General features: G+C 34.8%; 9 protein-coding genes and 1 non-coding gene across 15 annotated transcripts in view; 8 read left to right on the forward strand and 2 right to left on the reverse strand.

The window, feature by feature from the left end:
- Nucleotides 1-1543: 1543 nt before the first annotated feature.
- Nucleotides 1544-1885, forward strand: LOC113711534 (probable calcium-binding protein CML44). Its single transcript, XM_027234692.1, has one exon. The coding sequence runs from the start codon at nucleotides 1544-1546 to the stop codon at nucleotides 1883-1885; it is 342 nt and encodes a 113-aa protein (XP_027090493.1).
- Nucleotides 1886-9764: 7879 nt separating this feature from the next.
- Nucleotides 9765-10822, forward strand: LOC140015474 (probable calcium-binding protein CML44). The gene has a single exon (XM_072068073.1). The coding sequence runs from the start codon at nucleotides 10237-10239 to the stop codon at nucleotides 10705-10707; it is 471 nt and encodes a 156-aa protein (XP_071924174.1). The 5' UTR covers nucleotides 9765-10236; the 3' UTR covers nucleotides 10708-10822.
- A 1463-nt stretch (nucleotides 10823-12285) lies between these two features.
- Nucleotides 12286-13069, forward strand: LOC113711535 (probable calcium-binding protein CML44). The gene has a single exon (XM_027234693.2). It carries the CDS (start codon nucleotides 12386-12388, stop codon nucleotides 12968-12970), a length of 585 nt encoding a protein of 194 aa, XP_027090494.2. The 5' UTR covers nucleotides 12286-12385; the 3' UTR covers nucleotides 12971-13069.
- A 384-nt stretch (nucleotides 13070-13453) lies between these two features.
- Nucleotides 13454-17321, reverse strand: LOC113712917 (BTB/POZ domain-containing protein At4g08455-like). The gene is made up of 2 exons (XM_027236554.2): nucleotides 16907-17321; nucleotides 13454-14123 (listed from the first exon to the last, which is right to left on the reverse strand). The coding sequence occupies exons 1-2, from the start codon at nucleotides 17180-17182 to the stop codon at nucleotides 13656-13658; spliced, it is 744 nt and encodes a 247-aa protein (XP_027092355.1). The 5' UTR covers nucleotides 17183-17321; the 3' UTR covers nucleotides 13454-13655.
- Nucleotides 17322-21958: 4637 nt separating this feature from the next.
- Nucleotides 21959-29512, forward strand: LOC113712735 (PHD finger protein EHD3). 5 transcript variants are annotated; one of them, XM_027236277.2, is made up of 8 exons: nucleotides 21959-22114; nucleotides 22823-23230; nucleotides 25742-25975; nucleotides 26079-26172; nucleotides 26308-26411; nucleotides 27046-27135; nucleotides 27296-27340; nucleotides 28181-29512. In XM_027236277.2, exons 2-8 carry the CDS (start codon nucleotides 22943-22945, stop codon nucleotides 29081-29083), a joined length of 1758 nt encoding a protein of 585 aa, XP_027092078.1. In that variant the 5' UTR covers nucleotides 21959-22114; nucleotides 22823-22942; the 3' UTR covers nucleotides 29084-29512. The 5 variants fall into 5 exon arrangements, with proteins under 5 accessions (XP_027092078.1, XP_027092077.1, XP_027092081.1 ...); XM_027236276.2 differs by having other exon boundaries at nucleotides 26079-26411; XM_072067307.1 differs by having other exon boundaries at nucleotides 21971-22114; nucleotides 22938-23230; nucleotides 26079-26411.
- Nucleotides 29513-39517: 10005 nt separating this feature from the next.
- Nucleotides 39518-42026, forward strand: LOC113713074 (PHD finger-like domain-containing protein 5A). The gene is made up of 2 exons (XM_027236793.2): nucleotides 39518-39817; nucleotides 41439-42026. Exon 2 carries the CDS (start codon nucleotides 41481-41483, stop codon nucleotides 41811-41813), a length of 333 nt encoding a protein of 110 aa, XP_027092594.1. The 5' UTR covers nucleotides 39518-39817; nucleotides 41439-41480; the 3' UTR covers nucleotides 41814-42026.
- Nucleotides 42027-42780: 754 nt separating this feature from the next.
- On the forward strand, nucleotides 42781-44816 carry LOC113712797 (large ribosomal subunit protein eL15). The gene is made up of 4 exons (XM_027236377.2): nucleotides 42781-42850; nucleotides 42970-43136; nucleotides 43959-44156; nucleotides 44428-44816. The coding sequence occupies exons 1-4, from the start codon at nucleotides 42847-42849 to the stop codon at nucleotides 44671-44673; spliced, it is 615 nt and encodes a 204-aa protein (XP_027092178.1). The 5' UTR covers nucleotides 42781-42846; the 3' UTR covers nucleotides 44674-44816.
- On the forward strand, nucleotides 43707-43822 carry LOC113713145 (small nucleolar RNA snoR109). Its single transcript, XR_003453473.1, has one exon. It is a non-coding gene; the product is annotated as a small nucleolar RNA snoR109 (small nucleolar RNA).
- Nucleotides 44817-59751: 14935 nt separating the features above from the next.
- Nucleotides 59752-66603, forward strand: LOC113712512 (uncharacterized). The gene is made up of 5 exons (XM_027235990.2): nucleotides 59752-60154; nucleotides 62363-62501; nucleotides 62584-62615; nucleotides 63028-63114; nucleotides 66083-66603. The coding sequence occupies exons 1-5, from the start codon at nucleotides 59822-59824 to the stop codon at nucleotides 66209-66211; spliced, it is 720 nt and encodes a 239-aa protein (XP_027091791.2). The 5' UTR covers nucleotides 59752-59821; the 3' UTR covers nucleotides 66212-66603.
- LOC113712511 (U11/U12 small nuclear ribonucleoprotein 65 kDa protein) overlaps nucleotides 66428-70413 on the reverse strand; it is a 7870-nt gene continuing 3884 nt past the window's right edge. Inside the window, exons 6-12 of one of the 2 annotated variants that reach the window (XM_027235987.2) lie at nucleotides 70125-70289; nucleotides 69867-70037; nucleotides 69374-69461; nucleotides 69129-69187; nucleotides 67842-67907; nucleotides 66966-67124; nucleotides 66428-66816 (exon numbers count right to left, since the gene is read on the reverse strand). In XM_027235987.2, coding sequence (XP_027091788.1) covers nucleotides 67047-67124; nucleotides 67842-67907; nucleotides 69129-69187; nucleotides 69374-69461; nucleotides 69867-70037; nucleotides 70125-70289 — 627 coding nt within the window. In that variant the 3' untranslated portion in view covers nucleotides 66428-66816; nucleotides 66966-67046. Of the gene's footprint in view, nucleotides 66892-66965; nucleotides 67125-67841; nucleotides 67908-69128; nucleotides 69188-69373; nucleotides 69462-69866; nucleotides 70038-70124; nucleotides 70290-70413 lie in introns of both variants that reach the window. The other variant, XM_027235986.2, reaches the window with a different exon arrangement.

Genomic DNA, 70413 nt, shown 5'->3' on the forward strand with positions numbered 1-70413 from the left:
TTCATCTTGCTAAACACAACGTTGACTTGAATTTTTTTTAAAAAAATCATAGATAAAATCATTAATAAAATTTTAAAAAAGAAAACTTTTGCTATCAAGAGCAAAATAGTTTTTAGAGTCAATTCAGCACCACCACCACCATCGTAATCACTAAAACCCAAAAACCACTCCTACTGGGAGCACGATATATCTAGAGCACGGGGAGGGGGTGGGAAGAAATTTCACAGGGTGCAGGCTGGTCAAAAGATGGAGAGTTTGGACTTCGGAGTTGTGTTTAGGGGTGTAAATCGAAATTGAAATCGGTAATTCGAAACTTTGAAATCAAAATTTTTTTGGAATTTTGGCATCAAAATTTCCGACCGAATTCGATTTCAAATTCACCAACTCAGAATTCAAATTCGTTCCGAATTCAATTGGGAATTCGGTAAATTCCGATTTCACCAAATTCAGGAATATAAAAATTATTATTATTATATAAATGTTATATTACATATACATATAAAATAATACATATATATATATATATGAAAAATGAATTTGAAATCGAAATAGGAATTTCAAATCACCAAATTCAGGATAAAAATTATTATTATTATATAAATGTTATATTACATATATATATAAAATAATACACACACATATATATATATATATGAAAAATGAATTTGAAATCGAAATAGGAATTTCGAATTCTGATTTCAAAAATCCCATTACCAAATTCGAACCAAATTGGCATAATTTGAAATCACAAAACCCAATTTTAGTTCCGAATTCCAACTTACCAATTTCGAAAATTCTAAATTCCATTTGAATTTGGTCGGTAAATTGAAAATTTTCGATCTTGCACATTCTTAGTTGTGTTAACTAGGAAGGGTATTTTTGTCATTAAAATAAATTTTGCTTTGATACTAAAATAATTGCTGTGACAATATCATTGGTCTAATGGGAGAGACAAACGGTGATCGGTGAAAGTTAGGTGTCGTGAAAAGACAAACTTTGACAAATAAAGAAACTGATACGTACAAAATGAATAACAAGTTCAGGAATACAGAAATTGTGGCAAGCACGTCTTTTCATCCCCATATCTTCAAGAACAAAATCAAATTTGCACTTCGCAGAGAAGTCTGAAATTGGGTTGTTATAATTGTGGTTCAAAAGAGCTCAATGTTGATGCAAGAATTGTCCATTCTGGAGATTTTTTTCCAAGGAAACTTCCGCAAAGTTTCCTCCAGAATGCCTAAACCACAAAGTGAAACTTGGGTCATTTTCACAAACCATCACGGATCCGTACAAGCTGGGACAATCTAGATCTCTTTAGAAAAATCCAATAATTGATGTTTTAACCAGTACGAACTCTTTAACGATGTACTTACAAGTTACAACAGCATTAGTTGTGTGAATATAGATATTTTTTTTCTTTTATTATAATATCGTTCACCTTCATTTCAAGTTGTAGTAAAATGTCTTCAATACGATTGATTTGCACCGAATTTTCAACAAACTTGACAAAAATGGCGACGGCGAAGTTGCCCTTGAGGAGATAATGTGGCTGCTCGAAACTATTGGCGCCCACGTTAATCAAGTCGAGTTATTCATAGGTAAAGAGACTTTCGACCCTATTGATTTTGTGCTATTTTACGACCTTATCATAAAGGTCTACAATGTTGAGCAAAGCAAGAAGCCGAAGGAGAACGAAGAAGATAGCCTTTTGGAGAAGGATCTTACCAAAGCTTTCGAGGTTTTCGATTTGAATGATGATGGATTCATTTCCAGTGACGAGTTGGAGAGTGCATTGTGGAGATTAGGATTGTGGGATGGAGGGAAGGACTATAGAAGCATGATTAATGTTTATGATACTAATTTTGATGGGATGCTTGATTTTTAGGAGTTTAAGAGTATGATGTTGGCTTCAACTTCTAGAAAATTGGTATTATAATTGTACTATTGAAAATTTGTCCACGGTTTTGATATGGTCGACTTTTACGTTGGACTTATTGCGAGACCATAGAAATTGAAGGAGAGTTGGTTTCCTTACCTGTACTAGTGATCGGATTGGAACTATACAAAACTTAAATGTAATTAAAAAAAAAAAAAGAAACTTGATTTCTCATTTCTTTGTAAGCTCTTGCCTTTTTTTTTTTTGTGTGTGTGCGTTTTCTTATCACCCCTAGTATTAGTACATTTCTTCTTTTTGTTAATTATTCAGATCTTAAAAGATCAATAGGACTATGATAAAGACGGCCGGCTCTGATTAAATTAATATGAAGCTTGTAATTAATACCCATTAATTTTTTTTTAAAAAGAAAAAAGTCTAATTAAGATAAATGAAGTGGATTCCACATCTACTATAGCTTGTAAAAACTAAATTTCGCTGTATCTTTCATTGATAAAGTGGATATACATATACTTAAATTGATAAAGTCAATTGTTTAGGTAAAAACGAAAATCCAAAAGCTATCTTTGGATTAAAAAAAAAAAAGATGCAACATTTCTCAATTGAAATATGTTGTGAAGAAGTGATCCGTCTTTACTAATTAATGCAACTTCTATTGACATATAATTTTGCACTATTCAAAATATGATTCAAAATCATGAAAATGAAGTATGATGAGATCATATGAACTATAAAGGCTATTATTAGAAAACTTATTTGAAGAATTAATGTAAATGGGTACATGTTATTTGAAGGACTAATCCAAAAGTTTTGACATATTATTGTTTTGACCTCACACATAATGAGAATCTCAGAAGAATTCGAACAAGGGGGCCGGACCGGTTTGTCAGAAAACCTTTCAGATTGATTTTGTATAAAATACAAAATATGTAATTTTGTATGCACACATAGTGTAATTCACTTTCAATAATGTATAACTATAGAATAAAATTTTATAAATTTCATATATGATATGAAAAATAATATATAAGATGCGATTTAAACCTTATATATATATATATATATTTATCAAAATTTGATCATAAACCTTCAGGAACAGTTATAGGAGGAATTCACGACAGCATATCCTAATATGTCATACTTATCCGCCGCCATTTCTACAGGTCTTAGCCTATTCAATGCCCGAACAAGTCCTTATCATGCTTAGGAGTTCTAGTTTATTTTCTTCCGTGGTGGCGGAATTCTGCCAATTTCTTCGAATTTGTGTCTTTAGAGTTCTAGACAGCCACTTTCAACAAGCCAACCAATAAAAAAATGAATCAAAGATAACAAAGTCAACCAGTAGTGTTTTTTCTTCTTTCTCAAGAACGCAAAACCGCCCACCGTAGCAGATACATGGATGACACGTACTTCTAGATAAAAGAGAACAGAAATTCTACCCATGGCAAATTTGACTTTTGCTACTCTGTAGTCTATCCCTTCTTCTATCAGCGTTTCATTATTTTGAAACTTAGGGAATGGGTGGTGTTAGTGCCACGGCCTGCCCAGATGATTGCAGAAAGTACCCTTTAGGTTTAAAAAAATTATATAAACGTTCCTTAGAAAATAGTTTGGAGCTCACTTTACTGATGTAAGCAAAACATTCCCATTGATAATCCTATATTGCCCTTAGGTGAATTTTCTCCATAGAAATAAAATTCATTTGTAATTTTAAACTTAATATAATTGCCACATAGTTTAAGAAAACTATCTATCAAATTCGTTTCTCTTCACTCCGATAAAAAAACATTCGCATGGATAAATTGGAAAAAAAAATCTTGGATACCAATTGAGTAAGTAACTTATTTTTGTAAGAATCTTGAAATTTTTTCCTCAAATTATTACAATATTAAGTAAGATTTGAGATGATATTACAATATTAAGTAAGATTGTATTTGAGATTATTTGGGTGGTTAAAACTAGAGCAAATCTATTACTCTTGCTTTTCTTTGTTTTTTCTTTTTTTAATGATTTGTTAACTTTAATTTTAAACATGCATTACTTCACTTCATGGGAATGTTAAATTGAGTAATTCATAATGTTGTTTTTGTCATTTTACACCATGAGGGAAAGCAGGTGTAATTTTATAAATGTGGAGGATACTGTTTGTAATTGTCATAAATTTCAGGGGAAGTTTGGGAAATTATCCCTTTTTTTAAGTCCAATGTCAAAATTATCCTTCTCAAGTCCAAATGCAATTTGGACTCAGGAGGAGTAATTTTGTCATTTCAACATAAACTTGCTGCGAAAATAAAATATAAATTGTGGCATTATCATTTGCCCTTGGACCATATAACAATTCAGTTGAGTTCAACGGTTAGGTCAATGAGTTCAAGCGAGTACGTCTAAACCTCATAATTGGAATATTGAATGATGTCATAAATATAACAGTTTATCTAACGGGTGCCTTATATTTCAAATGTTATACTTTTAAAAATATAAGATTAATTATAAAAAGTAAATAACTACAAGAGAGGGTAGACAAAATTAAATAGAAAAGGTCTATAAATGTAAGAGAGGATAATAATAGTTAATGTGTGTATATCTATGGTAGGTTGTATGAATACTAGGTGTGTTAACTAGTGCTCCAAGGGCAGCCGTTAGAAAAACTCTAATTATAATAAGAGTGTAATAAAATAACATAAAATGTACCCATAATTCAGTATTTTCAGACTATAGATGAATATTTATGAGTTTGTAACTAAATTTATAAGAATTATTTGACAAAGTATAGAAATTTAATATAAAATATAAAAGTTTTTAGTATCACGCTCAATTTTTTCAGCGGGAATTTTCAAACAGGGTCCCTCGGCTGACAACCAATTGGAGCATCATCCTTGACTGGAGCAACTCTCCTTCCTGTTTCAATAGCTGTGAGACCCCTGGTTATTCTTTTTCTTTGTAAATAGAACACGAAACTATATAGAGTTGTCATGATGCATATATAGTAGCTGCTACTCTGCGCAAATTGATAGTTTTGAATTTGATCAATGAAAAAGCTATAGTTTGCTCAAAAACAAAGAAAAAGAAAAACAATACCAATTGTTCCTCGCATTTTACCGATGTTAAATTTTAGTTCATCCACACAAAGCAAAGCATTTTAGTTCCTGACAAATTCGAAACGTACTCTTTTGGTTCCTAAAAACACGTTTGCAGCCAAATCTTCACTGGAAAAATGTCACATGCACCAAATTTCAGAAATTTTAGGGACGAAATTGGGAGTCAATCAAATATTCAAATGGTGTAGTATGTAAAAATTAGATAAAAATAAAATTACGTGAGTTATCAATTTTGCCCTTTACGTTTTGAATACGTGATGTATTTGTTGTACCGAATGAGTTGAACGATGGATTGAACAAAAAGACACTCCTGTTCCTTTGTCGCCATAGAGTGCAGATTGTAGCCGCAAAAGCACACTTACGAACTAAATTTGATGCGGTGGTGAAAGCGTGAGAAGCGAATGAGTTGCACGAACACCCTCTATATAAATGAGATGAGAGAAAACTCGCAGCCAACAATGGGTAAAAATAACTAAGTTTGATATAATAATGGGTAAAAAACAAAAAAAATCCCTTGTGGTAAACCTAATATATAAAAAAGCCCCCCATAGTTTCAAAATATACAACACGACACCCCGTACTTTGAACTAAATTGTAAAGGTGACGGAATCCGTTAAACTTAACGGAAATGGAGAAAATAACCAAAATACCCTGATATAATTAAGCAAAAGATAACTCAAAAAAATAATTTGTTTTATTCTTTACATAGAGAGAATTGAAGGTTAAGGGGCAAAATAGGTCTATTTGTTAAAAATTTGGTATAAATTTTTTTTTTTAGATTCCAATAAGTTATTTCCGTTAAGTTTAACGGATTCGTTAACCTTTACAATTTAGTTCAAAATATGGGGTGTCGTGTTGTATATTTTGAAATCACAGGGGGCTTTTCTGTATATTAAATTTATCACAGGGGTTTTTTTTGTATTTTACCCTATAATAATTGATAAAGACTGCTTATAAAAGTCCTAGGAAAGCCTTTCTATGGGCTACAAAAGTCCTAATCTAAAAAGGAAATAAACACCACTAAAAATTCTAAATGAACAAAACTATGTATTTTCTAGTGCCCGACGTTGGACCAGTCATAAGGCCGAAATAAAAATAGTAGTAACACTGCTATTTTTAGATGTACCAGAATGCTTACCACTTAATAACTTATCTCTGCTAGTTATTGAGCGTGTGGACTCATTTGAACCTTAGGCTATTCTAGTTTTGGATTTTTACCGCATCATAATTAGTTTTATTTTTATAACTTTCTAATTTAATATCATTATTATTACTCGTTTTAAAATGTAATTTTATATTTCTTGAACGAGACTTGAGAATATGACAGATGCCACATGTCTGGCACGGTGCGAGTTAGGGGCATGACAACGTCTATTTGTTGGCAACTATCAATTAGCTGCTTAAATTTCTAAGTTTCCCTAGTATTTCATTTTGGCACGTTTAGTTCTTCTCATTAAATTTCGATCAATCCAAAACAGCTTCATAAAATTTTTAACATTGGAAGACCCACCCTTTAAAGGAGTCTGATAGCGCTTGACTCCGAATTAGTCACGGACCTAATACGATCATCAGACTAGGGAATTTTACATTAAAAAATTTTTTTTTTGACTGGTCTAAATATCAAAATCATGGGAACAATAGCAACTAAAATTCAATATTTACGGAAAATGAGTCTATAGAGTTCTACATAATCGCATTCTCCACCAATACTATGGTATATTGGGGATGATTTATTTTCTTGCTGCAAATTCAAATCAAACTATTTGTGTTCTTTGCTTTGAATTTATATTGGTTAGTAGGATTGGGATAGGCAATGACACGTTTACTAGGCAGCATATCTCCCTTTTTTTCGTTTTTTTTTTTTTTTTTCCTGAACATCTCGTTGCATCAAATATTGGAAACTATTTGTGTAGAATATCTTCTTGCTTTTTTCTTCCTTTAGTTTAAAGATATTCTGTGAATAGGATTACGATGCAAATCATTGATAGAACACTTATGCCCTCTAAAAAATTACACATCGCAAACAAAAAAGGAAATTGCTTTTACAAAGCCCCTAAGTGATGTACCATAAATTTCTCCAGCATCAAAGTGTTATTTTCTTAGCAAAGAAGGAAATTCCTTTGAGAAATTAAATATTCTAATCCTTCAGTTCTGGGAAGAGATTTTCAGCCATTGCCGTAGATTTCCATGAAATCAATTTTCTGCAATTATCTGTCCTTATATTTCGCTCACTGGAAAGTGTTGTGCATTTTAAGATCAAATCTCGCACGTAATGATGTTAAAGCACTATGAAATCTAATACCTTTTCGGTTTTTAGAATAACAGCAATAAATGATGATTGCTATATTTCTGTCCACAATTTCAGATAATTAATTAAAAGCCAAGTATTTAGTGGTATAACAATCAAGGTTGAAGTCTCAGGACCCTTTCTTTTTTTTTTTTTCAATTTCAAGAAAAGCCCTTGAAGTTAGGGATTTTCGATTCCAGGCGTCACAAAGTGTGTTCTTAGTCTAAGCATATGTTGCTATGAGGCCTTAATCTAGCTTGTGCTCAAAGTTAAAACTCCAGAAGCTAGAAATTTTGGGATCAAATCTCACTATATGTGATAATTATCTAATTATCTATGAATTTATTTTTTTGTATTTGTATTATTGTGTTGGAGTCCTAATTCTCAGCATTTTTGGGGGAACTATAATTTTTCAGCATTTGTGGGTTTGTTTGTTGACTGGTAATCTTATCCAGAAAAAACCAAAGAAGCCTAAGTGTATGTTAATGCTTATTTCCTTCCCATTTATGGATTAGTTGTAATCTTGGTGTTCTGTAATTTGTTTATATTAAACTTACAATCATCGATTACTTGTAAATTGACTAAAAAATAAATAAAAACCCATCCAATCCTCCCTCCTTTCGTTATGTTACAATAATCATAGCTATTTCATGTAAAATCATGCCTTCTTTTCTTGATCGTTTAAAAAAAAAAGAAAAGGAATGAAAAGCAGCTTCCAAAAAAAAGGGATAATTTCATAAACTTCCCTCGAGGTTTTTGATAATTTCACCTAGTACCATTGAGCTTTTCAATATTACACATACCTAACTTGACCCTACAAAATGATCATAATAACCTTAACATTTAATCTTTTTTTTTTTTGCAATTAAACAATCCTTCCTAATTTTGTTTATATGAATGCATCCCACAATTAGACATTTAATGGAAACAAAAATAAAATTCACTCATGGAATAACTGATTATGTCCTATACACAATAATAACATATTAAAAATTAATTTTATCTTTGCTTGGAAGATATGGAGATGAATAGAAGAAGATGTAAATTGGGTTTAAAAAGGACAGGGCTGGTATTGGTACTCCAATATTTGAGGAATAAGATGTTATGTTGATGCGGTTATTGAAATTTTTTGAGTTTAACAGTCCAAATGTTGTTAATTTTGATTGAGGTTTTAGAATTTAGGGATTGATGGTAGTAATGGTCATAGTGATAATGGTACTAATTAATTTGAAATATGGTAATATTAAAGGTTTAAAATAGTAGAAATGAGGGTTGAAATGAGTTTGAGATTTTGTTAATGTTCTATAGATTTTGAATAATTTTATAAGAAGGTAAAATGAACTTCACAATTTGATGAGGGCATTTTGGGTTATTCATTCAAAATTTTGACCATTAAATAATTTTTGTTACCAAAACGGTAAACTCGAGGGAGGTACATGTTATTTTTTAAATCTCAAGAAAACTAGGTGAAGTTGTTAAGAACCTCAAGGGAGGTTTCTGAAATTATCCCCCAAAAAAAAAGACTTATAGCTCACAAAAAAACTTAGAGATAATTGTAGAAACCTCCCCTGAGATTTCTGACACTTGCACTGACCTCCCCTGTGGTTCGAAAAATTGCACTGACCTCCCCTGAACTTACTAATCCTTTGCAGATTCAGTCCAAACGATTAAAATATTGTTTTAGAAAGTGAAATTAGAATTTTGTACCAGATTTGCCCTTTGTGCTACATGTCCAATGAATGACAAAATACTACAAATCAATTAACAATTAATAAACTTTAAGGGGTATAGTTTATGAGCAAATACGCATTACCTATTTAAAGTACCGCCTCTTTATGGGTATTTTACTTTCAAACATTTAATTTATGATAAATATATCAATGTTTGTAAGTAAAATTCAAAAAGGGTTACAGTAATATTCTTACAAAAAGAAAATCGGTAAGTTATCTATTTAATATAAATTAAATATTTTTAAAAAAAGGAATGGCCCATAAAGTATTAATTCTTTATGGCTTTCATCCATTAGATGAGTAAAGTATTGGCTCTTTATGGGCATTTTATTCTGAATCATTTAATTTATATTAAATACATAAATGTTTGTAACTAAAATTGAAAAAGTATTACATTCATATTTTTACGGAAGGAAAACTAGTAGGTTTTGTATTTAGCAAAAATTAAATATTTGAGAGTAAATACAAATCATCAAAGTTTATTAATTGTTAATTGATTTGTAGTACTTTGTGATTCATTGGACATGTAGCACAAAGGGCAAATCTGGTTCAAAATTCTAATTTCACTCCCTAAAACAATATTTTAATCGTTTGGACTGAATTTGCAAAGGATTAGTAAGTTCAGGGGAGGTCAGTGCAAGTGTCAGAAACCTCAGGGGAGGTTTCTGCAATTATCCCAAAAACTTATATAAATAAGGGGATAGCCGTATAGTGATGAATGTTAGGTGTTCAAAAACAAAAGTAATACCTATCTACAACGTGAATGGGCAGGACTGCAGGAGGTCCAGAAATAATAGAGGTTGTGCAGAGCACATCTTCTTTATCTCCATTGCTTCACGTAAAGACAAACTAAAATTTGAACTTGGGATAGAGATCTGATCTTGGCGATCTAGCTGATTGTGGTTCAAACGAAAAAAAATCTGGATGCAAAAATTGTCCATTCTGAAAATCTTTTTCATAGGAAACTTCCTCCAAGCTTCCTCCTCACCGCCTAAGCCACAAGATGAAACTTAGCTCTCGTCACATATCCTTACAGATCCGTACAAGAGCAGGACAACAAGATTTCCTTCGAAAAATTCCAAGAATTCATCATTCAGCTTCACCCTTTAAATATTACGCTTTCTTTAAACATTGTACTCACAACAGCATTAGTTATGCAAAAGCAGCCGTTCTTTCTTCTATATAGAGTAGTCCATCTACTTCATTTCTAAGTCATAGATAGTAAAAATGTCTTCAGTTAAACTGTTTGATTTGCATCGCATTTTCGACAAACTCGACAAAAATGGCGATGGCCTCGTTAGCCTAGAGGAGCTAATGTGGCTGCTCGATAGCATCGGCGTCCATGCTAATCAAGACGAGCTTGAGTTACTGATAGGTAAAAAGAGTCTCGACCCTATTGATTTTGTGTTCTTTCACGACCTCGTCATGAAGGGCTACAATCTTGATCAAAGCAAGAAGCTGAAGGAGAAGGAAGAAGATAGCCTTTTGGTGAAGGATCTTGCCAAAGCTTTCGAGGTTTTCGATTCAAATGGTGATGGATTCATTTCCAGTGAAGAGTTGGAGAGTGCATTGTGCAGATTGGGATTGTGGGATGGTGGGAAGGATTGTAGAAGCATGATTAATGCTTATGACACTAATTCTGATGGGAAGCTTGATTTTGAGGAGTTTAAGAATATGATGTTGGTTTCCAACTTCTAGAAACTTGCTGTTCAAGATGTACTATTCCAAATTTGTCCATGATTTTCATATGGTCGGCTTTTGCCTTGAATTTAATGCCAGACAACAAAAGTCCAGAGAAACTTGTTGGTTTTTCCTTTCTGTGTCTGCTCTTGCATTTTTTTTCTTTTCTTATTTTTTTTTGTTTTTTTCTTCCCCTTGCATGTATTTTTAGTACGAACTTCTTTTTGTTGATTATTGGAATCTAAAGAAGATGAATAGGTGGAATATGATAAAGAGAGGCGTGTAAAATGATATTCTGGTGCTTTTTTTTTTTGGTACAAAGATGCATAATTGTACAAAGCTAAGCATCTTTGCTTTTAATTTCTGTATAATATAGGAGGAGCTCAACATGCTCTGACTATTCTGAAATTTTACCCCAAGAATTCATATTCAGTGGATTCTTTTGGGGTAAGTCATATTAAATGAAATTATAAATGACAAAAACTAAAACGTGCTAAGGTGATCTTGGATTTATATGTTTTGGAGCTTGGTGATGAGGAAGAAAAGGAATGAAAGAGAGAGAATAAAAAGAGATGGAAAGAAAAGAAAAAGAAATAGGATTAAAAGAAAGCATCCCTAAAATTTGGTGCTAAACTACAAAAATTGCAGATAACCGCTTATTATACAAGCTAGAACTATGGGTCATTATCGCCTTGAAAGTGAAGAAGGTTTATTGTAATTTACTCTAGAAATTCTTTTCTTAAATCCTAAATAAAGGACACTTTAAGAAATTTCTTGTTCATACTTTTTTTTTTCTTTTGAAGTCCAATATTGTTAGGTGAGAGATGCACATAACCTAAAAAAAAAAATATCAATCGTATCTTTGGAAATTAGAACCTTATATTATCCCCAAATTCAAGTTCAAGATAAGCTTAGTTTGTACTGAATTGAGATAAATTCAGTGCTTTCAATAATCAACGAAGATCAACCTTACCTTTTGGGAACTCAGAACCTTATCTTATTTCCCAAAATTCGGATTCAAGATAAGCTCAGTTTGTATTGAATTGAGACAAATTCGATGACCACGTGACATACATGCAATAAATACCACTTCACATACTATTCATTAAGTATCCACGAGTACGAGTAACTAGCATAATAAGTAATAACTGCCATTATACCAAAAGCGGCAAAATGGATCCTTAAATATACATCAAATCATCACATCCCAAAGAAGTGCTAAGAGTAATTTTCCTGTAAAAACTCTCCAGAAAATACAATCCAAACGGTCTCTTCTGTTCTGGGATAGTTGGAATTTTTCAACTAGATGTGGACTAAAAACAGAACTCCACTCCACAAACTTCTGACCAAGAAATGTCAAATAATTCCAGTCCAGACGTATTACTTACTCCGTACAAAACAATTAATGGTCTTCGAGAAAACTCTAGACTTTTGTTATGGACGTGTGTTGTAAATCAAATCGGACAAATTAAAGAACTTTAACATTATATATTGTCTTTTCGTGCAGATATTTCCCTTGACGAAACTTCTTGCCAACTTCCTCGTCAAATTTCAGCCACATAAGTAACACAAGATGGGTCATCGTCGAGACCAAATTTCGTACAAGCATGTACAAGAGTTTTCTGGAATATTCGGTTAAAATTAAAGAGTCTCCCTCCAAAGTTTCTGTATAAATTCTTCAAGCTACCTGACCAAAATGCAGGTATCATCCAAATATCGAAGCATTTCACAGAACAGAGCGATTCTTGATTTGCTTAAGAAAATTTCTTCATTTCCCTTTACAATCTACAATAAAATGTGTCCCATTAACGCCTCTAATTTGCATCGGATTTTCGACAAGCTGGACAGAGATGGCGATGGCTTCGTCAGCGTTGACGAGCTAATGTGGCTTCTGGAAACCATCGGTGTCCAAACTAGCTTGGATGAGCTCGAATTATTGGTTGGCAAAAAGGGTTTTCTGGACTCGATTGATTTCTTGTTGTTTCATGATATTGTCATCAGTGGGAAGAATATGGATGAAAAGAAGTTCAGAAAAAAGGAGCAAGAAGAAGAAGATAAGCACATAGAGAAAGATCTTGTTCAAGCATTCGAGGTTTTCGATTTGAATGGAGATGGATTCATTTCCAGTGAGGAATTGCAGGGTGCATTATGCAAACTGGGATTGTTGGATGAACAGTGTGGGAAGGATTGCAAGAGTATGATTAACGTGTACGATACTAATTCTGATGGGAAGCTTGATTTCGAGGAGTTTAAGAATATGATGTTGCATTCTGATTCTTAGATAGCGTAGCAGACCAAAAAAGCAAACATTACTTTTTTTTTTTTTTCTTTTAAGTGTAAGCATCAAGTTTTGAAGTCGTAGTCTCGTATTTAACGCTCTCTTCGTCTGTGCCGTTCAATTCATCCCTTTCTCTCGAAAAGCCGTTCAATTCTTGTTTAGGTTGTAATCTGTAAATTGTACATACCTTAGATTACTTCATGCTTACAAATGATTCCTTTCCTGGCTAGAATTCATGATTCTGTTAAGTTGCTGCATCCTACAAGTAAGTCCCATATGATCAAACCATTGTCGTGTGCACAGTACCAACAAACGTTAGCAAGTCAATTTCGGCACGTTAATTTGCCCAACCAATACCATCCATGACAACCCGAAGGATGACTTTCAACGTAAAATATGGAAATGGGTGTTTATCTAGTCCAAGAGGATAGTTAAAAAGAAAAAAAAAATTCTCATTTTCAAGCCATACCCATATTAGGCCGTCCCTAGAAAAGAAAAACTCTGTTTCAGTGGAATAAAAAATGCATGGGGTTTGGAATTTACAAGGTTGAATGAAGAGAAATCAAAACATCCTGAAGCTATCCTCTTAATAAGCAATTTACATTAGAAAATTTATCTACTTACATTATTGTTCATAGATGTTCCTACTCTATTCCATTTTGTCTCGTCTGCCAGACTGCAAAACCATCTATGCCTTTGGCGTAGAACCTTTGTTTGCCGCAGTGTTGACCTGTTTAGATAGATAAGCTTCATACAATTCCACAACCATGCGGGGTTCCTTCTCGACGAGTTCAGCGTACTCTTCCCGCTTGCGTAGTTTCTCCATGTTGTCCATGATCAGTGATAAGGCAGCATCAACCAAGCTTTTGGCATTGTGCTGGTGAGCAAAAGCGTAGATTGGGATTGAGTTCTCCCAGCTCAAGTTAGATATCAGAAACTTCTCACAGTAAGTCTTCAGATGTTTGACTTGGTACTTTTCAGCCAATACCAAGAGGTCACAAGCCATGTTCACATCAAGACAAGCTTCTGCAGTGTACAAGTAGTTGACGAAGGCGCGAAGGGCATCATATGACACATCACAAATTTTAATTGTTCCGCTGAGGCTTTCCTCCATCTTAATTTCCAGCATGGCTTTGAAAACTGGGGAACGGCTGGCCTGTTGCAAAACAAAATTCTCAATATCCTTGAGATAAATATGTTTTACCAGCTTTTATTGAACAGGACATTGTTGTGAATTCGTTCAGAGAAAGATCTCCAGGGTTAAGTGAACTTCTCAGGCTCTCAAATCGATGAGATTCAGCACCAAGACATGCTAAGCAAATAACTAGCAATCTGGGCATATGTCCTCAAAACACCAGAATACATTCTTCTATACATACCATAGTAGCAAAAATCATGGTTTAGATTGACCTAAATTCTCTTTTAAACCTCAGCCATCAATTGAACATCTTCAACCAAGTTGAAAGTTTTGTACTGATCACGTCATACATGCTGACCACTCTTTAAGATCACACACGAAAAATATAAATAAAAGGAAATAAAGATTAATAAGTAATTAGATTCTGCATAAATCTTCTATTAACGGATCCTAAAACTTATGCATGAATCTTCAATTACTGTCACCTGAATAACCAGGTTCCTACAAAAAGATGGCTTAAATGTTAGCACAACACATGAACAATTTAAGTAATGAATTCCTCCAAATTTTATCAAAGCCAAAAAAGTAGCTCATGCAAGCAAACAAGCACCTACTTTAACAGGGCATGACCATACAATACTTTGAATTTTATACACTAAAAAGGAAAAAGGAAACATGTAGAATATTATGTTGGTTTAAAATTACATGAGAAACAGGCACACAAGTGGGAGACGGGATCATTACCTTTATTTATTACTAAAGAACATTTTAACCTGAGCATTCTACTTAAAGCCACAGCTCCTACTTCCAACTGCAGGTAGGCAACAGCCAAATACTAATGACTCCTCCTCCTCCTAACCTAGCTTTCCAGGTAATGTGAAATACACATTCCATCAGCTATAGTGACCTCTCAGGTCCACAAGAATCTAAAACGTTGCCAGTTTATTTGTTCAACAAGTTGTATAAATTATCTCAATTTTACCCAAGTTTCTTTCCCAGACTGGAGCTCCTTAAGTTGAAGGTACATCATCACTTACTCTAATCCAAAGCGTTCAAAATAGAAACCACAACCATTGCACAATTGTCAGCATATGAGTTGTACCACTCTCCATAATGAGGCAAATCATTCATGTTCTACTAAATATGCCACAAAGATGTGGAATAATGGAGATATCAGATTTTCTCCCTAAGCCTGCCCTGTACAATAAACTCAATGAAAAGAATGCCCCTAGATTTGCAGGGATTATAACAATGTAGAAATTGTGAAAATCCTAACATAATACTTGTAACTCTTTGGGCCTAAACCAGTCAAATCTATAATCTTCAAAATTATCTCATGAAACCGCATTTCACCATGCACATATTCTGTAATCGAGTGCCAATATGAAATATAAGAATTCATACGTGTGGCAGTAGCAATCGGGCTACATGAATAACAAGGGCAACAGAGAATTCAACAATTGTTTTACTAATAGTAGTTTCTGAATGTATCTGCAACTCCAACTGTAGAAGTGGTCTTATTTCTGTGACATTGAGTTGTCAAAGACATTGGAAACTTTGAATTTGTCATTGGCAAAACTCAGGCTTATCATCAAGCTACCCTCCAGGAAACTTGAAAACATCCATTAAGCACCACAATCACCTCAATGCTAAATTGCATGGACAGACTTTAAATAATGTGAAATGATGCACAAACATTGTTAACAAAAGAGTTGACACAATCAAAATGTTATTTCTAATTTCATAGTTGAATTAGTCAAGCCATTAAAAACCCAAGTTCGACTCAGATAAACACAATTACAAATTGGAAAATATTTAGGTAAACCTAACCTCTACGAATGGTTTAGATGCTAATACCCTTCTAGAATGCGCTAGTAATTATGCATACAATAAACCCACTTAAAACCTATTGGATACTTAGGATATAGGAATCCTGCTCCTGCACAATTTCCTCAATGAAAAGAATGTCCCTAGATTTGTGGGGATTCGAACCCCAAGAACTGTGACGATCCCAATGTATTACTTGTACACTGTAATTTAATGCCCCATTGGGACTAAACCAGTCAAATCTGAAGTCTTGAAATTTATCTAATGGAACCGCATTACTCTATGCGCATTTCCTGGTCTTATTTCTGTGAAATCAAGTTGTCATAGTGATTCAAAACTTTAGATTAGCCAAGATTACCTAATCAGAGTAGTTGGCATCATTACATTTGGCAAAGTTCAGACATATCATCAGACTACCATCCAAGCAACTCTTTAAATACATACACATTACGCACCACTATTATATAAATGCCAAATTGAGCGAACAGACTTAAAGTAATGTCAAATGTTACACAAACATCATTTACAAATGAGTTAAAGAACCTTCTTTTTCTTCTTTTTTTTTTTTTTTTATTTCATGGTTGAACTAGTCAAGCCATAACAAACACAAGTTTGACTAAAGACAAACACATTTTCAACCAGAAATGTTTAGGCACGGCTAGCCTATTCACCACTGCTTTGACTGGATGTACCCTTTCTAGATTGTGCGAGCAATTACGCATACAGTACAACCGCTAAAAGATCGAAATTGTACCAAGTGCATCAGTAATTGTACCATTTGCTTTATTATTTGTACTTTCAACCAATGTACAAGTATTTGAAGCGTGGACTAAGCATACAGTTCCAACTTTTGCAGCATTGCCCTTCAATCATTTCCGCTACAAAAAAGTTCTAACGTACTTCAAGCAACAACAGCTGTACCCCGAGCATGAATCATTGTACTACTAATCTAAAGCCGATCAAAAAAAACTAACCAGAACGGCCCGATGGGCGGGGACGGGTACGGGCTGACAGGAGGCGGTGGAATGGTCATCAGAGGCGACCAAAACGACGTCGGTGAAGAGAGGAGGGGAAAGGAGCGGGGGGCCCCAGAAGAAGCGGAGGAAGTTGACTTTGGACTTGAGGTCGTCGATCTCACGCTTGAGCTCTTCCTCGGTCTCGCTGGCCTCCTCGTAGCATTCTCGGCACGTGCCGGCGTCACGTGACCCGTACTCCTCCTTGCACGACAAGCATTTCATCGTCTCCGCCATCTCTTCTTCTTCGTCTTCGCCACTGCTGTCGCCTATTGAAGGGAGATGACGATGACGACGACGATGATGTAATCAATCCGGACGTTGCTCGTGCAGGGCATCTAGTAGTGGGCCGAAGGCGTCAGCGTGGAGTGTCAACAAGTTTAAGGACTTTTTGGTCTTTTCATTGGCTGAACCGGAGAGCATATATTTCTAGCTAGTCTGTTCCCCTATTTTTTGGTTAATGAAATATTGTAGGAGAAGAAATTACCCCACCATGCTTTTACCGCTAGCTCCCCCTGTTTTCTCTTTAGTTTATTCAATTTTTCCAACTCTTACACCAGTCCTAAATTGTTGTACTATTAACAATGGAGGAAATTCTAAACAGTGACGATTCTATAAATGTGATATGAGGGTAAATGATTGAATGAATCTTATATATACTGACGGTGTATATACTATCACGATTGGATGTTCACGATTGGATGTATAACATCCAAGCAAAATATGAATTTTAAATTTAAATTAAAATGAGTTGTCATGCATTCAATGATAATTATATATATACTATCAGTGTATAAAAGATTAATTTTAAATTTTTTAGTGGTTCCTGAGTAAAATGCTAGCCTTCGTGGTTTGGAGTTATTCATTGATTTTGGACTTGTTAATCATATTCTTTAGGTTGAACTTTACAAGTTTAACCAACGTTATAGTAGTGTTTCTTCTTCCATTTTGGTTTTGGTTTTTGAGATTTTTGTAGTAAAAAAAAATGTAGAGGTCTCCACAAAAATAATGCATAATAGTAATGACTTACCATGCCTTGGGCTAATTTTGGCATTTAGATTGTTACAGAATTTAGGTTACGGTTCTATATCATTCTTAGCAATAATGAGTAAGGGCAGGGTGTGTGTGTGTTTCTTACAGCTGTTGAAAGACAAGAAAAAACAGGCGAGGAGTGTAGTGTGTGGTGGGTTCTTCGTTAAGGCCCTTAAGCCTCCCTCGATCCCTTTCCCCCAAAAAATCTTGTCCCACATCGGTTTGAGAGGTGTGTGTGTGTTTGAATTTAAGGTCCGTGAGTTTACCCAGAAGTCAGCAATTGCCTTTTGGGTAAACTGGTGGAATTACCTTAGATTCGGGTGTGTGTGTTTCTTACAGCTGTTGAAAGAGTAAGGGCAGAGTGTCTGGAACATTTTTCAGAATGCTAATATCATTTACTTATAACACACAACGTCTCTTTGATTGTTGTAATATAAGGAAAAAAAACACTTGTGTACTGATTAACCGTTATTTTTTCATAGACATTTTTATGTCTATGTACACAAAATAAGCGTTTACATTTGTTTCTATGTATGCAAATATTTGTTGATCCACTCCTAGGTATAGTATTCTGCAGATTTAATTCTGCAGTACAGTGCTTGCTTATGACCTATATATCAGGACAAGAATTAAATCTGTACAGTGCTTGCTTATGACCTATATATCAGGACAAGAATTAAATCTGTACAGTGCTTGCTTATGACCTATATTCTGCAGATGTCAGGACAAGAATTGTGAGAGAGAGTCTCCAAAAGAAGAAAAGAAATGACCTGTTGTTGCAGGCAGGGATAGACACCATATTATCTTCCGAATGCTTATTTTCAGCAGCATCTTGTTCTTGATTTACAAAAAGAAGATTGTGAATTTATGCACACCTGCTGTTGTTTTTCATGCTTGACGATACTCTTTTTTTTTTCTTGACATATAAAACTAATGGTTTCAAAGGTAGTTTTGTGAATTAATTTAGTACCCACTCGTAGATTTTTAAGCACTTCAAGAAAAAAGTTAAGGTGATAGGGTGGAGGGAGGATGATGGAGGCGAAAATGCGAGATGTAGGGGGAGGGGGGGGGTGAAAGAGACCGATGAGGAAAAGGGAAATGGAGAGTGGCGGGAAGAGGTAATTGATTGGAAGGGAAAGTGATGAGTGAGTATTTTTTATAGGGTTATTATCACTTTACCCCCTTAACGTTTGGTGCTACTATCAATTTCCCCCTTAACGTTATCTTTTAGTCACTTTACCCCCAAAACTAACGGTCAAACTGAACGGAGTTTGTTAGTTAAAGTGAAAAAACATGTTTAACCTTTAAAATTATCATCACTTTATCCCCATAAAATATAGCGTCATTATCAATTTTCCCTCTAGAGTTATTTTTTAGGCAATTTATCCTACCATTAAACCAATTTAGTAAGTTAAAAAACTTTAAAAGAAAATACCCTCCTCTTTGCATAATAAAAATAATAAAAAATTTAGAGTGACTCTTCTCCTTTTTAGTATCAAGAAAAAAAGTCAAAGTATTAATTTCTTTAATTTTTGACAATCTTATTAATATTGAAAAAAATAAAAAGATGGAGAGGGGAGGGGGAGAGGGAGAGGGAGAGAGAGAGAACTCAATTCTTTTTTTTAAAAAATTACAAATAAGAAAGAATTAAATACTTTTATTATTTTAAAATTATTTCACTTTTTTGTTTATCACCAAATTCCAATGCTAATCTCGACAATTTTAAAGTAATACGATAATTTTAGACTTTTCTTTATTTTTTTTTGTAAAATCTAATTAGTTGTCTCCTTCTTTCCTATCTCTTTTTCTTTTCCTAGTATTAATAAATGTGAAGAAAAAGGAAATTTGAGAAAATCCTTTTATTTTTATATTTTCGATCTCTTAAAGTGAAAAAAAAAAGAATAATAACCATTCCAACTTTTTTATTTTTAATTATATATAAAAATGGGTAAATATATTTAAAATTTTTTGACCATACTAGTTAGATTAACGATGAGATAAAATGCCTAGAAAATAATATTAAGAACTAAAGTAATTGTATCACTATAATCTAAACGAATAAAGTGATAATAACAATGTAGTAATGCTATAAAATAAAGGGTATTTTTGTCCAAAATTTCTTAACATGTTGAGTTGAATTATCAATGGGGGTAAATTGACTAAAATATAACGTTAGAGGGTAAACTGATAATAGTGATATAGTTTAAGGGGGGTAAAGTGATAATAACCCTTTTTTATATTTTGGGGTAGTTTTTGTGTGCCTGTGGGAGTTTAGATAGTTTTAAGATTTTTTTTTGAATGTTTTTAAGAGAATTATTATGAATGGGTGTTTTAATCAAACAAATGAATAAAATGTTTTTCCAAAACAAAACAAACAAATAGAGCCATTAATGTCATTTCAAAGTCTTTATGATATTTAAAGGATCATACAATTATAAAATACCCTTGCAAGTAGAGAAATTGGAACGTCAAACAGATCCAAAGAAGTAATAATTCGATTTTAAAGAAAGTAAGACTTAAAAAAAAGATTTCATCAGTTTAGTGTAAAAGAAAATTCCAATTTCTTTATTAACATTATCATGACACAAAATCACAAAAAATGATGAATAAATTTTAGAAAGAAAGTGATGATAGAGTAGGTTACAAACGAATCAAACTGCTTATGAGCAGCTCGAGTTCGAGCTTGATTAACATCGAGTGCGAGTTGAGTTTGAACTGACCAAGTCGAACTCGAATTCAAAGATACTCAATTCGTTAACTCGCGGATCGACTCGATTATATATATATATATATAATTTCAATAATAAAATTATTCATATTTCTAATATTTTATTATTTTTTATGAAAATTATTATTTCGATGAGAACAAAATTTGACTCGACTCGGATCTTTAGCAACCACCTATAATGGAGAGATGAATGACAAATGACAACAATACAAGAAAATTTCTATAACCACCAAAACCATGACCCATAATATATTATTATGTCCTCTTTTAACCGGCTACTATAAGTAAACCATCATATTAAAACAGGCGATGCATGATCAAGTAGTCAAAGACCGACGACCTTGTAGCTACGGGTATGTTCAGTTGCTCGGTCTGTCAATCGGGCCTAATGAGTCGGGCTTTTATAAGTTCGAGCTCAACTCATTTAATTTGTAATATTTTTTGAATTTCGGATTAATAAATGTGAAATTCATACTCAATTCACATAATACTCGGGTTATGAGCCTTATTCGGCCTTAGTTTAAACTCACTTATTACTTCTTAATTTTTTTAATATAATTACTCTAACTGTTAAGTTGTAAAACTAATTTAACATTTACAAGACTATAATATTAAAACTAAACATAAACAAATAATGATTCTTAAAAAGTATATAAATCAAAAAATTTTCAACAATATTTATATTTAATTCATTCAAAATACATGAAAAATGGTAATAAAACATGCGGTTATATGTCAATACATCTTTAAAAGTTGGAACTTTTTTATAGCCTTGTGATTTAAATCCAAACATGCTTGATGATTTGTATTTCTAGACCAAAAAGAAATCAACCAATATTATGTCAACAAAAAAATTTACTCAACTAATAAGAAAAGTTAGATTCAGTTATGCATTACTAATATTGGTTCTCAAGAAAACTCATAGAAGAGTCTTCAAATGTATTTTGTGATTTGTAATTTATATATATTTAATATTTAGTAATACTATATTTTAACAAAATATAAATATTATATATATAAGTAATTAAAGGGTCGGCCCTATATTGGGTTTGAATCTAATGAGACCCAAACTCGGCTAATATTTAATTCCAATCTAATTTTTAGATTCAAACTCAGATCAGTTCACTAAAAAGTCGGATTCATCGGGCTTTTTGTGGAACCAAACGAGGTGAGGTCGGGTTGGCCGAATCCCATTGACAGTCCTATCAGTTGCCCGTCACGAGTGACCGGAAATTTTAAAGTACCCAAACGCCCCCTCCAATTTTTTTAAACTTTAAAATACACCCTCTCGGATGGTAACTCTTCTTTTGCTGCTGTTCTTGTCTCTGTCTCTCTCTCTCTCTCTTCTATCTCAGAAGTCAGAACTTCTTCATTTCTAGGGCTCAGAAGCACCACCTTGTTTTACACAAGTAAGTCCCTTTATTGCTCTGGTCCTCTAAATGCATTAGCGTGTGGTTTTTGTGCCTTTTACTCTGTTTAATGTAATTTATTATTATTTTTTATGAATTAAGTTTTTGTTAACTTTATACTAGCTGAGGAGTCATATTTGTTACTTTTCTTTGGCTTTTCTTCCTTCTTTTTGTTTTTGATCAAGTTTAGTGATTTTAGAGGTACTGAGTTCTTGAATTTTGTCTTTTCTATGTTTGAAATGCGATTATTATCTGGTTGTTTTGTTTCCAGTAATGTATAATAGCAGCACATTGTTTTTATGGTACTAATTGGGAATTTTTAGCGGAATTATGACTATGTAGGTCTTTGAAATTCTTGAGTAGTCGATGTTTCAAATGGGTTTTTTTTGTTTAATGTGTTTGTGCATGTGTGAAACTAGATTTGCCTGAATATTTCTGAAACGAATTGGATTCAAGAATGCAGTTTTGCTTATTAGTTTGTTGATTTCTAGTTTAAAAAGTCTTGTATTATGAGAATAGGGGAACGGGTTTGCCTTTGGCTGCCTATGCTAAGGACCTGAAGATTATTGGATTTTAAGAGGTGGAATTAAATTGTGAAACCCTAGTTTTCTGGTTGTAAAAGTTGTTTGTTTTGTGGAATTTACGTTTGCGATCCTTTTATCATTTTGATGGTAAGATGGGTTTGCTTTTGTTTGTATGAATTTGCAGAGAAGTTGAAGAATTGTGGTTGTAAAGATTTGGAATTGCACGGTGAAACCCTAGGAGTTTTTAGATGCAAATTTTTTGTACTTTAGATTTATTTTTTTTCCAATTAACCTGAAAGGTAAGATGGTTGATCAAGATGGGGATAATACTGGTAGTGCTGGTGTCACGGGGTCAGTTGGCGAGGCTGTGGATGGAAATATAAACACGAATGGATTTGTTGTTCAATCTGAAAATGGTCGGACTGCAAATGGGAATTTTGCAGGGTCCTCAGGAGAGAGTTTTCAGACTGCAAATGGGAATATTGCGGGGTCCTCAAGAGAGAGTTTTCGGACATACAAGAGGAGAAAACGTGCCCAAGCAGTTGAAGGTGTAAGGTCTTCAGGGGATTTGGCTGGTCAAATTGAAGAAAAGGCAAGTTTGCAATAAAGCTGTTGTGAATTATTAAGAACAGAGAGAATGTTAAGCTGGGTTGATTGATACATCGTTAACTGAAACATCCTTTGCCATGCTATTTCTGTGGTGGCATTTGGATCTAGTTTGAGTTTTAAAACTGTATTAAGCTATTAAAAATTTTCAGTTCTTTTTCAAGCATTTCCATGGCTATTACTATGCTATTCTAATATCATTCTCTTCCTTGTGTTGGTATCTGTAACGTTATGCTATTTCCATTGACAGCATGAGATAGTAGTCACATTTTTGATAAAAGTGTTACTGAAGTGTCTTGCACAAACACGCAGATAATGATTAAATTTTTGCAATCAAAATTCATGATGAAGAGATTGAATAGAGATTCTCTTGAGAAGAGAACAAATCTGAATGGTTAAATAGAATTGAATATGTTTGTTTGTGCCAGAGATCTGTATGTATCATCTCTTTTTATTATCTGTATAGTTTATGGTTAGCTGCATCCTCTTTGTTTTTTCTTGAGCCTAACCTTGTAATTTTTCTCTTGCTCTGTTAGTAGGACACACAGCATCTTGGACATTCCCTGAAGTCTGTTATTTGTTCCTTTTTTTTTCTTTCTGGACTTAAAATTGACTCAGTGAGAAAGGAGTCACCCTTTTAAACAATTTTTGTTTTCATTTAGGAAAAGAAAGGCCATGACAACTAGCACAAAACACTTGGACATCAAGTGATGAAAACTTGAGTTTATGCACAGATTGAGTTGATAGGAAGAATGTGATAGCTGCTCCTGCATAAGTTGCTTCAGAGATTGTTTGCAGTGGAATTTGTTCTTGTCAAGACCATTAGAAAAACAAAAATGTTAGCGTAAAGGGTATTGCTGGGAAAGAATGAGAATAAGAAAGCAAAAGACATGTTAGCTGTCTATTGAGTTAACACATGTTTTCGGATTGGCTGGACTTCGGATCTTGGTTTCTCCCACTAGGATTAAAAGGAGAAACTATTTGACAGAAAAAGTTCCTGTGATAAATAGGATATATATAAATTTATGTTCTGCAAGTCCAAGAGAACTGATACTGTAGTATGGCAGGCTTGCCCTTCTTCTTTGAGCATTGATATGGTTGCAAGAGTTCTTTTGCACATTAAAGATTTTTCTGAAGCCAGCATACCTTTTTTGTTTGGTGGAATGAGTTTTCTGCAGGAACTTGGTTTATTTTTTTATATTTTATATTTTTGGTTTTAGCAAGCCAAATTGTAGATGGATGTAGCTGTTAGGTGCCTCCTATAATTCTTCTTGTTCTCAGTTCCAATCTCATTATCCTTCTGACATTGTACCAGATTCTTTATCAATGCAGATATTACCAGGAATATCAGACATTAGTTTGTATCTGTTTTCCTAGTATCAACTGTGTGCAGATTTGCATTATTTTATTAAGTTAAAAATAAAAAATTTTGTGAAGGCATTTAGTGAATAGCCTTTGAATTTATAGTATTTTTAGATTTTTTACCTCATCTGAGAAAATTCTTACAGGATGGAGATAGAACATCTGAAAACACGTGCTAAAGATGCAAAAAGGTTTGGAAATTTTTTTTTCAATATGCTGGAATAAAAATAAATATCTGTTACGTGACTGTTGTCGAACAACAATTTCAGTTTTATAATGTGCCAGCAGCCATTGCTGGTAACGAGATTTCATATCAATATCATTTCCACTGAACACTCCACTGTCTTATCTTCTTGTTTTCGCCAAGGGACTCACAATTGTAATTGATGGTATTTCTTTGTTCTTTTCTTCTTTATTAGCACAATCTATCCATTTCCTGCCAATCCTCATGCATAATATCTTTAGTCCTTAGAAATTGACACAAGGGTGCTATGCGGCTTTTTTTTTTGGTACTGAATTGTGGAAAATACAAGATGCCTCTGCTGCTCTTTTGGAAAACCTTTTTCTGCGCAAACTGCTCACTTTTGCACACTCTGTGGTCATAGCTTGTGAAGGAATTCTAGGATATTGTCGGTTTTACATTCGAGGAGGAAAATGGGTAGTTAGTCTAACTACAAACTAAATCTACTTTAAAAATGCCCTTTTGTTTCTTGATGTAAGATGTTGCAGTGAAGGGCACTTTTGAAATATCAAAATTTCACATCACAAGAAATTAGCTTTTTTAAATGTAGTGTCATGGCCTCAACTGGTGAGTTAGAATCCAGTCAAACACTCCTTTAGCACCATTCTTCATGCTTTTTGACAAGAGTTGTGTCTTAGTTCTAACTTTTCTACGTTTTGCCCTGGACAAACTATCAAACCAGAAAAGTGATTAGTCTGCCAAGGCAACATGTCCATATATGACTTATTTTCCCTTTTATCACAATTCGAAAGACTAGGATATTTGTAATGTCATTTTCCCCTATGGAAGATATTAAAACCTGTGTGTCGGGATCTTTTTATTATTTATCTGCCTTTGTGCATTTATTCTTGTGCTATTTTGGTAGTTATACCATTGCTGTTTGATATGTTGCAGTTGACTAAAGGACTGTGGGATGTGGATAATGAATGTTGTTCTGCACACGCTGGTGTTGCTGGGACGGGAATGCATGTGGGAATGACTTTTTCCTATGATCCCTCACTTAAGCACTTAAGAAATGTTGTTCTGGAGCACATATACAAGTCTTTAAAGGGTGAAGGTGGTCTGGAGGAGTGTATTCGGGACGCACTTGTGCATCCTTCAGAAAATGGCTGCACATCTGCAGTTAAGGTATGCTAACCATTTTGTACATTCCTAGACTATACATAGGTTGACAAAGCACTATCATTTCTTGAGCGTTAAGTGATTTGTGTTTGTAATACTCTGTCTCCAGGAGTCCGTTAATTCTTGTGAGGATGGGAAAAAGTGCTCCTCTCCTTCAGGGCGTCTGCATGACCGGATCCAAAATGCCTGTAATGGCATTGAAGGTGCCATATTGGATTCGTCTATAAATGAAACTAACAATTGGATAGTCACAGAGAGATGCAAAAGAACTTTTTCTGATGTTATCATGTCTGAAAAGTTTGCCCTTTTGTGCAACATGCTTCTTGAAAATTTTCAAGGGATGAAGGCAGACAAACTTTTTGATATTAGCCTCATGAACTCGCGGATAAAGGAAGGAGCGTATGAAAAATCACCGGTGCTTTTCTTTTTAGACATTCAACAGGTATATTTTGAAAGCATGCTCGAGGTATAACTGTTATTGCATGCTTAATGTCTTGAATCCCTAAAGTAATTTTACTTATTTGCTGATTTAAGAGATCTGTACTCATCAGAGACAGGAGAAATAAAACATGGTTAGAAGAGAATCAGTTGCTATTGATCTCACATATGTTATTAACAGAATTGGATGCCCCATGCTTCATTGACTAATTTTGCAGCATTTAGGTGCTGTAGAGCCTTGTCTGGTGATCTAAGTATAGGACCATTGAGTTTGTAGTGTTCTCATTCCTCTTTTCTTGAAATGTTTATACCTGCCGAAATCGATGATGAGGGCTTGGTGGCTGAAAACTTCTTTTGGTGGCTGAAAACTTCTTCTTCTTGTAATTGATTGAATCTACATCTGAAACACATCAAGGCATATTAGGAATTTGATGTGTATAGTTGTAAAAAGCTGATTAGTCAACTCTTTTGTCACGGTTTCAAAAAGTCTTGGCATTTCTCTATCAGATTGAACATGGATTTTATGCAAAAGCAAATAGTATTTTTTCCCTGAATGGAACAACATATATAAATGAAGTTGACGATGATGTGGTAGTGCTTCTCATGATTTGTATCTGGATCTTGAACAACTTTTGTAGATCTGGACCAAGCTTCAGAAGGTTGGCACAGACATAGTTGCCCTTGCAAAGGATCTCTCAGAAAAGTCAAGGACTATGTACCATAAACAGGTAGATGTACCTTCCTGCAGATGTTCCTGTGCTGTCTTTAGTGTCACTTTATTTGTTTGTCCTATTATCTTCCAGTTTATACAGTTTTTGTTTGTCGCATTGTCCTCCAGTTTTATACAGGTCAATATATTGATGTAATTATTGTTGTTTGCTTTGTCAGATTGGGGGGTTGCTGCGTGCTGCTTCTGATGATGGTGCCATTGAGGTGAGGGTTTTGCTTCTGTAAAAGGGTGGTTGGCTTAGCTGGTTTGGCTTTGAAGATCAAGTAGTATTACTGGAAAAACCTATTTTACCACTTTGCTTGGACAATATTTGAATGTTTGTTTCTAGATTGTACAAAAGGGAACAAATAACTGAAAGTAAAAACTAAAATTCACAACCACTTTTCCTGCATTGCTGTTTGAGGGAAGTAATGCTATGAGTGCATGGTTAAACTGCTCTGTCTCTCTCTCTCTTCTTTCCCCCATCTTTCCCCCAGTCTTTTAATATTTTTAGGGGTCCGTATATCTGGGTTTTAAGGTGAAGCATTAGAATCTGTTTTGAAGAGATGTTTAGTCTGGAATGAACATAGGACATGACAAGCTGCTAGAGATTCTGATTGTTGTTAATGTGTTTGGTTAAGTATCATAGGAGATAGATCTCTGGTTTTTATTTGCATGAATTTGTACGATATCATATTTTGGTGTTTTCACTGGATCAATCTCTAGTTAGCATCATGTAAGTATTAATTATTGCATAAATTGAACATTCACTTGTTATAGTTCTTTTCAAATTGTATAAATTGTGTATCACTAGATTTGATTAAAAAGTCTTGTGGACTTTCAATGATTTGCCACCTAGATTCTTCAGGATCATATGCTCAGATTTTTAATCTAGTCGAGAAGTTGTAATATTAAAATATATCGCTAGTCATATTATTTTCTTTGCTATCCAATATGGAAGCTGTTGAAAAAAGGGTTGTTTCTGCAATGAAATGTAGTTTCAGGATCATGTTATTATGTGATTAGGTACTGGAAGTGAACTTATGGAATTTATTGTTTAACAGTTTGTGACCCAAGAATCTGACATGCATGCTAAAGTGGAGCAAATGGATGCCTGTGGCATATACAAAGTCTGCACCTGCAAGCGATGTGGAGGCAAAGCCGATGGAAGAGATTGTCTCGTCTGTGATTCATGCGAGGAGATGTATCACGTCGCCTGCATTGAGCCTCCAATCAAAGAAAGTCCTCAGAGAAGTTGGTACTGTGCCAGTTGTACTGCTAAGGGGATTGAATCACCACATGACAACTGTGTGGTTTGTGACAGGTTGAATGCCTCCAGGTCTTTAGTTCATGATGGAGTTGATGAGCTTAGTAATGCAGAAACACTGCTGGAGTTGGAGGAGAGTTCAAATGGTTTAACAGATGATGATACTAATGTTGCAAAAGGGGGTAAAGTTATTACTCATTGCAATGTCTGTAGAATGGACATAAAAAATGGTGAAAAGCCTAAAATATGTGGCCATGCTTTCTGCCCCCACAAGTTTTACCACACACGATGCTTGACGAGTAAGCAGTTGGATTCTTATGGCCCCCAGTGGTATTGTCCTTCATGTCTTTGTAGAGTTTGCCTTGCTGATCGTGATGATGACAAGATTGTCTTGTGTGATGGGTGTGATCATGCATATCACATCTACTGCATGCAACCACCACGCAGCACGGTTCCTAGGGGCAAATGGTTTTGTAGAAGGTGTGATGCTGAAATTCGGTCCATACGCAAGGCTAAAAGGACATATGAGAACCTGCAAAGGAGATTAACCAAGAGACCTGGAGAGGGAAAAACACCTCATGTAGAAAAGGGGGAAAAAGAGGAGGCTCTAGAAAAATCTGGTGGTGTGGACATGCTTTTAAATGCTGCAAGAACTCTTAACTATGAGGAAGATCTGGCTGCTAGGCGGGTAAAAATCTGACTGTTTGGACAACCTCCCTTGTACACTGTCTCGAGGGAATTTTGTGATAGAACTGTAATTTTCACGTTATTGAGTAGTTTTGCTGCATCCTTTGGGCTGCTGGTGTTTTGGATAGATCGTAGACTTAGTCAACAAGTTGATTCTCACTGTGGAAAGGCGCGTATGGCTCTGCTTAATGTACATCCTTGAATTGCAGTATGTAAAAGTAGAATGTTAGCCTGCTCCCTTTTGAAGTGCATATTTCTGGGGCAGTCTTTCTGTTTGGCATCCTAAAAATCCTTCTTAGGCTCTGCTTGTTAGTGGATTCTCTCCTTTTCTAAAGTACCCGGCCTAAGGTAGTAGTTCATGTTGTTGTAAAATGAGAGCATCCCTTGCCTTGAACATCAAAAGATCGTTGAAATGTTTCAAGTAGATATTTGATTTCCGGTTTGTGACAGTCTTGATTTTTAGATTAGCAAGTGCTTTTGATCATGGTTGGTAAGATGAACATGTAGTTCCCGTTTGGGAAAATACTAGATTTCATCCATAAACTTTGGGTCATGGACACATTTTGTTCTCAAACTTTCTAGCATGACATATTTAGTATTTGACCTATCAATTTTTTATCAATTTCATCATCAACCAGGAAATTAATTGGATTGAACGGATATTAGAGTTGGAAAGAAAGGTATTGGAGTTGGAAGAGTGAATATAGTCGTTTTATTTCGCTGAATTTAAGTCGTGTAAGGTTTTTTACTGAACAAATTTTGGCTTATCAAGTGCTCAATTTCCGTTCAAATTGATTGGTGTCCTATTTGCGGTTGAAATTGGTCAAAAATTGATAGTTCAGATACTAAATGTACGAGTTTGAACACGAAATATGTGTTCATGATACAAAATTTAGAGATAAAAACTGATATTTTCCTTTCTTATTTCATTGATGCTGTTTGCTGTGTGTTTCACAATGTCAATTTGATCTTAAAAAAAATAGCCATAAATTTTATTTATACCTGATGCACTTTTCATCCTCAAAATTTGGGGGGTTGACCAATTTCATCCTCAATGTTCCACCCCAAACACATTTCATCCTCAAAGTTCCGTAATTTTGGCCAATTAATGACAATTGACAGGAAATGGAGGACAAATTAAATATTGGGACGGAACTTTGCACGTGAGAAGTACGATACGTTAGATCCAACTTTATACCCAACATAACCGGGTCAGATCCAACTGGAGCCACTTTTTCTAACGGACGAAAATTTGGAAAATAGCAAAAAGAAAAAAGCTTCAGTCTTCTCCTTCTTTCTCTCCATTCTTCAGCCCTAAAAGTTTTGTTTGGCCAATCGTTTCATCCACTTTTCGAGTATCTGCTGACAAGAAGAAGGGCATAGACGGCATTCGTGGAGCATTTTAGGTGAAGAAAAAAATGCATTGCGAAAGAAAGAGCTTCACATTTGTCCACCCCCAAATTACGGTATTTATACCCAAAATCAACAACTACATTGCATAAAGATATGTGTTTTTTTGGAGAAGGAAACCTGATATGTGGTCCCTTGTGTTTGTATTTTTTTCCCACTATAATTTATGGCTATTTTTTTTCCAGATCTGGCCATTTGCATGAGGTATAAATAAATTAAAAAATTTGTCTTGGTTTGATTATTATAGTGTGAATGTAGTCCCTTATGTCTGATGATAGTTGCTGCTTGACTATAATTTTGTGGTGAGAGTGACTAATAAACAATAATGCTTGGTTTATTTTGCCGGCCATGTGTATGGAAAAAGTGTTAAAGTGGTCCTTGTTAGGTAGTTTTTGTGTAGGTCAACAGTTTGTTGTGTTGAAATGATGAAGCTTTTTTTTTCTTGAAGAGTCTGATATATATTGTTTTCTTTAACCAGAAACAGGCAGCACATTTATCACATTAAGATGTCACCATGGAGGCCTCATTTCATATACTCCTGATCCCCATTATGAAGGTGGAGATTTGTGTGTTTTTGACTACATTGAGAGTATAGGTCTAAGTATTTTCGAAGTGGATAGATTAACTGAGAGTACTGGTGTATATGGTTATAAGGTGTACTATGATTGGGAAAATAACACTTTTAGGAGGATAAACTACAATAGGGAGTTGAATGGTTATGTTAAGGGGAAGGTTGGACCAACTAAGGAAGTTAACTTATACCTTGAAATATCCTTTCATGAAATTCTAGTACAACAACTTGGTTATGATCTGTATGAGGTAGATGAGATAGAAAATGAACCCCAAAATGGTGATGGTAACAATGATATTAGGGATGAAGGTCAAGGAGGGTGTGCTGCTAATAATTGTGATAATGATTCCAATGCAAGTGATGAGACTTTATTTTCAACTATTGATTCAGATTATGAAATAGGTGATGATGGTATATTTCATGATAATATTGACAAAAATGCTGAATGGTTGGGGGTAGATAATCACAGGAAAGAACATGTGGTTCTTGATCCTTTGAATGAAATAGAGAAGGTTCCTGATTCTGATGAAACAGAGCAAGTTCCTGATTCTGAATCTGATTTTGAAAGCATCCATGAGTCTGATGATAAAGAGTCTAAATTGAGGTCTCGTTCTTTTGATTCTAAACATATTGACAATCCAAAATTAGAGCTGTACATGTCATTTACAAGTCTGAAACTTTTCAAGACTGCTGTACATAATTATAGTGTGAAACAAGGCAAGTTTTGTAAGTTTGTGAAACAAGATACAGTGAGGGTGAGGGTTAGATGCAGAAATAGTGAATATAATTGGGTTATATATGCTAGAAAGTTAAGTGGGGTGAAACTATTTAAATAAGAACATTTGAAGATAATCACACATGTGATTTTACATATGATAACCCTCTTGTGCATTCTAGATGGGTAGCTAGGAAGTACTGTGAAGAGTTTAGGTGTAATTCTAAATTAGATTTGGAGCATTTTAGGAAGACAGTAATAAAAGAAAATAGATGCTCCTTCACAAAAAATGAAACAAATAGGACAAGGAGAAAAGCAATGAAAATTGTTTAGGGCAATGAAAAAGACCAGTATAGCAAATTAGGAGTTTATATGCATGAAATTCTAAGATCCAACCTTGGTAGCACTGTTATAATGAAAACTGTTGATGGGAAAGGTAGATTTGAGAGGCTGTATATCTGTTTTGCTGGAGTGAAGCATGGTTTCCTAGCTAGATGTAGGCAATTTATTGGAGTAGATGACACTATTTTGAAAGGATCAGTAGAAGTTTTGCTAGCAGCTGTTGGAGTTAATGTCAATAATGGCATTTTTTCAATTGCATATGTTGCAGCAGAGGGTAAAAATAAGGACTCATGGTGCTGGTTCTTCAAACTATTGAAAGAAGATTTGAAGGTTGAAAAGGATTATGAATGGACAATAATCAGTGACAAACAAAAAGGTCTAATTGAAACATGTGATATGATTTTTCCAAATGCAGCCCACAGATTTTGTGTGAAACATTTGCACAATAATTTTTCATCTGCTGGTTTCAAAGGAGAAGGTTTGAGGAGAGCATTATGGACTATTGTCAAAGCAACAACACCACTCAATTCATTAGCAGCATGGAAGAAATGGCTGAAATTGATATAGAGGCAGCCATGACAAACCACTAAATCAATGGAGCAGAGCTTACTTTAGCACTCATCCTAAATGTGCTATGTTATTGAATAATATATGTGAGTACTTCAACAACAAAATCTTGATGCTAGAGAGAAGCCAATAATTGAAATGTTTGAACAATACGGCTGTACATGATGCAGAGAATGCAAAAAAATAGGGATCTGGCCAAAGAGAAGTTGCAGACTTATCCTTCTGCCCCAGAATTCTTCATATTATGCAGAAAAATACAGATAGAGCACCTGATTGTTTTCCATTCAAATCAAATGATGATCTTTATGAAGTCAGCTGCCCATATGGTGACCAATATACAGTGAACATCAAGGAGCAAACATGCTCCAACAGAAAATAGGAACTAACAGGTATTCCCTGTCCCTATGCCATTGCTGCATTGTGGATGGTTAAAAAGGATCTTTTGCTATATGTTTCAAAATGGTATACAGTGGAGACATATATGAAGTGCTATGAAGGATCAGTGTGTCCCATGAATGGAGAAAGTGAATGGGGGCTTATTGATGTTGGTGAAGGTCCTTTGCCACTCTTATATGGGAAAACACCTGGAAGGCCTAAGAAGCTGAGAAGAAGAAGTGCAGAGGAGGTTCAACAAGCCAAGGAAAAAACTAAGAAGAAGGTGACAAGAGTGGGACAGATTAACAAGTGTAGATACTGTCATCAAAGGGGACATAATATGAGGTCCTGCAAGCTTCTCAAAACTGCTCAAGATGGAGAAGTTGCAGAAACTGATATTAGTTCAAGCCAAGTTGCTGCTTCTACCAACAATCCAGCAAGCCAAGATGGAAAAAAAACTGTAAGTTGTCTTGATGACTTGTTACATCTATCTTTGTTATTTGGTATATAAAATGACATGTTTTCCTTTTAAACTGTAGGGAACAAGGAAAACCAAGAAACCTACTGCTGAATCTTCAAATAAAAGGGTAGAAAAACCTGCTACATCTTTTGATTTTTGTCTTTATGCAATTTGACTTTTGCTACTTCACTGTTTTGTGCAGAAGAGACAGCAATGTACAAGAAGAGTTGCAGCTGCAGTTTGTAATGATGATTCAAACACTAAATATCAACAGGATGCTGAGCCACTGGTTGAGATTGACATAACATTCTCTGGCCCAGATCAAGTGGACCAGGATATGTACGAAGTGTTTGGGCTGTCAAGGTCTCAAGTCAAATATAGTATCAAACAAGCCAGAACACAAACTAAAGAACAAGTAGAGATGCCTTTCAGGATTAGAGATGTTCATATACATGTTGCTGCTGCTGCCAAGGCAGATTTAAGTATTCCTAGTTCATCTAGATCGAAGGGAAAGGAGAAACTACTATGATAGGAGAAACAACATGCTGAATAGTTGCTGCTTTTGTTCAAGCCAAGTTGCTACTTTTGTAATTAACATAACTTTTGTTGTTTCAACTTTTGCCTTCCCTAATAATTATGGAAGTGCAGGCTGTAATGTGACAGCTTGCTTTATTTCATTTATAGACCCATGTTCAACAACAGTCAAGTAGTTTGCTTTATTTCATTTGGAATGCACTTTAATTGTATTGAAGTTATGATATATATATATATATATGGCAACTGTTTTCATGTTTATTTGTTTGTATTATTTGCATTTGTTTTCCAACTTGGTTTATTTGCATCTGTTTGTATTATCAGTTCATGTGGTTTATCAGTTCATGGCCATTTTATATATATGATAGGAACAACACTTTGACAAGGACCATTTTCTTACACTCAACGCATAGCTTTACAAACAAAATAAATTGCAGAGTTCATAAATTGCATTGTTGCCAAATACATTTCCCTACCTAAATCCCACCTTGTACATAAATTACAGAGTTCATTTGGAACCTTTGTACAAACAAAATAAGTCCCTTTCTATACCCTGCAATTGGATATTACTTCATAGGGAAAAATGCAACTCTCATTCCAACAACAAACAAGACCAGCTTCAAAATGTTCTTCTGCAATTTTAGCAAAATCGCTCCAGTGTTAGCAGCAACTTGCCTCTCTTTGCTTTTCCCTCACCTTTACTGCTCCAACTCAATACTAGCAAAACCACCAAAAGCACAATTACCGTAATAAAAAATTTCTCCCTCTTACGCATTCTTTCAACTTGTTCTTCTATTTTGTTAATCTTTTTCAGCAAACCAGGAATGAGAACTCTCCCTCTTGGACAAATTGGCTCATCAACCCATTCAAAGTACCTACATCTCTCAGGTCTCTACCATAACAATAATGACATTTTTTAGAAATTAGTTAGCTAAATTAACACATTGAAGGACCAATATTTTTAGACAAATATTTCTTACCGGCCACAGAGAGCAACCAAGGAATCTTCTTCCCGGATTCTTGCAGCGCCAACAGGTGCTCATTTTTGTTCTCAACCCATAGTTGCAGAATGGAGTTGATGAACCACTGGAGACTTTAGAACTTCTGCTCCTCATTAGGCAAAAATGGAGACTTCAGAACCACTGCCAGATGCACTGAGGATGAAATGTTTAAAAAGCTCCAAAGATTGGCAAAAAAATTTTGGGGTTGCATAAAGACAGAAGGAAGAAGGAGAAAAATGGAGCTTTCTTTTCGCCCATTGCAATTGTTTCGTTAAAAATGACTCAATTCGATTTTACCCATTTTTTGTTGGGTAAAACCGATGGTTCTAATGATCAATTTGTCATTTCATGTCAATTGTCCTTAATTGGCCAAAATTACGAAAATTTGAGGATAAAATGTGTTTGGAGTGAAACATTGAGAATGCAATTGGTCAACCACCCAAACTTTGAGAATGAAAAGTGTATTTTTCCATTGTTTCTTTTTTGAAAGTCATTCAATTGCAAAAGCTAAATGCTTCCAAACACTACAAAGCACTAATTACCTACATATAGATTAACAAAAGTTGATCTAGATTGTCCAAATCAACCCATTCTTCTCAATCAATATCAATGTATGTTATATGTGTGTGTGTGTTTTCAAAATGTTAAAAAATAAAATAAAATAAAATTGGGCCGGGTCAACATGGATACACACAAATCCAAAACCCAGCAAGTGGGAGTTCTTTTTCTTTCGTCACCCCAGAAAAACCCAAAACCCACAAAAACCCATCCAGCTGCTCGCCATCCGCTCTCTCTTTGTCTCTACAATCTCCGGCCTCCCAAGCTGCCGGAACTGCTTCCGGTCACTGTTTTCTGAGGTGGGCTTCTCTTTCTATTCTTGGCAGGTGGTTAATACTTTATATATTCATATTCATGGTACTTTCTTTGCATTTTTTAGTATTTTAAAGTGTGTTTTCTGAACTGATTTCAATTCAGCACTTTAGGTTTTTTGATGAAAGAAATATGAAGATTAGGGAATTCTATTCATTCAAAGAATAAAAAATACCCATCAAATATCAGCTCCCTGTTTTTATTTTTCCATTGAACATCTCAATAATTATAATTTTTGAGCTCAATTTCATTGTTTTTCTGATTTATTGGGCATTTTGCATTTTGCATCTCCGTTGCATTTATACGATATTTAACTTACTTTTTTGAAAGATTTACACTTTGGAACCCCTCCTAACTTGGTAAGGACTCCTTTGTATAAAAGCGAATACAAATTTCAGGGCTGATTCGTTTTTCCATGATTATGTTTCTTTCATTACACCATGTTTCCCTTTTTTCCCCTTTCCGGGTGTCTTGTTGTTCTTGAATTGATTTAGATGTTGAATAGGAGAAATGAACTTAGATGCGGTGGATTAAGAAATTTATTTTAGGATTTTAACAACTTGGTTTGAGTTCTCCTACTGAAGATAGTTTGCTTAAGATGGTGGTTTGATTATTTGATTTTGTGTCACATGTGCTGATAATCTATTGCCTATTTTGTGATCTTTGATCATGAGGCGGTGGAATTTTCATTCTTGCTTAACTTTACTGTCAATGAGAGTACATGGCATAAGCTTATGGCAAAGGGATGTTTCTCTTCTTGAAATGATGGTAATGACTGCTGCATCTTAATGAGTTCCAGAATGAAGTTAAAAAATAATCAGTGTTGGGCTAATCTTGAAAGAGTTACATGTACCAAAGAGAAATGTCATTTTCTATTTTTGGAGATTTATGTATTGATTTGAGACCTTGAATTCCTAGGACTCGATATCTACAGACAACAAGAAGTTGCATGCCATAATTATAGGGGAAGGGCCTAACTCTATTCATTTTGGAGATAAAGCTACGATTTTCACTTCTTTGGTAAAGTGCTACTCAATAGATGATGTGGTGCAATATCATTTTATTTGTTGTAGGACAAAGACATAACTAGCAAACTATTTTGGAACCTGTATTATATTTTATGATATGCACACACTTTGCTATATTCATGTTCTCTGTCATAATCAATACATGCTGCACCTTTTGTTACTAATGCTAACTGTCTTAACCTTTTCGATTGCTGCTTTGTTCATGCCATGCCCTAGCAGTTGACATATTAAATCGGGGATAAGTGTATCAAATCTGCTCAATTGATCTTGTTATCAATCTTGATGTTAAAGTCATGATTCAAGCCTACCTAGCTGTTAGATGAACAGATTAAATCAAAAGTACTATGGCAATAGCCTTGCCTATGTTATGATTGAAGTGCTTGGTTGGTTTGCTAGTGCATTTTAAGTTCGCTTTACTTTGTACAGAATATGTAGAATACAAGGCCTTCATGCTCCAGACCTTGAGTACAGCTTCAATTTTCAGATACAAAGTCGTCCTTTATCAGTTAGTCTGTCTAAGTTTGGGTGCAACTTTTATCTTATTCTTGTCACTATTGCTTTTTGGTAGTCTTCCTTTACTACTTTTGATTTTATCTTGCAACCCGTAAATGTAATTTGTGGTTAATAGGTAATAATCCATGTTGAGAGTTTAAGCTAATATTTTCGACCAGGTGGCAAAAGGGAAATTGGGGAGAGTTTGGCTATTGTCCAATTCTGTTTAATGTGTATAGCAGTAACTGTGTACAGTATACATAATTTTCAGACATTTGGCATGCCTTTAATATTGTTGTTCTCATCATTGTGACATGGGGCCTGGTAGCTTACTCTAGCAGTTAGGTTAAAGCTTAAAAAGATTTTAATGAAAATTCTTAGATAAGCAAAAGAGTGTGGATATGAGGGAACTGTATCAACCATAACTTTTTCTTCAGTATTAAACTTTGTTAACCCGTACTATTAGTTTAAACTAGGGGTGAGCAGATTCGGTTCGTACCGAATTCATAACTGATTTCAAATTCAATTCGGTAATTTGAAATCGGGTATTTGGTAATTCAGTACCAATTCGGTGCGTACCGAATTTACTGAATTCTAATATGGTATAAAATAGGTAATGAGATTATGAATTTGGTAATAACCGATTTCGAATTCAAATTCGATAATTGAAATCGGGTACCGCATTACCGCATTCGAATACCAAATTGATATATAAAATTATATAATATATAGATAAATGCTATTTAGTATTAGTATATACTACTAATACTTTATTGTATTATATAGGTAAATGCTATTAATAATAATTAGTATATGGTATTATCATCATATCTTGTACTTATAATAATAATAATAATGTACCATATATTATTTTAATATTTGTTAATTGTTATATGACTATAATAATACAAATATATAGTAATACATAACAATATAAGATAACCATAATACTTATTATTTTATACATGAGTAACATGACTAGAATTAGATAATAATTAATACATATATGTATAATACTAAATATTAAACAATAAACATAATTAGTAATTAGAATTTAGATATTGATAATTTGATACATCATTCATGTTTGAATTATTGAATATTTGAATGCGTAATCTGTAACTTACAAGTATTAGTGTACTCTAAATTTACATTACATATTTAACATAAAAATTCATATTATCTATTCACCAATCTTAAGACTTTAAGTATAGATAAGACAACTTAGCAGTTAGCAGTGTAAGTGAATGCATATGAATTGCAAATCAATGAATTAGTGTATTGACTTTCACAATAACATATGTAAGTAAATAAGTTTTATTTTGATTTGAAATAAATTATAAGTTTGTAACTAATATAACTTATCACTATCATTGTAATTTGTAAGTTTGTAACTAATATTACTTATTATAAGTCATTATAAATTATAAATTCATAAATTATCACTAATCATTGCACAATCTAAGGTTTATTTTAGTTTAAATTAATCACTTTTTATGTGTTCCTCAAATCATAGACTAAGGATTCTAGGTATAAGTGATCAAATAAGTTAAAATTCATATTATCTATTTACTAAGCTTAAGGATTTAAGTATAGACAAGACAACTAAGCATTGTAAGTGAATGCATGTGAATTGCAAATCAATGTATTAGTGTATTGACTTTCACAATAACATGTGTAAGTAAATAAGTTTTATTTTGATTTGAAATAAATTATAAGTTTGTAACTAATATAACTTATTACTAATCATTGTAATTTGTAAGTTTGTAACTAATATTACTTATTATTAATCATTGTAAATTATAAATTCATTGTAACTACTAACTAAATTAGTTTAAATTAATCACTTTTTATGTGTTTCTTGAATCATAGACCAAGGATTTTAGGTATAAGTTATCAAATAAATGCCAATTAAACCACAAAATGATTTGAACATAAGTAATGTGTTCAATTATAAATAAATTTGGGATCAAATCAGTAATAATGTTTAAATTATTGAGGAGCATAATGAATGTATTATAATTTAGGAGCCCCAATTTATAAATTAAAAATTACAAAATCACTTCATCTGGGAAAAGTCGGATTTCATCTTCAGCTGATGAAAAGTGAGAAATCAACCATTGCAAATTTGCAATATTGCATGGTGCCGTGACTGCCGTCACCTAGGGCTTTCACAGCACTAACACTCCCAAGTCCCAAGTCCCAATTCCCAAATCGAAGCTGCTCTCCCCCTCTCCGGCCTCCGCCAGTCCGCCGCGCTCTACGTCTCCTGTCGGCTGTGTCCTGCCGTGCTGGTTCATCGCTGCCGAGTGTCGAAGACGAAGCACCAAGATCTCACTGGTTCATCGCTGGTTCATCACTGCTCATCTCTGGCTCGCTTAGGTAAGTGCTCCTCTGTTTTTGGCTCCGTGTCTCTGGCATTAAAATGGGCCAAGGTCGACTAGGAAATTTGTTATCCTGAATTGATAAGGGGACGAAATCTGAGCTTCCAATTGCAAACTCTAACTGTTGTAGTAGTTTAGATTAGGTGTGATATAACATAAGCTTTGTATTTTATACACAAGAAAGCTCTCTCCAGTTGTGCAGCCTTTAAAAGTTAAGGCCTTGGGGAAAAATTCCACCTTTTACCCGTTAGAAAAATTAGAAAGGAAAAAACTTGCTAAAATGAAAATTTTACCTCCTTGTCCGTGGAGATTCTCAATCTCTGGTGCACATCTAGTGAAAGTACGGCTCCAGAAGTTGTACCTAGGATTCTGGATATGAATTTTCTGCAATGTGTAAAAGAAGAAACATCTATGTATAAATAAGCAGAAAGGTCACCTTAATAAGCTCAATAAAAGTAATCAGCTCCTGAATAAGTAATGGAAAGCATTGGAGCAAGTCTAGAACATATCGAAGAGAGCAATTGAGCTTTTATAACTACAAACCAGTAGAAGGCCTACATATGTCTCGCTTCTTTACATATTTTCAGTCTAATATTTGTAGCTTTCTCATGGCTTGCGGGGGTTGGTAGTTGCTGAACTATAAAGATTGGTTTTATATATTCTCTTAATTTGCTTCAGGGTTTTTTTTTACATAATAGATGAATTCGGTTAGACCGAATTCATTACCGTTTTTGAATTTGAAATCGGGTACCGCATGAATTCGGTAATGCCCAATTCGAAATTGAAAACGGTTTAGATTTCTATTGGTGCAATAACCGAAAAAACCGAATTCAGCGCACCGATTTACCGCATTTGCACCGAATGCTCACCCCTAATTGATAAGGGGACGAAATCTGAGCTTCCAATTGCAAACTCTCACTTTTGTAGTAGTTTAGATTAGATTTGATATAACATAAGCTTTGTATTTTATACATAAGAAATCTCTCTCCAGTTGTGGAGCCTTTAAAAGTTAAGGCCTTGGGGAAAAATTCCACCTTTTACCCGTTAGAAAAATTAAAAGGGAAAAAACTTGCTAAAATGAAAATTTTACCTCCTTGTCCGTGGGAGATTCTCTTAATTAATAGGTCTTGCCAACATTCTGGATGAAGTTATGCACTTGTGCTTCTTTGAAACTGGTCTATTCTTGGCCTTGAATATTATATTGGCCAACAACCTAGATTTAAGTCTTGATCCAACAGGAGAATATTTTTGGGCTGAACAGGTTTCTGTCCAAAAGAAATATGATAAAATGTCCCTGACCCAATTTCTTTGTGTGCATTATATGCAAATCTGGTGACGTTAATACTGAATCATTGCAAACTTAAGTTGATAACAGGGTATTATTTTTTTGTAATAGATGTATTCGGTTAGACCGAATTCATTACCGTTTTCGAATTTGAAATCGGTTGCGGAATGAATTCGGTTATGGCCAATTCGAAATTGAAAACGGTTTAGATTTCTATAGGTTTAATAACCGAATTCATTGCACCGAATTACCGTTTTTGCACCGAATGCACACCCCTAGTTTAAACTGTTATTACTCATTGGAGTAAATTTCTTGGATCTCCAAATTTTTGCAGGTACTGATTTACATTGGGGCCTAAGGTCATCCTCTTGAAACAATGGCCAAGCATCATCCTGATTTGATTATGTGCCGGAAGCAGCCAGGAATCGCCATTGGACGCCTTTGTGAAAAATGCGATGGAAAATGTGTCATCTGTGATTCTTATGTGCGTCCTTGCACACTGGTGCGAGTTTGCGACGAGTGCAACTATGGATCATTTCAGGGCCGCTGTGTCATCTGTGGGGGTGTGGGAATTTCAGATGCTTACTACTGTAAAGAGTGTACGCAACAAGAGAAAGATCGAGATGGGTGTCCGAAAATCGTTAACCTGGGGAGTGCCAAAACAGATCTCTTCTACGAGCGCAAGAAATATGGATTCAAGAAAAGATGATAAAAGAGTACTAGCTAGTCATTGCTTTCACTAATTGTGGCTGCTGATCATGACTTGTGTACCATCAGAAAGACAAAATGAGAATCATCATGTAGACCTCATGTTTGTTGATCTTGGGAGTTAATTGTAACTCTGCCTCTCTGTAGACTTCGAAAATGACAGAAACTTTTGTGTTACATGGTGCTAAATTGGCATAGTTTTGGCCTTGTGGAATTGCCATGATTTGCTAAATGTATTTTTATTATTTTTTTTTAAACATTTGCTGCTCCTTTCTATCTAATAAGTATCTATTATTATTATTCATTTTTGTAAAATAAATGCAATTTTAGTATCAAAGTGATTTTACATGTCAAGCTCGTCTTGAATATTAGCAATAGTAGCTCTGGAAAATACTACTCAACATTTTCAACATCATCATCACCAATGTACTACTACATAATAGGTGTTACTGAAATTATATTACTATGGCAAAAATGGTGTAGAGTTTTGTGTTAATGATGTATTTATGTTACATAAAATATTGTTATATATAATGCCACCATAATAATTATTTAAAATTCCAAAATAGTAATTATTTAAAATCTTTTATTACCTTAACGGACATGGTATTACTTGTTAGTGAAATTAAACATTAAACAATACGAAAAAAATAAATAAAAAATGGAATGTCTAGAAGGTGACGAAAAATCTGCAAAAAAAGTTTATTTATAAATCACAAAATGTGTTCAATGGTGGTCAATGTAATTTACAATAAAAACTTGATCATCATCATGTTCATTTTGTTTAATTTTGGTAAAAAAATAAATAAATAAAACTTGGGCTGGGCTCAGATTAAATACCTAATCAAATTTCAAACCCAATATGCAGAGGCTGGTAATTCACGTTTATGGTCAACAACAGGGCCGGCCCAACAGCCATCTCAGCCCTATCTCCACGCCCGATATAAATATCTCATTTAGCAGGAGCAGTGGTCTCTGATTCGAAGCCCTAAACCCTAGAGAGGGAGTAAGAAAGAGGAGAAACCAGCTCAGCCATGGGTATAGGCCGCCGCCGCCGCCGCCGCTGCTGCTGCCGGCGCATTTCTCTGTTTTTTTCTGCTAATTTCTCTCTCCTTTTCAGTGCATTTTTTTGGTCTAATAGTCCTTCGTTTTCTCAGGGGCATATACGTACGTGTCGGAGCTATGGAGAAAGAAGCAATCTGATGTGATGAGATTTCTTCTGAGGGTTCGCTGCTGGGAGTATCGTCAGCTTCCTTCCATTGTCCGGGTCACCAGGCCTACCCGACCCGACAAGGCTCGCCGCCTCGGCTACAAGGCCAAGCAGGTTCATAACCGATTTTTATCTCTCTTTATTTATTTTTTTTATTTTTAGAATTTTTTTGTCTCTAACTTGTTTGACTGTAAATATTCAGAAAATGTGATTCATATGGTTTGAGCATTGTTGTCTACTGTCTTTTTTGGCTTGATTTCTTCAGTTACAGCTATAATACTTTGATTATAGCTCTTTTGTGAATATAGGATGTTCAGCTGGTAATGTTTTATGGAGTAACAATTTTTCTACTAAGCAAGCCAATTAAATGTTTCTATTAGCTGTAAACTTATCGGTTTTTGAATCCATTTAAATTTAGTAGCGTCCACTTGGAATTTGAAGACTTATTTTACCTCTTGGAGAGAACCCTGTTTTGAGAATAACTTGTCTATTTCACTTTTTTCTGTTACCAGTAATTTATCTTGTTTCTAAATACTATGATTTCTCATGTGGACTTGCTGTTTCTTGGTTTATGATTTTGTTTAATAATGTTGGAAATCCTGAATTTTTGAGTAAGAAGTTAAAGCTACATGTACCAAGGGAAGGGTGAAATTTTGTAGTGCCCTCCGTCTTGAATTGCCAAAGTGGCTGTAGCTAAATGAATGAATAGGAGTTAACTGGCCGGTTGTTGTTTGCGGGATTCCTTCCAACTGGAGGGATCTCGCATGTCGACATATCTGCTTACCGAACTCCTTACATTTTCTGAAATTTTATGTTTCTTTTTCTTTTTGATGTGCATTGGCTGCAACTAACCATTAAACATGAGTGGGTCAAGGTTTATAGTGCTCACCTGCAGATGCAGTTCTAGAGTGTGGTTTATGATTGTTTTCTTTTCAGGGTTACGTGGTCTACCGTGTTCGGGTGAGACGTGGTGGAAGAAAGAGGCCAGTTCCTAAGGGCATTGTGTATGGAAAACCCACAAACCAGGGTGTTACTCAGCTGAAATTTCAGCGCAGCAAGCGATCAGTGGCAGAGGAGCGAGCTGGTAGGAAACTGGGTGGTCTCAGGGTTCTCAACTCTTACTGGATTAATGAGGTTGGTGCTGATACAGTTGTCATTCTGCTACAGTATGACAAAAATGATCCGATTGAACCTTAATATATGTATTCTAGATGGATAATAAATATTTTGCTTATCAATGAGAATCTTGAATGGTGACTATTTTTAGTTCTTGCTTTGAAAATTGTGCACTTCTGCTGATCGTTAGTGGTTTTAGTATTAGAACTGTGTGCATGCTCCTTTGAGTGGTTCTTGTTTTTGTATGTCATGTATTCTCATGCATAACTCTTCATGTTCCTGAATGCAGGACTCTACTTACAAGTACTATGAGGTAATCTTGGTTGACCCTGCCCATGCTGCAATACGAAATGACCCTAGGATTCACTGGATATGCGAGCCAGTCCACAAGCACAGAGAGCTTCGGGGACTTACCTCTGCTGGGAAGAAGTACAGAGGTCTCCGAGGAAAGGGGCATTTGCACCACAAAGCACGGCCATCGAGAAGGGCTACATGGAAGAGGAACCAGACTCTCTCCCTTCGTCGCTATCGCTGATCTTAGTTTTGTTTTAGGATTTTGCACTCAACTGTTTCTATTTTTGGTAAACCAGCTATTTTGTGGAATCGTACTTAATTTTTCCGAGTCCTGATGATGAGTTGTATGTTTTGTAGCTTGAAATATATGGTACTGTTTGATTATTACATTTTCTCTACAGATTACACTTTTATCAGAATATGGTACAACTACCATCCCTGGTTGAAAATTAAGGATTATGGCTTGCAAAATATGCGAGCATTTTGATGCTTACGAACAACAGATCATATTGAAAATCCTCGTTTCAGTGGACAATTATTTGATTTTTCGCATGTCCGTATTATCAAGAATATTGTATGGGCTCTGTGGAAGGCATTGATCAAGTATGGTTCTAGATGTGCTGTGCAGATGCTTTTGGACTTTGAGAATTCACCTATCACGTAAAGAGTTATTTTGGATTGGCCTTTATGGAGGTTGGCTTAGATGCTTGTCTGCTTTATTTCTTTGCCCAGTGTTTAATTGGTTTTTGGCTTGGGATAATTTGAAAGTTTGATCCCTTTGCTAGTGTGCTGCTAGGGATGCCCTTTTATCAAAATTACTCATTAAAACGTAGTGAGCAGTTATTCTATCTAGATGGATATCTCTATTTCTTTGTAAGGTACCTAGCATAGTATCCAGGTTAACATTAGTTAATGTGCTGCACCTGATGATGAGTAGAAAGGAAACATGAAATGCCAAATCTGAGCTGAGCTCCAAGTTAGCCTTTCCTTCCATAATCCAAATAAGATGGATGGATTCAGATTTACTATACTCTTCTTTCTTTTCTTTTACACTAATCTCCTTTCCTTTCCTTCCCTTTCCATCAATCCAAACGGTGCCAGCCCTAAGGGAATGAAACAGAGCATGTTAAACTCTGCTAGTGTTCTTGGTCTTTGGAGATGGTGAAGTTTGTCATATAATGAAATCCAATCAATATTACAAGTACACCTTACATGGAGGAGTGCTTAATAATTTATGGCAAATGAATTTCTGGTTGGTTTTGGAAACGGAGAGTGAGTATGTGAATTTTTATACTTAGTTCATAATTATCTTGATAGTTATGCATATGTTGGTTATGTTGGCAGCATATTCTTAGGTAGTTATGGTGAAAATTATATTGGTTATATAAGGAAAAAATAGTAGTTGAGTGAGATTGTTAAAGAAACCCATGGGCATTAGATTGATTTAGTTTTTGGTCAGTAGTATTTTGACTATCAATTGAGCACAAGTAATGAGTGGAGTATGAGGGTGAGGGTACATTTGACATTACACAAAAAGTGACAGAAAAGTGTTTATACCAAATAAGTGAATGCAATTGTATTACCATTATTATTGTCGAGATGATAAGACATGTAGTGATTAAGAATATGGGTTATTCTAAAATGATAATTTATTCAAAATTCATTGACTTTGCAAAATATAGTCAAAAGGTTACAACGGGTAATCCATATCCATTAACCAAGTTTGGGCAACTGGTGAGAGGCTATTGTCAAATGGATTTAGACCGGAAAGATTGAATGCTGCAGGTCTGTTTAGCACCGCATTCAGAGGTATATCTAAGTTCAATGTTGTTGAGATATAATAAAGATTAGTTGTATTAACCCTCCACACAGTAAACAATAAAGACTTATACTAAACTTGTAGTGAAGCAATTGGTTATTAAACTTTTAAAAATTTCTTGTTTTTGTCATTTAATTTTTGTAACTACAAAGGTCACTTAAACTAATATATGTGCAATATTGGACCAATATTGTAAATTATTATTAGTTGAGTGACAACAACTATATGCCTTTTTGCATTTTTTTTTTTTTGTCAATTATCATCCCTACTTCTACTCCTACTCCTACTCTAACTAGGGGGAGGTTCAACTGAACTTACGGGGGATCGATGGGAACAGAACCACCATCAGACCAGACGGGTGCATAGTGCACCCGCCTGGATTTGAAGAAGAGCCATGAGAGTGACATTTTGATGGGAGACAAGATTTGAACCCTTAAATCCCACCCCACCAAAGCCTCGACAAAAAATATCTATTTTTTTATTAGTGAGTGACCTTTTTAACTAAAAAGATAGAGAAAGGCCTTTACATCTGTTACCTCACGTCTGGTAAGCTGGAAAGGCCTTTACATGTTATTCAATCCCATTCCACTATTAAGTATGCAACTTTCTATTGGAAAGGCCTTTTCTCTCGGAAAGCTTGCTTCAACTTTTTTTGGAATGTCATTCCTCACAAAAATCTAAGAAAAGCCCATTTTCACTTGCCCTAGGAAAAATCTAAATTGTATCAAGAAACACCTAAATTGTAGTAGTCAAGTTTACTTTTCCATATGTCTTTATCTTCTAAAAACATTATTACATGAACGTCAAAAAAAAAGTTTGTGTGACAATTATTATTATTATTATTATTTTCTTAGTGTAAGTGCAAGGTTTTGAATTCGGATCTTTCACTTACACTTTTTTCCCTGTACTATTTAATCCATCCCTCAATTATAATGTGTTGTTTACCTCCCAATTTAGAGTTTGTTGTATTATATTGGGCTTGCGTTTTCATCTTTTCTTGTTTTGTTTCTTTACAAATCATTGAAGTTAATTGTTATGGCTTTCTTATTAATTTGAGACTTTATTTTCTGTATTATGTATTGGTCATTTCATATCTCCTCTGTATTTGAAAAGTTTAATTCTAGAAGTTTTTACATAAAGCAAACATTCAACGTTAGGTATTATCCTCTTCTCTATTAAGTGACTTTTTTTTTCACTCTTTACTGTCAAATAAAATGTTTAATTAAAATTTTTTAACATCATTTTTTAATGTTAAACTACAAAAATGTTATACAGTTTAAACTAAATTTGAATATTTTAAGATGATTATGAAGTTTTTTTCTTATAATGTTTATAATGTCTGAGGAGATGGTATGCATTTATGATGTTTATGGAAATAACATGTAAAAACAATTATAAAAAAAAAGTAACAAGTAAACCTCCGTACTCCCATCCTATTCTTTTTAAAAGGGTACCAGTCATGCAAGCGGTTTTGACACTATTCAATAGAGGAGGAGGGAATCATATTGAGGCAAAAATGTTTCTCGCCAGCTCTTCAATTATGAGTTCATCACAGAGTAGTATTGGGTTGCAAACTGTGAATGCTATGTTTGATACTCCTAAATCCCGATACATTACATAAACCAGAAAGGTGGGAATTCAGGATGGAGGGACTTCCCGGGAAAATGGGGTTCAATTGTACCATTTTCCAAGTTGAAAATTCCCATGTTTAGACTCCCTCTTGATCATCTGTAAAGTAGATGCAATTAGGTTTCAAGGATCCATTAAACTTGTATGCAGGCAAAGACGAAGATGGATTTCTACCAAGGAATAATACCCGGTCTCCCAAAACTGCTCACCTCTGTCCATTTGTAAAGATATTCATTGTCATCAATATTTTCCTTCTAAAATGATCATGACAACCGAGCATGTCCTCCTGCTTCAGAACAGAAAAACCAATTGTGTAAATAATTCAGCACTTCTCCATCTTCAGTTTCCTCGCCTCCACGAGTACGAGAAACTAGTAAAAAAAACCTCCTGATCATGACTCAACCAGGTACTTTTGAGTGTAATCTGGAGGTTCATAAGGAATTGGTGCAATTATTTTCGCTCTTGGTCCATCGCCGCCAGTCTTGTCATCATCGATGTCACAAGCAACCACAATTCCATGGCAATCCACTGCATACAGTTTGTCCTGGTAGAAAATAATATCCTAATAAGCCTTGGAAGGGACACGAATAGTAGTCCACACCTCATCTCCTAGCCTTGCAAATGCCAATATCCTCAATTCGCCGTATATTGCAGCTACAACACAGCAGTCCTCCCGATGAGTGTGATTGTCATGCAAACCGGTCTTTTCATCAAGCCAAGGATTTGAGGACAATGCTACCTCTAGTACAAACATATGAAAGCGTTCCTGAGGCCTATATTCGTGATGGTAGGCATAATGATCACTGAAGGCAAGCTTGGAAGGAAGGGAAATCTGTTTACGGGTGAGGGGATGCACAAGATTAATTTGTAAATCATGGCTTAATGTAAAGATGCATCCGTAAGATACTCCACACAGTTCCTGCCCGAAGCTTCGGGCAACTCAAATTCGTACGCCTTCAAAGTTGACAAGTTAAAGAAATGGCGAATTTTTGGTGCATTTTTTAATCCATCTTCATCCTCAACATAGCACAAACCATGGTGGTAAAGGAGGTGATTTTTCCTTCGAAGTATAACAGGACACAGATTGATATATTTCGCAATCAAGGCAGAAGAATATGTCATCAGTTTCTACCTTTCCCTCAGCATGCACGGGCCAAGCAGGTACGAGAGGTTTCTACTTTAAAGTCCATGATGCAGATTGCCATTTTTAACAAGAAGCACAGTAAAAAATGTCATCAAGTCCTACCTTTTCCTCCTCAGCAAGCACCAGCACCAGCCATGGAGGCAAAGGTGGTTTCTCCTTTAAAGTATGCGATGCAGATTGCCACTGCTTGCATACTGCGCAGAAGACAATGAAGTCATGGCCAGCAAGTCGTTGGGCTATCTGTGCCAGCAACTCTGGTATAAGATTAGCCCAATCTGCCATATATTATGTCGAGTGTGAAGATGATCCGTACAACAACAACAAAAAGGGTTTCACAACTAGTAACAAATTTCAATCTTAAAAAAAAGAAACAAATACATATGGATTCCTTCAGCATACATACACATGAAATACACCACAAAACGAATTTTATTGCAGAGTTAGCAATGTGTCAACTAGTAGCAGTTCTTTTACGAGCGTCATTAGGAGAGTTGGTGCATGGTTTTTTTAATGTTTATGTAAATATCCACAGCATCAATATTCATCCTACGTAAATTCAGTTAATATATTCATGTTATGTAGTACAAAAGTTACTGTACTCGTCGATTAATCACACAGTAAAATTCAAAATCCCTTTCAAAATGAACAACTAACCCAATTGAGTAAGTGAAGTAAATCTTTAAGCACATTATTGCACAGTACAATTGCTACTGATAATTTTAGGACTCTTAAGGAGTGAATATAACTGAAAGCTGAAAGTTTGGTATGCTAACAAACGACTATTCTTAGATAGCAAAATGTCAAACTTTTCGTCGATTAATTCCAACGTGCATTCTCTATGTTTCACCCTATAGTTCTTGAAACATCATAAATCACTTCACTACTCATGTGATAAATGAAAGTAGGCAATGTAATGTTCATGCATCATTCTTACATAATTCTTGGAGGCTTATAATAATGCGCACAGCATAACCGATCTTCTCTCTTGCTCCTTATTCCACTCTATTACATTGGTATTTCTCATTCATAAATATCATATTTTAAATTTTTTTGTATTTTTTTAAAATCCAATAACTATTAACTGAGTAATATAAAAAATTTAACAAACTCAAAAAATCAAAATGCATAACAATTTAGGGTCAAGCGGGTGCAAAAATTTAGAAGAGAAAAGTCAGCGCAAGTCATGCAAGAGTATTATGCATTAAAGTTCCAAGCAGCTGCATAAGCATATCCTTGCATCTAATTTTACATTAGCACACAAATGCTGACATTGGATGTACATTTGTACTTTACCCAAAAGAAAAAGAAATACAAATACGGAGTAAAATAATTAGTTGAAGATATTTAAAAATGAGAGATAAGCATTTGTATATAAACAATTACTCCAGGAGACGAGGGGCACCTTTAATTGTATGAGAGAGCGAGGGATGCAGCGAGAAAGGGTAGGGGAGTAGGGTTAGATGATTAAGGAAGAGATTATATAAGCACCAGAAGAGGATAGGAAAAGGAGGAAAAGAAACTAATAAAAGAAGGAAACGTTATTGGAATATAGGTGTTTCCAAAACTTTTGGAATAGCAATGTAAATTAGGGTCTCAGAAAAAGTTTATCGAGGAATTACGTAGTTGAAAAAAAAAAAGCAAAATGAAATATCTCACTATTGCAATGAAAAGGGAAATGACTATTTGCCTGTTAAATAAAGGAGTAATGCGTCCTACAAAAATTAGTGTAAATTTTTTACACTTGCTGGGGGCCTCTGGGTTCCATAACGTAATCAAGACATCTTTGCTTACCCAAAAAAATAAAAATAAAAAATCCCCGAAGCATAGGCAAGAGAGTTCCCACCAAGCAATCCGTGCAAGAAACATCCAAAATTTTCGAAAGCTGGCAATGGAATTGATGTTTGCAATCGTGGGAAGAATCAATGTTCAATTGAAAATTGGGGAAAAAAGGATGGAGGAATCAAACAAAACAAAAGCAAAGCAAAAAAAGAAGTGCGTACCATTTATCTTAGGAAATCAAGCACCTGACACGCGGATAGACTTGGTGAAAGAGTTAAAGCTTTCTTTAACAAAGATGAAGAAGGCCAAGAAGCCTCCATTTACTGCACATTGACCCAGAATTTAGTGGAAAAAAAAAAGAAAAGGAAAAAAAACTCCATTCCTATAACTAGATAAAGAGAAAAAGTCATGACCCCAAAAAAAAAAAAAAAAAAGCTCCACAGCCTCACTTATTACCCGAAAAAAGAAAACATGAACTAGGAAAACCGGTAATTTTTATAGTATGTTTCTAGGACTAATGTTGGGATATGCAACTTTTCCTACATATTTTGCTAGATTATGTTTGATATCAAAATAATTTAGTTATTAGAAAATAAGGATATTTGTTAACCAAAGATCATGTTGGTTTGTTAACAAATATTTTAGATAAGATTTGCTAGTAGAAGAAAATTATATTTTGTTGAGATTTTTAGGATAATTGTTAGTTGGATATTTTGCTAGTTTGTTTCATGTAATCACTATAAATAGTGAATTGATGAATGTAGAACATAAGCTCATTTTCTACCTTCAATACAAGTCTCTTATAAGCTTTTTTTGTAACACTAAGGTGTTGTTTCTTAGTTTATGTCCCAAAAAACCAACAACTAATAACTCTTTTTCATGGAAAAACTAAAATAATTTGGAACTTTTCCTTTTCAAGATTTTGGATTAATTTGTTAGAATACTATTAGTAATTTACGAATGACATATGGTTATATTACTATACCACTTTCTTGGATTTATCAGTTCAACAAAGAAAATGAATCTAACTTTGCATTCAACAGTTGGTTACTTATTTGTTAGCTTTTCTATATTTTTTTTTCTTCTATTGAACTTGCATTATTTTTGAGGCCTTTTTATCTCAAGATTAATTCCAAAAGACCTTCTTCGGGAGTACATTTTTCTTACTTTGCACCATTGACTTTAAAACCGATTCCATCCATCCCATGTATTATTTGATTTTTTTTTCCAAATAGGTACAATTAGCATAGCAAGTATAATTTCTCATAAATTGCTCAAGTAAAAAGCACATGTTAGTATAAAAAGACAAAGTTACATCTACATAACTTAATAATGGTCTTGAATCTGAAGTATCCACAATTATGAGCGCAACCTGATAGAAAATAGAAGAAAAAATTAGAAGACTAAGCAGAAAAAATTTGATTTTCTAGGTCACATTCTTGCTGGAAAAAATTTTTATATTAGCGATCTCGTCTATAAGTTAAAGAGATTATATATACATATATATCGTGCATATAGTCTTTTTATTTTTCACATAAAAATTGTGTAGTTAAATTGATTCAGAGGTAACGTGAGAAAAAGATTTTTGTATGTGGAATTAACGCTTTACCTTATGTGATTTTTCACAGATTTAGATATTTTACTTGCACGATTTTGATATTGGCATATTAATTACATTAAGATAGTTTAATTTTAATTATTAGTGGCTTGACTAGGCTTTCACATTAGATCATATGTAATGACATGTAGTCTATTTAATTTTTTTTTAAGAATAAGCATTGCCATGATTCACTTATGTGCTATAAAATACAATTAAAATGAGAATAAGGTTATGGATGGCTCTAAACTTTGCCTTGTATGACTAAGGTCTCCCTAGTTCTGTACTACAAATAAGTCGGGGCGGACATGCATTGGCATGACCCTACAACCGAGTAATTCGATCAAAATTGACTTACACCTTGAGCGTTTTCTTCATTCTATAGTGACTTCTCGTGCAAGTCTTACCCGTACTTGGGTAATATACACTTTTTAGCTAGCTAGGCTTCTCTCTATTTTTAATTTTAATTTTATGAGTTTTTATTAGACTTCAATTAATATTGTTTTGTCAACAATAAAGCAATATTATTGTCAGTCTGGCCACCAATGAACCTGTGTTTTAAAACTCGGACCGGACCGGCCGGTTCGACCGGTTGAATCGGGAACCGACCAAGTGTCCGGTCCGAGTCATGCTTAAAAACCGGGTAAGTAAAAATCCGGTCAAATCCAGTCAAAAATCGGGTTTGACCGGGAAAAATCGGATTTTTCAGTTCAAACAATTTTTTTGTAAAAAAAAACTCAAGCTTTTTCAATATTATGTTTTGACCCCTAGATTGTTAAAAATTATTAATATAACTCAAATATTTCATACTTTATCAATATTTTCTTAAAGTTTGGCATTATTTTTCAATTAAGTCCATAATTTTAATTCTAAACTTGTTAATGCTCATTAAATACTATAAATTGTTACTTGATTGTTCTAATTTCTTTGTATTTTCTTGTTAAATATATTTAAAACATCAAATATATATGAATATACCTTTATTAATATTAACATGTTATTAGGTATTTTACATATAATATTTTAATTTTTAAGTAATTTTTATTTATGACGTCATCCGGTTGAACCCCTATCGAATCCGATTGAACCCATTGACCCCTGACCCCTGAGCTTGACCGAGTCGATACTCGGTCCGATTCTGAAAACATAGCAAGGAACCCTCCCTGGCTCTATTTGTTGACTTCTCATGCAAGTCTTACCTGTGTAGGTAATACACATTTTTAACTAGCTATATACACTTTTAGCTAGCAAAACTTCTCTTTCATCCTTTTTAAAGTTTTATTACTCTTTAATTAAATCACAACACTGGCTGGCAGCAATAAAGAGATATTATTGTCTCCTTTTTCAAATTTTTATTACTCTTTGATTAATATTACAATACTGGCTGGCAGCAATAAAGAGATATTGTTGTCCTTTTAAAGAGATATAAAGAAGTCTTCCCAGCCCATTTTCCCTTCTTGGTATCTGTCTTCCTTTTTTGGTTTCCCTTCTTTGGTATCTATCTCCGTTTGGTTTCCCTTCTTGGTATATGTCACCATTTTATGGGGACTTGTTAAGTCTTGCGTATGCAGTAAACATACGCTTTTGGCTGTCTAAACTTCTCTCCTTCTTGAGTCTTAAACTGGATGTTTTGTGGTGCTTTTCGTGGAGATTAACCACACAATGGTGTTGATATTTTTGTTGCTACTTCTTTCCAGTGACGTAGACACTTTTGACCTTAAGTTCATTTTGAGAATTGAAATACGTATATTTCACTATAAAACTGAAACCTTTCTCCAATCCATTGGCAAAGCAAAACGAGAGAAGAGGAGACAAAGAAGAAAAAAGAGAGAAGAGAAGTGTTACAAAAAAAAAAGAAAAAGAAAAAGAGGGGAAAGAGAGTTGAAGTCATGGAGCAAGACAAGGGGAAGGAAAGAAGAATTGAAAACTTCTGTTTTAAATGTAATGTGGGTTGGGGGTTGGCAAGAGACATGATGAAACACAATAGATGGCTTCATGATGAGCTCAAAATTGAGTATGGATATTGTGGCATGCGATTCAAGTCTCAGGAGCAGTGTGATAAGCACAAGGCTCTGAAACATCGATGAATTTTTAGTGTTAGCCACAATTTTAAGAAATTATATGGTTTTTTAATGTGTTTGAATACGAATCAAACACTAATTTTAAAAAGGTAGGGAAAGATTTATATCATAAAAGTTAAGTATTAGGGAAGTAAGTAGTTAATTGGTTGTTAGTGTCAAATGGTCTGCTTCTAGTCTAAAGCACTCTTCGGAGACATTCTGGAAAGCTTGCAAGTTACTAGTGTCACGGGCTACTTAAATTTCTATAAGCCAACATACCTTGCGGCACTAGCGAGTATCTAGGACTTGAGCTATGAGCGGTTTGTTAGTTCAGCCTTATGTCTAAGTGCGCGGAAATGTGCGAAAGCTAAAGTAGTGAACAAAGAAGAAAAACGTTGGAGACTAAGGAAAGCTTGTGTTGCACTTATGAACACTTGTACAAGATGGTTATAAATGAGAGGCCTTGTCCTATTTATAGGCAAGCCAAGAAAATTATACAAGTCTTTAGAGACTTCTACACAAAGTGTTCCTATATTTAGTCTCTAGATACATCTACACAAATCAACTCTTATGTACAAAGTTCTAGACCATTTCATAAGACTCTTGAACAACCTAGAACGTTTCGGAAGCCTCTAGGGCTTGCTACATACTTCTAGCAATATTTGTTGTAGCTTCCATGGTTTAGGCAAGCCTCCATGGCTTGCTACTTGTTTGGGGGATTGAGGTATGGGTCTATTGGGGTCCTGATTTTTCTATTGAGACACTATATATGGTACTGCATGAATGACCGGCCAGTGACGGACGGGCACGATCACGCGTGGACAGAGTGCGATTCGTGTCACTAGGAAGGTGTCAAAGTTCGGTTGTTAGTGTTAAATAGTATGCTTCTTGCCTAAAGCACTCTCCAGAGACCATTTTAATTTGGAGAGGTTGCAAGTTACTAGTGTAGGAAGGTGTCAAAGGCTTGCTGCAAAGTTTCTTATCAATCAATATAATATTGTAGTGTTTTGCATATTTTTTTTTGTCCCTAGTCATTAAAAATCCTGCACTTATTTGCTCTTTTTATCTGTCGCTATATACTCCTGCTGCTGAAATTTTTATTAGGGAAGTAAATCTAAGCTAATACTAAAGACTTGCATTTTCAATTGGGAGTGGTGGGGTTATTATGGTATCTTGGGGTGTGGTGGCAATGATTTGGTGGCTTTGATAATATCGCCTTTATGGAGCTTTTCTAACCATGCCACCTACGCAATTCTTGTATTTGGCGTGCGGTGGCCTCAGAGAAATGGCTTTTCTAACTATTTTTCCATAAAATTGAAGGAACTCCTCTTTCTGATCTTCGGACTCCATATGTTTATACATCAATAGGTTTAATTCTGGCAAGATGGGAAAATGGAACAAGTGAGTGCTTACTGTAATTGAAGACCTGAAATTGTAAGACACCAACAGATTGCACTATAGTATAGTTGTGAACTTGTGATATTTTGGGTAAAATAATTCTCCTGGGGACGTCTTGCTCATCGTTCATTGCTGCAAATTAGGAACTTGATTGGTGAGGTTGTACGGATTTTTCTTAATTCCTTTGTCTGTTGTTGCCTCTGCCCTGCTCATTCTTCATTGGATGTCGTGTTGCAGCAGCAGCTTTTCTTTTGTTTGTTTGTAGGAAGTTATAAGTTCATTTTAAAAATTAAATTGGCATGTTCTAGTACTATTTGATTTCTTCTATTGGTCTGCAGAATCTTCTTTGCGATTGAGTTCTTTCTTTGCTGCCCGTTCAGCAACAGTCTTTCTTTCTTTCTTTCTTGTAATTGGATGGCTGAAGATGGGAAAAGCCAACGATTGTCTGTTCTCTTCAAAACAACCGAAGAACAGCTAGCTTCTACATATTTATCGAATTTGATAGCTTTTCCGAGAACCAAATTATTTTATTTCATGACCATTGTTCTGGCTGGATGGATGAGTCTTTCGTTTTTTTTTTTCCTTTTCTTTTTCTTGGGAAATAAGTTACACGAAGTCTGATGTTATAATCCAATTAATCTTCACCCATACTGGATGTTAATATCCTTCAACTTTATTTTCTTTTTCGTTATGCCTTAACAAATTAATTTAAGCTACAATGAAAAGAGAGCGTAAAATGTTGAGTTGAAGAGCTATGCTATCTCTTGCTTGCCTATTATTGAATTTAATGTGTTGAAACCCAATTTGGCTCTGTAACTACAATTTCATAATTCATACTACCCGCTGCCTAGAGAGGTTGACTTGGCTCTTGTACCTATCTTGCACTCCAATGTGTGAAATCAAAATTTAATCAAATTGGCCTTCGCACCAGAAAAGGGCTTTAATTTCAATATTGGCTTCAGTGCATGTTTGCGTCTCCTAAGGCAAGTCATATAAAACAAATCCATGACCTAGTCTTCAGAGCATGTTTGCGGTGCCCATTATGTCTTTGAAGGCGTGGAAATTAAACTAAGGTTGCTTCTGGTTCCATAGAATTGAAAATATTGGAATTCCTTTATTTTGTTTGGTAAATGTATAGAATTATCATAGCATTCATTTGTAAATTCGACCTTTGAAATGATCTTTTTCAAGTAACAATGGATGGAATGGAATGAATGTCAATTTGGTATTGAAATCAATTCTCTGATCATAAAAATTTGTAATTCTTAGAGAATTCAAAATATTTCCCTCAAACGGAAAGAAATCTAGGTGAAGTCACCTGTGATTTAATAAGATTATCTAAATGACAATAATCACGCAAACTTCATAAGTTTGATTCTCTCAAAGGTCATTAGGGAAAATTCCACCCATCACTGGGACTTTATGAATTTTTTTTCAAAGGAAAAGAAAGTGAAAATTTCTCAATCAAATGGTAGTTCATTTAGAACTATGAATGGGTTTGATTTCACTTGAACGTAAATCCAATTTGGATACATAAGATGCCCCTTAAACGCCACAGAAACTATAAAATCCTTTATAAGGGAGCTATTCACACCCCAATGATGAAAGATTAATTCATGAAATTTTCTATCAAATAATAATTCCATTGAATTAAGGAATGGGTTCCAACCAAATTACCCATCATATATTCAAAGTCGCTTTAATATAAATTATTTTCCCATGAAATCTATAAACATACAAAACTACAAAGTACAAGTACATTTCCCACTAAATAAGCACTTTGCGCTCTATTTGATATTTTAAAACAAAATTGCCCTTATTATTTTATTTTATTTCTTTTTTGTTTATTAATTCCCATATTTTCCCTTTTCCACTACTTTCTTTTATTTTTTTATTTTTACTTCTTTTAGCATTTCTTTTTTTTTTTTCACTTCTCTTATGTCACTATTTTTTTCACTTTCCTATTAGTATTACTCATTTGTAAGCTTATTATAATTATTTTTTATTTGTAATTTATTCTTGTTTTATTTGTTTACACTATTACAAAATTTCAAGGTAAACTATATAGTGTATAAAACTAATATGTACTTTTCATAATTAAAAAAGTATATATTACTAGCAACTTGAATATTTAAAAAGATATTACCAAACTAGAACTTTAATTTACTTAATACTTAAATATATATCACATAAAAATAAAGTACTTAATATTTTTATTACTTTTTTTATACATAGTTGATTAATCACTATGTTATTATCATTGAATTTATTATTGTTTTTTTATTAAAAATCAATTTATTTAAATTCTAGATGCATTGATTTAAATAATATATGAAATAGTCTATGTGCATAGATAGTATATACTTTGTTGTAGCATATATTTTATGATAATTATTACTTCCAATAACAAAAAGTAAAAAAAAAAGATAGAAATAAATAAAAGATTAAGTTTAAAAAGATAAAAAATTAATATATAGATAATAACAGCAAAAAGAATAAAGTAATTGGTCATATGAGAGAAAGGAAAAAAATTAAAATATATATAAAGAAAAAGGACAAGTAGAAAAAGAGAAAAAAGAAATAAAATAATAATTAACATAGGAGGGGCACTTTTGTTGTAAAACATAAAATAAGGGGGCAAAGTGCTTGTTTATTGAGTTAAGAGGAGCAAAGAACCCTTGATTCAATGGAAGGAAAAAGACAATATTTATATTCTACCTTTAGCCTAAACACTTATTTTATGTTTATATTAAAACAAACACGATTGTTTCCAATTTAACGACGTGTTTGTTACAGAGCTTTTACCTTAACAAGTCAATAGAATTCTATCAATGTGAAAATTCTTATTTCTCTATACCACTAATATACTCTAGTGATCACTTTGTTTGATATTCTTGAGCCTTGTACTTTCAGCAAATTTATGCATACATATTAATGAAATTTCCCTAGAACGTTGTTGAAAATTTGAAATTGAATATCCATATTTCACCTACTAAAAGAAATCTTAAAAGGTACGAGTTTACTTTCCTACGAATAGTGTATATTTTCTTGTAAGTGACAAAAATTTTTGTCCCACCATCCCAATGGTGAAACGATATGTTAATAACAAAACTCTTTTAAACATTTGTAATTTAAAGTAATGTTTTGAAAATCGAACCGGATTGGCCGGTTCGATTGGTCAGATTGCAAACCGGCCAAGTCTTTGATCCGATTCATTACTAGTGTTGACTTTTTATAAAAAACAGTCAAAACCGCAAAAAATTGGTCAGATCATTCAACCCAGATTGAATCGTGAACTGCGATTTTTTCATTTTTCCTATCCTTTTAAAAAAAAAATTGAACTTTAAATTTTAAACATAATAAAACTTATTAGAAGAATCTTTTTTTCTCAACTGTAATTTCTAAAAGAGTAACCAAACTCTCTATATTTCTCACCTTGAAACTCAAAGATCACTTTTTTCTTTTGTAGTTCTATTCGATTTTGTTTAATTTCAAAAGTTCCAATGTATTTTGTTTAATTTTAGAATATGGTTGTGGTTTGTGTGGGATTTAAGATTTTTACCATGTAGGTACAATTGAGATGAATTTATTTGTTTGAATTTACAATTTTAAAAATTTATTTGTGTTTAAAAATATTTAATTTTTTTTATCAAGTGATGTCTTAAATTAGTCCATGAGATAACAGCCTTGAACAATTGAAACAATTATTCTGTGCACAAGTATGTGTATTTATGTGTGTGTGTATATATATATAACATCATCGAACTGGGGTTGAACTGATCCGACTGGTTGAATCTCGATCTGGCCACTTCACCAGTTCAATTAACAATTCGAGTTTCAAAACATTGATTTAAAGTTATACTCTTCAAGGGTTAATTGTCCTTTTACCGTCAAAAAACCCCAGAACTTTCTGGTCAAAGTAGCATTACCCCCAAATATTTCGGTAACAGCAATTTATAGTATATGTTTTATTATATTTCCTTAATAAAATCTCCAAAACCCCGAAAACCAAAAAAGGAGGGAGAAAAGAAAAAGATCAAGGGAAAGGGGAAAAGAAAGACGATGAAGATGACCTGGAAGAAGCAGAAAAAGAGCACGAGCAAGAAGCGACCTTTGTCCCAGTTACATAATCTTCCATTTGAGCAACAAGAAGATAGTACCAATACTGATAATTTGCAGGAGGAGGAAATTGGTGGGAACGACGTCGTTGAGAAGAATACTTCAGTTTCTGATGAGAATGTTGATGGGAAGAAGCTAGCTCAAGTCTATGAGCAACAAGGGAACAAACTTGCTGAGGTACTTTCTATTCAATTTAACATTTCTGGGTTTTTGTTTTCTTGAAGCTTTAATTTGACTTGAATTTGTTTTTCCCTTGAAGTTCTTATTTAATGTTTTTTTTTTCTGGGTTTTCTGAATTGAGCTTATTTTTTATGTGGGCTTGTTTGAACTTTAGTAGGTTGGTAAAGTTGAAGTCTTTGACTTGTGTGATCGTGTGTGTTTGTATTTTTAACTTAACTACTTGGTTTTCATATCTTATACAGGTTAAGCAGGTGAAATTAGCAAGTCTTAGCATGATCAAGTAGGGATTTTCTGTTAATTAATTAGTACACTATTGCTCCCTGTTTAGTTCTAGTGTTGCTGAAATGCATGAAAAAAGTCAAGGAGGAAACTTTTTCAACCCTTTTAAGTTTTTGACTCTAAATGGGATTTGCTGCATTGATTGACTTAGCTGGTAAATAGATCGTTGATGATGATTTTCAGGCTAAATCGCCTTTGCCTTAAAATGGCTGATAAGAAAAGAACACGTTTCTTATCTTAGTTTATGTTATGAGGAAGTGGAGGTTCTACTGACTTGTGATATAATTTCCTCTGGAACGAAAAAGATATATCAGTTAGGAATAGAAATGTTTATTAAAATGTGGCTAAGATCCTGAATTTGTTTGTCTAGGTGTGCATAAAATCCTCCAAATTAGGTCATTTTACCCAAAAAGTCTTGCTCTTAGTTTCTTTTTAGATGTTTAGGTACAGAGGTCGTTGATTTCATCTATGTATATGTGATCATCATAGATGTCTTCCATTTGTTCTTCTAGGTTATATTAACAAATTTTTAGTTGCTATATGTTTTGCTGATGAATTAACTGATCAAGGCATATGCATATGCATTCTTCCTGCGGGTGAATTCCTTTGAAGGAGTCCACCAATCAGCGTATGAAGAAATGTGGTATGTGTAGGGAAAACAGCAAATGAAGCTTTTAGAATTTTAATATTGAGGTAGGATAAACTTTGTTAATGTAAATACACCTGCTTCAGAGCTTTGTTGTAAATGTGCACCTTAGGTCATCCAACTAAATGATTAAGCTGCAAGACTACTAAGTAACTGCTACTTCAGCCTTCTTAAGCTGTGATAAATAACTATATGTTTAACAGGTCTTTTTGGAACTTATATGCCTGTAAGGTTTAATTCAAAGCCATTTCTATTGTAATACTACTCTAGGACCCTTAGTTACAATCATTTTTCAAGAAAAGAAGCAAAATGCTTATGGGTGAACATTCCCAACTGTATCCATAATATTGTATCAGAATTGTTCTTAATCCAGTTGAGTCTACTTTCTTGCCCAAATGTAAAAGGTTTCCTTGCTTTGGAGAATCTAAAGTGTACAATTACAGCAAGGGGTGCAAGAAGGAAGAAGGGCGGGATTTTTTTATATTTTAGTTTTGGATAATGGAGGTTACCCCTTTATTTATTTATTTAATTTCCATAGTCATTTGGTATAGACTATCTGAAGATTTAAAATTTTTGGGTTCACCTTACAGAAGATAAGGAGAGCTTGTCATGTTATCCTTTTCAGTAACTTTCCTCTTTTGAAAACTGAGTTCTGCTGTAATTAAGATGGTTTTGGTGCAGAATGGATATTTGGACTAATATATAATTTTGGGATATGCATGCACACACTCAGAAAACGGGCATAAATTTTTTGTTTTATGTATCTATGGATTGTATATCTATAATTTTTACGATTTTATACTAACTGTAGCGGTAGGATGAGGCAGTGTAGGCGACTCTGAGCTTGACCATATAGAGCTCCCTATTTTCATCACATACCACAGTTTAAAAGTCATTCATCCAGAGGAGAGCCAGCCGTTGTGAGTCAAGCCTAATGCAAATTCTGTTTTACAGTTCCTTCCAGTTAAGTGTTCTCTCACTTAAATTAGTATTATTTAAGAAGAGAAAACATCCTATTGAAGCTTTTATGGTTTTCCCGGATGAATAGCTAACATGTTTGGGACATGTAATATGGTTTCTAGATATTACTTTGTATTGTTATTTTGTGCTAAGATGATGAAAACATAAATAGAATATTTGTAAAAGACTTTCCTGCTGCAAGCACAGATCATCAGTTTGTATCTCCTTTTCTAATATGTGTTATAAAATTCTACATGTAAAAAAGCTCCTAATTTTCTAAGTTAATTGACTGGCCACTCACCGCCTGTTTCAAATTGAAGGATGGGAAGTTCAGTGAGGCACTAGGCAAGTGGGAGGCTGCTCTTACTTTGATGCCAGAACGAGCAGTTTTGCATGAGCAAAAAGCTCAAGTTTTAATTGAACTGGGAGAAGCATGGGGTGCTCTAAAAGCCGTCACTCGTCTGTTCCATATCTCTTCTATGTTTCTTTTTCATTTGCCATTGTGTTCTATATCTAATTACTTTTCACATATACTTTGCAGGAGCCACAGAATTAGAACCAACATGGGCTGAGGTTTGTTAATCTCAGTTCTGCATAAACCTCTATCATATTCTGTTGTTATGATTGTATGTTAATATGGCAATGTATTGGGTACTCAATTGAATGGCTGTCATACCTTCAACATGCCTTCTGTTTTTACAAACCCAAACCTTCTCTAGAAACTACTGGATATTTGTGATAGATGTCCAAACCTGCCTCATTCATCAATAGGATCCTCAGACAGTACCCAATAAGCGTATTTATCATGTTATTTAAATTTTTCTGCCCATTAGAGATAGACCGTGTTACTACTTCCATACCCATCTGTGTATATATTTTTGTATGTGGTGAGTAGCAAAAGCATTAGGCTATGCTGGACCAATTTCTGACTTATGCTACATCACTATACAATTCTCAATTAATGGAGTACTTCCATTTTTTTTAGGCATGGATTACCCTTGGTAGAGCGCAATTGAACTTCGGGGAGCCTGATAGTGCCATTGAAAGCTTTGATCGGGCATTAGCTATTAAGGTAAATATACTCGGGCTCTGAGTATCCTTCCATGGCGACATGGTTAATTTACAACCTTACTGCATTGATGGAATGCAATTTATCTTGAGGTAGAAAAACTTTTGTCCAGCCTTAGACTATACAGTACTAACATGATGATGGCGTGGACCCTTTTTTATTATTTTTTTTTCTTGATTTCAATTTATTATGTGTTTGTTCTTGGTTCAGTACACTGAAAGTGTGATGTTACATAAGTTTTTGCAATTGCCTACCACTTGCTATCTCAAATCTCTGAAATGTTTAGATTACGCAACTACCAGAAAAACTGTCTCTAGAGTTTAAAGTATGTTGTGTGACAGATGGTCTAGGATTTTGTGGTGCTGTACAAGGATAACAGCCCTTACATGGGACTATCTTCTGGGAATAGTGATGAGAATTGAGAGGTGTCATTGCCACAATGGGACAATAGATGAGAAAGGCTAATTCTAGACTGCTTTGCATGAAGTAATAGAACAGCATGATGTACACATAAACCTAATTCATTTACTGTAAAGGTTGAAAATCATGATGAAGTTTTGACCAAGAAACATCAGATTTTTAAGTTTCTTGGAGCATTTTTTTGTTGGGCAAATTATCCAATTGGCCCTTAAACTCTTTGTCTAAGTAAAAATAAGCCCCTCATCTATTTTTTGCTGACTTTAAGCCCTCGAACTTGTAAAATTGGACACCCGTGACCCTTTTTGCCAGTTTCTCCGGTTTTGCAACCGGAAAGTGAATTCACACGAATGCCAGTATGCTTTTAAGAAGGGCATTTTTGTCAAGCAAAAAAGGAACAACTCCTCTCTCCTCATTGACTTCTCCACCGATGCCGTCTCCCTCTCCTCTCCTCTCTCCCGCAACCTCTCCCTCTCCCTCCCATTCGTCTCCTCCCCCATGGACACCATCAATGCCGACGTTTCCCAGAAGCCCTCCAATCCTTCCAAAATACCTATTCGACCTCAAAAAATCCGAAAGCTGTCATCTAACCCTACTTCCACCATTGCCACCACCCCCGTTGTTCTCACCGCCGTTAACTCCTCCTTCATGCCCACCTTGCAGACTTCCGAGGCCAAAGCCCAACAAATTACTGATTCTTCCTCCTCCCCTTCTGCCATACCTATTCCGACCACTGCTTCCTCCTCCTCTACCACCACCACTACCATCACCTCCACCTTCGCATTGACCAGCACTGCTGTTACTTCCACCACAGTTTCCACACCCACGGCATCTATGCCCAAGAATCGGAGGCGTAATGCTGTCCAATCAGCTAGGGTTCTGCCCTAGATCATCAAACCCCTGTCGGCCGAGGGTGAAATCAATGCCGCTCTCCACCATCTCCGCGTTGTTGACCCTTTACTTGCTACCCTGATCGATACCCACCAGCCTCCGGCATTTGAGTCTCACCACTCCCCATTCCTTGCCCTCACCAAGAGCATTCTCTATCAGCAACTCGCCTACAAAGCAGACACCTCAATCTACAATCGCTTTGTAGCGCTCTGCGGTGGCGAGACTGCCAAAAATGCCGATGGCTTGCTTTGCTTCCTCCTTCTTTGCCTGGGCTGTTTCCCTGATCACCTTTCCTTCCTCCGAATCCATCAACCCCCTAACTCGCTTCTCGATTTTAGCCGCTTTCACGAACCCACCTTCCGTACTTTCATCCATTGGTAAGGCCAACTTCATCTCCTCAACTAAGAACAGCCTATTCAGCCTCTGCTCAGCATAAAGCGGCCACCCCACCATAGGCACACCCGCACAGACTGCTTCCAACACTGAGTTCCACCCACAGTGGGTCACAAACCCACCCACCGACCCATGATTCAACACATCCACCTGCGGTGCCCAAGAACTCACCACGAAACCCCTACCCTTTGTCCGGTCCAAAAACCCGTGAGGAAGCAACAAATCCAGATCTGGGGCGGGTGGAGTTTGAAAGCGGCTGGTTTTGTCCTCAGAAGGCGGACTGCGCACCACCCACAGGAACTTTTGCTCGCTCCTCTCCAACCCGATGGCTATCTCTTTCAGTTTTTACGCGAGTTTTGAATCTTTTGACAAAAATGCCCTTCTTAAAAGCATACTGGCATTCGTGTGAATTCACTTTCCGGTTGCAAAACCGGAGAAACTGGCAAAAAGGGTCACGGGTGTCCAATTTTACAAGTTCGAGGGCTTAAAGTCAACAAAAAATAGATGAGGGGCTTTATTTTACTTAAACAAAGAGTTTAAGGGCCAATTGGATAATTTGCCCTTTTTTGTTCATTAGTTATCCTGTACTAAACAGTGAAATCTGATTTTTTGGACGAAAAGGTTTATATTTCTACTTACATACGTACACGGATTTGCCCAGGTATAAAAGTGCAACTTATCTGTGACAGTAAATCATGTTTTTGCTGTATCAATCACATCATTAATGCATCTACAACACATTGTTTATTACCTTTTAAGGATAACCCTATCAGTTTCTCCATTTAGTGTGTCCTTGCACAGGTTCTTTTGTTTAGGCATAAATAAGCTGCCTTTTATTGTTTTGTGTAGATAGTTTGAGGCCGCTGAAACAATTAGTTGTTGAGAAACAACTCTTTTCCAAAAAATTGTAACAACCAAAGGTTATTTTGAAGAAGCATTTCAGGTGCACTTTTTAATACACTTTTAAGCCATTTTTTAAATTAAAGCTAAAAAAAATGTGGAGAACAAAAAAAAAGCCTTGATTAACTTGAAATCGAGACGGAAAAAAGCTAGAATCAGAATAATTCTAGCATATAAGATCACACCCAAGTATGCTGAATGTCCAAGTATGCTGAATGTTATCAGACTCTAGGCAAGCATCTTGGCAGCCACCAGCCTGAGCTAGTTCGTCAATTGCATTTGTTTGGGTGACTGCATTATTTTGTATTAGATTTGTGTTGGCTTTCATGTTTTGTACTCAAATGGTATTCAACTTATTGTGTCATTGCAGCCAGATTCTGTGGACGCACATGATGACAGGAAGACTGCATTGCATCTTATAAAGAGGCGAAAACAGCTTCATTCTACAGGCTTGAGTGCCAACGCAAATCGTTTTGCCGTTGGGGATACTGGTCAGTAATGAAGCTAATGGAGAATTATGAAAGCAGCTTTGCTGTCTTGTTAAAGGAATTTTGGTAGTTTTTTTTGGTTAAAGTATGAAAGTACCCTATGGTGTTGACTTCTGTGGCTGGCTGTTAGTGTCAAGTTTATAATGTTTCACATGCTGGAGTTCCTATCCACCAGTTGTAAATAAGAAAGAGGGAGGGAGGGAGGTGGGGAGAAGTATGCTAGTAAGTGCACAGATAATTAGATCATGCTGAATTGCTGATAGCTCATAGCTTTTGTAAGTTACAGGCTTTTCTGGGTTCCTGGCTAAGAATTGAAGATCCATGAAATTTGATTTCTGTTCAACAATCTATGCCTGGCACAGTAAATGATTTTTGAGTTAATGATAAATGGTCCTTCAGTCGAGGTATGATGTTGTCATTGAGGAAATTTTCCAATCCCAATCTTCTGTTCCATCATCAGCAACATTGTGAGCCAACACCTGATCCACATTAAACCCAGAACTTTTTTGTGACATTCCACGATGATAGCTTTTAAATTCAAAGCGCACAACAGGTAACTTCCACAACTTCCATGGTAAGGGCCAAGGACTAACACCAAATGCTGACAGCAGATTGCCTTCAAAGTGGGTAAAACAGAGTTTTAGACGTAAAAGTACTCATTTCCCCAATAGAGATATACACGCATGTAAACCTGAGAGAAAAGGCTCAGCCAGTAAAGCACTTTAATATGTCCATATAAACAACAAAAGATGTGAACACTTTTACCTGTTTCCATGAGGAAATAAAGCCAACACTTTTGACTTCCAGAGACAGATCTTCCTTGCGTTTAAGAAAATCTATTCAGTTTTATATAGAAGCAGCAGGATTCCGACCAAACTGGATGATTATTGGCTTGCCTTTAAGCGCGTACCCATTGACTAAATTCTGCATTCAATAGTTCAGAAACACAAATCTTATGACTTCAAATATAGATAAAGCAGGTACAAGCTTATGCATTCTTTTATGAAATCCTGTAACACATAGCATGGACTGAATCATGGAATATTTTTTGAATCTTGCCTGTAAAACAAGCTTAAATGAGACAAAATTGGACTCTGCACACAATTTTATCTCGAGGGTGTCTAAGAGGTCAATAAAGAAATCTGTCCTTGAGAGTCTGGAGGTAGGCAGAATGAGTGAATACAAATTTCCTTTCTTTCAAGAGGCCACTACGCCCAATATCTCGTGTACCAATAGAAATAAGCTGACTCTCATTTTAATCTGAGACACCGACTCTATAAGCGCATCAAAGAAAAAATCATTTTCATCTTTTTGTTTCAGTGCCATCGTCCGCGAGCAGACAGATGTGTTTTCATCATTCTTACTTCAATTGATAGGAAAAATAAATGGGCAGCAGCTATTCAACCCAATTAGACAATGATTGGCTAGCAGAGCAGGAAAACTTTAGATTACGTTAAAGCTCAATTCATGTTTTTACAGGGAAGAACTTTATAAAGTGCAAGTGCCACTTTTATTAATTGAGGACCAGCCATTAGAGCAAACATAACAATACTATCGGGCACATGAACAATTATACTGTATTAACTCAAAAAATACATAGATAACAAGGCAGAAACAAAACTTCACTGTTGAAAAACTTACCAGAGCACCATGGGCAAGTTCAATTGATGGGAAGGTAACAAAAGCCTGTCCTCTCATTCTTCCTTCCTAAGAGGTACAATAATTGCAGCATTTCGGTGTCAAAATATAAAGCAGAAAACTAGCTCTGAAAACATGTAGCAAGAGTGGATGTCAAAGACATTATTTAGGCAACTCAAGAGCATAGCATATTTGGTAGGAACAAAAGGATAGAAAGCACAAACTAGAAGACATAAAAATCCCTTTAGAAGAAAGAAAAAGTTGGTCGATCATTCTCAATCAATGAGATGCATTTGTTTGTCAAGAATGATAATAAAGCATTTGCACCAGATACACAGGATATGGAAGACAAAGTGTTAGGAACTGAAAATTCTTTCTCAAAGCAAGGTAGTTTTTTTTTTTTTTTTTTTTAACTATAGTTTGTAGTTGCAATAAATAACAATAGCTCATAGAACCTGCAAAGCATTCTATTAAAAAAAAAAAGTTGACTTTTGAGTAAATTCATGGAGGTTAGATTGTTATCATTATAAAGCATGCCTTTACATCCAAGACAAGCCTATGTATTCTTGAAAAAACATCTAGAAAAAACTTCTTCTCTTGAAATTCAAGGAAGCAAGGGCATTCGACCATTAATTATGAAGGAAAAATGTGAAAAAGATTTGCAAGGAGCATCAGTGCACCAATAATTCTTAGACTCGCATGCCTGAGGATTCAAAAATTCATGTCAAAATAAGTACATTATCACCTACGTAACTAACATAAAACAAATATCAGAGAACATGTCAACCATGGTTGTAATTCTCCACGCTCTTGAAATCTCATTTCCGATGTAAATGATTAGTGAAAACTTTAAGCAAAATCCCTTTTCAACCAAAAGCAGGAACTTGCACAAATTACTATGCAAATAGGAGGAACTTAACCTAAAGAAGACATAGTTTGATAAAAGACAACATTATTCAATTATTCATAATCCTTCCAGGTCTCAGCCTTAGAAAGATCCAGGAAGCAGGTAATAGAACTGGTCCAAAACACCGAATTAAGTATGAATCTTCTGTGGCATCAAGGCAAATTAGTGAACACTTCTATTAGTCCCCTGTTTCGACCTCAACAAAGGAAGACAAAGAAGGGAGAAGCCCCACACCTACAGGATTGATTTTAGTAACACTCCATACCTTCATTACACTTCCATTAATCATTTTCCTTTACACAATATTATGCAAAAAGATCAAATCTAGTTGCTCAGAACAAGAAGGAGGTCTAAGAAGTTAAAGAGTGAGTTAGCTTTCTCACCTGCATCAACTTCACATTAAGACTGGATTTTGCTACATCAATGCTTCCAAAGAATGACCCTAAAATCATACCATCAGAAAGAAGCTAAGTTAAACAGCAGTGGCATAAAATCCACTGGAAGCTGAGACATCTTATTTCATACCATTATTGTTTTAGCCTTCATGAAAGAATAAATTATCATCCAAAAAAAAAAAAGAATAAATTATCATCCAGAAAATTAGCAAAATAGAGAGTTTTGCACTCACCAAATATAAAGTAGAAGTCATCAGCTACCACATCTTTCGCTAGGTTCTTAATGTACAAAACAGAAGAAGGATTCCCAGCTCTATAATTCTGCAAAATAAATTTTCGTACCCATGAGGGAAGAGCTATATTTGTGGCAGACATATTCAATAGAAAAGGATGTTCCTACTAACTTCCTGCATGCACACTTCTCCAGTGGGCTAAGCATGTCCAGAAAATTTGAAATACATACTATTTAGATATCAAGGGGCAATTAACTTACAGTAAACTGAAGGCCTACGCATCATCCTAATCTATTAGACTATGTTACCAACATACCACATAACAACTTGTCTAATTCGTGGAACTGTGTCTGAAAAATTTCTAGATGCCAGGAACTTGGTTGAAATCTGATAATCTACTAAACCGGCATCCTTTTCAGCTCTTTTCTCATGGTAATTACATGGTATAAAAAAATTATAACTCAGAAACAATATAAAACAATGAATGCAATACCTTGAACATAGGCAAAGATAAAATCTCCTCAGGGGGCAGTTTTCCCCTCTTTAGTTCTTCTACCGTCGCATAAGGTTCGTGATGTAAGGCCTCTTTGTCTGGCTTCAGTGATTCCTCCTGAGCTGCATCACCCACCTGTTCATTCTGAATCTGTTTCGGTGCTATCTTAATCTGCAAGACATCAAGAAAAAAGAATCTCAAAACCTGCAGCAAGAAAAGGTTTCCAATGCACAACTCACTAAGAAGGAAGGTGCTGACCTGTAGCACAGGGTTCTTCTTTTTTATTATTGGGATTTCTTTTGGAAGTAAGGCAGAACGTTTCAATCCAACAGCCTCATGCCCAATGTCCTCGTCAACTGCAGGACCTACAATTGCTTCTCGCTTGATACGCTTTGCCTTAGCTCTGCCCTCTCCTGGAGCTTCCTGAGACATTAAATTCAAAATTGTAATGTTCCATCAATATATATTTTCCTTCCAATACTGAAAATGAAAGTAAAGCTCATTATACACAAAGCAAGAGACTCAGAGTTCTGCTGAGTTTCTAATT

The sequence above is a fragment of the Coffea arabica genome, chromosome 10e, assembly GCF_036785885.1.
Source record: "Coffea arabica cultivar ET-39 chromosome 10e, Coffea Arabica ET-39 HiFi, whole genome shotgun sequence".
In the NCBI taxonomy this organism is placed as follows: domain Eukaryota; kingdom Viridiplantae; phylum Streptophyta; class Magnoliopsida; order Gentianales; family Rubiaceae; genus Coffea; species Coffea arabica.

Bases quoted from the DNA above. Each gene is read 5' to 3' on its own strand.
- LOC140015474 (XM_072068073.1), top strand. From the start codon at position 10,237: ATGTCTTCAGTTAAACTGTTTGATTTGCATCGCATTTTCGACAAACTC.
- LOC113713074 (XM_027236793.2), top strand. From the start codon at position 41,481: ATGGCCAAGCATCATCCTGATTTGATTATGTGCCGGAAGCAGCCAGGA.
- LOC113712735 (XM_027236276.2), top strand. From the start codon at position 22,943: ATGGTTGATCAAGATGGGGATAATACTGGTAGTGCTGGTGTCACGGGG. The intron at 23,231-25,741 runs GCAAGTTTGCAA...GATATGTTGCAG, and splicing joins CTGGTCAAATTGAAGAAAAG to TTGACTAAAGGACTGTGGGA. The intron at 26,412-27,045 runs GTATATTTTGAA...CAACTTTTGTAG, and splicing joins TCTTTTTAGACATTCAACAG to ATCTGGACCAAGCTTCAGAA.
- LOC113712797 (XM_027236377.2), top strand. The intron at 43,137-43,958 runs GTTCATAACCGA...TTTTCTTTTCAG, and splicing joins TCGGCTACAAGGCCAAGCAG to GGTTACGTGGTCTACCGTGT. The intron at 44,157-44,427 runs GTTGGTGCTGAT...TCCTGAATGCAG, and splicing joins ACTCTTACTGGATTAATGAG to GACTCTACTTACAAGTACTA.
- LOC113712512 (XM_027235990.2), top strand. From the start codon at position 59,822: ATGTTTTATTATATTTCCTTAATAAAATCTCCAAAACCCCGAAAACCA. The intron at 62,616-63,027 runs GTTTGTTAATCT...CATTTTTTTTAG, and splicing joins TAGAACCAACATGGGCTGAG to GCATGGATTACCCTTGGTAG. The intron at 63,115-66,082 runs GTAAATATACTC...GTGTCATTGCAG, and splicing joins ATCGGGCATTAGCTATTAAG to CCAGATTCTGTGGACGCACA.
- LOC113711535 (XM_027234693.2), top strand. From the start codon at position 12,386: ATGCAGGTATCATCCAAATATCGAAGCATTTCACAGAACAGAGCGATT.
- LOC113712917 (XM_027236554.2), bottom strand. From the start codon at position 17,182: ATGGCGGAGACGATGAAATGCTTGTCGTGCAAGGAGGAGTACGGGTCA. The intron at 14,124-16,906 runs GTTAGTTTTTTT...GTTTTGCAACAG, and splicing joins CCGCCCATCGGGCCGTTCTG to GCCAGCCGTTCCCCAGTTTT.
- LOC113711534 (XM_027234692.1), top strand. From the start codon at position 1,544: ATGTGGCTGCTCGAAACTATTGGCGCCCACGTTAATCAAGTCGAGTTA.